General features: G+C 45.5%; 1 protein-coding gene and 1 long non-coding RNA gene across 2 annotated transcripts; both read left to right on the plus strand.

The window, feature by feature from the left end:
• The first annotated feature begins 13,853 nt into the window (after positions 1 to 13,853).
• On the plus strand, positions 13,854 to 30,831 carry LOC143443435 (uncharacterized). The gene is made up of 4 exons (XR_013112393.1): positions 13,854 to 14,223; positions 26,780 to 26,945; positions 29,032 to 29,110; positions 29,802 to 30,831. It is a non-coding gene; the product is annotated as an uncharacterized LOC143443435 (long non-coding RNA).
• Positions 30,832 to 46,789: 15,958 nt separating this feature from the next.
• On the plus strand, positions 46,790 to 52,777 carry LOC117714897 (tubulin alpha-3 chain). The gene is made up of 5 exons (XM_034511629.2): positions 46,790 to 46,859; positions 49,437 to 49,659; positions 49,937 to 50,085; positions 50,374 to 51,054; positions 52,404 to 52,777. Exons 1-5 carry the CDS (start codon positions 46,857 to 46,859, stop codon positions 52,698 to 52,700), a joined length of 1,353 nt encoding a protein of 450 aa, XP_034367520.1. The 5' UTR covers positions 46,790 to 46,856; the 3' UTR covers positions 52,701 to 52,777.
• Positions 52,778 to 72,089: the final 19,312 nt, after the last annotated feature.

Here is a 72,089-nt window from a genome sequence, read left to right on the forward strand (position 1 = left end):
CTCTTCTTTATGTGCCAGCAGAAAGATACACTGTGCCTTTATAGTGATGACATGTCATTGAACAATAATGATAATAGAGCCAGTGTCTTTTGATTGCTTCTGGTGTGCTAGCTACTATTCTTAGCACCCCATATAGGTCAGTCATATGTTCCTAACAGCCCTATGCAGAAGGCATATATATATATATATATATATATATATATATATATATATATATATGCAAGCAGGCTACAGGGCAGGGAGTGAAGTCGCCAGGGTTTAGCCAGAGAGCTGCAGAACTAGGCTCTATTGCTTTAAATGTGGTGACTCCCGAGTCTACCTCTTCATGCTGAGCCACACTGTTGTGAATTCATTTGACTCTGACCTTAATCTAGGGCCCCATTTTACATCTCTCTACCATTAGTGAATGATGCTGGAGACAGGGGAGTCGGGTGGTAGAGCATGAATAGACTCGACCAGCACTCTCTGAGACTGGCATACATGCCACGATGCTGAGGAAAAATCACTGGCATCAAAGGGTCACATGCTCATCCTAAACGAGTATTTGTTTCCGTAAGCTGTGTTCTACGAATGAGGAGGAGAAGCCCGCCTCTGTTTGACATCATGGGGACTACTGGGAGCTGTGTAACTGGAAGGAGTCTCACGCCACGGTTAAAAGTGTTGCTCTGGTATAATGCTCCTGGATTCAGATTCTTTCTTACCTCCTGTTGCCAGGGTGACATCTCTGAGTTACTTAACCTCTTTGTCTGTCTTGCCTTCAGAGAAGCAGATGTGGTGACACTGCTCTAAAGACTGGCAAGCATCTCGTGAAACTCAACTCAATTTCTTTCTAGCCACAAAGTTCAAACGTACCCTCCAGCCCCGCCCCCAACCTGGGATAAGAGCAGAGGTCACAGGTGCTGCCTTCAGACCTGGCCTACATGTGCCTTGCAGACAGCATTCCACCCTCTTCTTCCCTTTCTGTGAGTCAGTATAGCGAGAGGATCCACTGGAGGACTCAAAGGTCCCGGGGTCAGCAGAGCTACAGATGTCAGCAGTCTGGAGGCAGAAGGTGGTCCACTCTCATCTTCGTGAGCCACTGGCCAATGACCTCGGTGCTAGATCCAGGGCAGAGATTTACTTATCAGTGATGTGAGTATCTTGCCTTCAGTGCTTATCTTCACTGTCCCCTTGACTGGGCATGGACTTCCAGTGGGTTGGCTGTGTCCATGAGGGTGTTTCACAGAGAGGATAAACTAGAGAGGGAATGTGGGTGGTGCAATCAGACTGGGATCCCAAATCAAGTGAGAATGGAGAAAATGCCCTCCTCCCCTGGGTTTTCCGCTGTGCTGCAATGTCAGGAGTCCCCACCACATGCTCCCACTGCCAAGAGCTCTGTCAAACCCTCCGCCATGATGAACTGTATCCCTGAGAACTGTGCCAGAACAGCTTCTGTCTCCCACAAGTTGTTTCTGTCAGGCATGTGGTCACAGTGACAGAAAAAATAACTATCACTTTACTGATATAAATAAAGGGTTATTACACAACCTATCAAAGAGTGTCCAGATAAATACGCTTTAAAGACATCGAGAAAAACTATGTCCACATTTCTTTTTGCTACAGCTAAAGAATAGTATGGATTCATCTTAAGACCCCATTTTCGAGGTAAAGTATCTTATTATGATTAACAGCATTGCCTATTCAAATACAAAACCAGCTTCAACAGGTTGTGTAACATAAGCACTATGTACAGAACACAGTGCCAAGACCCACAAGATCACAAGAGGCTGATGCTGTCATCTTGCGCTACCCGGAGCCATCTATCTAGAAACAGAAGGCCTACTCAGCCATCTTCAAGGCTGGAGGCTCAGGTCAAGGCACTTGCCCTCTCTGCTCATCAGATGGTGTTCTGTTCTCTCCTCTTCAGGGACAAGACATTGGGTTCTGGCTTAAGGAGGAGAGGGAAAGTTAATTCCTATGGCCCTTTCAGAGTGGCTTATCTGTTCGGGAGGACTCTTCCTAGTGATTTAATCATATCTTTTTTTTTGTTTTGTTTTTCGAGACAGGGTTTCTCTGTGTAGCCCTGGCTGTCCTGGAACTCACTCTGTAGACCAGGCTGGCCTTGAACTCAGAAATCCACCTGCCTCTGCCTCCCAAGTGCTGGGATTAAAGGCATGCGCCACCACTACCAGGCTGACTTAATCATATCTTTAAAGTAGTACTGCATCAACAAAGCAGGGGGGTGGGGCTGGTGGGGTAGGTCTTCTCAGGAGGAATATACAGCCTTGCGGAAGACTTTAGTCAAGGACTGACTTTATTACAAACCAGGGTTCCCCTTTTGGGCAGATTCTGCTTCATCCGGAAAACTCTTCTTTATATAGAAAGTACATGAGAGAAAGGGCTGTAAAGATTAGAAAACTGATTCCAGCATTCAGAATCAGACTGCATGTCTAGAAATGGAATGGCTGAAAATTACTTTGAATATCTTATTATGACTATAAAGTAAAAGCACCCCTCAAAAGCCACCACTAACAATAAAGCCTTTATAGCAGAATGAACACTCAGTAAATGAGCAGACTACTGTAACATTTTGAACCAAAGGGAAATGTTAAGTCTTTGCTAACTCGTTTGTCTATCCCAGCATCTCTGCCCACCTCATCAAGGTTTCTCTAGGCTTAGGCTGGCACATGACTCTCTTAAAGCCTGATTTTACATATGTTTGGTCCACCTTGAGGCTTCTAAGGCATGGCTTCCCATCAGCCCTCACTGTCCTGTTTGCCTTCGCAGCATCACAAATCTTACTTTAAGATACGGTGTGACACAGATCTACTGCGTGGGTGAACGTGGAACACCACCACAGACATCAAGTGTGGCCTTGCAGAGAAGCCAGTCTACAGCTTCCAAGACATTAGTGTGCTCACAGAGGCTTCTCAGCACAGGAAGCCACGCCCGTGGTAACAGACCATAACCACTGTGCAGATGCAAGGCTAAGGAAGTACCCATCCCATGGCCACCCAGACAGGACATCCAGTGTTTATGAACACATCTCAACATCCGTGAAGATGACGCGAAGATGTTACTAACAAAATGCTGGGAGCCACTGCCTCCTGTTTGCAGCCTGAAACTGGGGAGTGGCCACAGTCTCTCCTTGAGGGCTTCTGCCTTCATGCTGCTGCTGGGTTTCTGTCTTTATGATGTTGCTTTTCCTGTCCTCCCAGTGAGGGCTGCAGCTGACCTACAGCACTGTGCACATGGTGCTTCCTCAGGCCTCCTCTGTTGTTCTCTCAGAACCCATCTCCTTGCCCTAAGTCTGTCCAATCCACTTTCTAATTTTGCATCATGAACTTGCCTTTCTTCTGTGTTCAAGAGTGGGGCACCAAGCTCACAAGTCCCAACTTCCTTGTTTGCTTCATTGTCTTGCCCCCCACACCCCCCACACCCCCCCCCCCCCGTGAAGTGTAATAGCAGTAAATGCCATCCTAAACTGTACACATGGCCTCATGGCCTCATTTCCAGAGCGTCCAAACCCAAAAGCAATGCTTTGTGGGAAACGAAGACAGCCCCTTGCTTCCAGCAAGCCATCTTTCCAGGGCTGTACACAGCGAAGGCAACACCAGAAATCCTCCCGTGTCACCTAATGGGAGAATCTTGGGCTGTTCTGCGGCAACTAACAGACATGATTGCTCTGCCACATTCAGCTACACTTCCGCCATGTGTGAAGGCTTCTGGGGACTAATTCTGAGGAGGGGGAGTCAACTGGCCTGTAAAAAAGATCTGTAACTAAAAGTATTCCCAACCTCAACTAAATACTTACTGTCAATAATCTGCCTTCTGTATTTGCCCAAAAAAACAGCATTCCCAAATGCATGCAACACACACATACACACTTACACACATATATGCACACACACTTAAACACACAGAGATGCATTTACATACATGCACGCATACACATACATATATACGCAGGCACATTCACACATGTATACATACACACATACACACTTACACACATGCATGCATATACAAATACACATACATACACACATAAACATACACACGCATAAACACACACACATACACACACACATTTTCCTCAGTAAAATCTGCTCTCGTGAACAATTACCAAAAGTAATTTTGCTTTTGCCTTTATGTTAAGTGCTTCACAGATAAGCATCTGGATTATTTATGCCTCCCTATGTACGAGGGCGCAGGCCACTTGTGTTGCATTTGACAAAAAAGAGAGAAAGAAAATGGGTTATTTTCTCATCTCTCCGCCAATTATTGGCAGCCTTCCTTGCATATTCCACAGCTTGACTCTGCACAAGTTCTCACTCTCTGCTCAAGTTTCAGGAATAGACTGGTTCACCTCCACAGAGCCACTGGCTTAACAGTCAGCCATGCTCTCTTGATGCTAAATCCTATTGAAGTGGTACCCAGATATTGGGTGACTTAGGGTAAAATGAGTTCTTCCTCTTCCTCCTCCTCCTCCTCCTCTTTGTGGATGCCAATATAATGGCAAAGACCAAGGAGCTTCTTGAACAGGAGCTGAAACAGGTTTCCAACCACAAGGTGTCATCAGCTCCAGAGAAGGAGAATCTGACCCACAAAACATTAGCCTTTTTCCTATCTGGGGAGCTGTTACTGAAATTGATAATTATTGTTATTTCAGCTTAAACCTCCCATCTACATTGATAACATGTTTTCATTGTGAATTAAATCAGGAAACAAAAAAGACTGGTAAATCAACTTCATAAGCACTGCTGACATTCTCCTGTTTTCCAGTAACTCAATACAGTATTCTAAATCTCATTAAATTCTGTTAATATAATAAGTAAAGGAGAGGCCTCATTATTACATAAGCCATCCTCATATCACATATAAAAGGAACATCTAATTACTTATTGTACTTAATATCAACATTCAGTTTTCTTGATTTTTATGTGTCTTAAATCATGTCACCTGATATATTTTTGTCTCAGGCCAGAAGAAGGTGTCAGATCCCCTAGAACTGGAGTTAAGAATATTTTAAGCTACATGTGAGTGCTGGAAGCAAATCCTGGTCCCCTGTGAGGGCAGCAAGGGCAGCCCCAGAAGAAAAGATTTAAACTTCTAAACTTGGTAGTTTTCCTCATCTACTGTGACAATCATTTGTTATTGACATGAGATCTGCTTACACATATACAAACATACAAGTATTTCCTTGGTTATTTCTCAAGTAAGGATGTGCTCCTCTATAAAAGCACAATAAACCCTCCCAGCCAGGAAGTTCACACTGCACACTCCTGAGTAACTCATTCTGAGACGTGATCGGGTTCCCCATATTGTCCTGATTGTGCTTTTCATGTAAGGATCCGGTGATAGCCAATACTGGGTGTCAACTTGCCTATACTGGAGTCATGTAAAAGCCATGCAGCTGGGCACACCTGTGAGGAGTTTTCTTCAGTGGATGGCTTGAGGTAGGAAGCATCCTAAATCCAGAGCGCACTTCTGGCTTCGGACTACATAAAATGACGTGGAAGAAGGGGGTCTTTCCTTTTTACCTGCTTTCCTCATTCTTAGGAGCAAGGTCATCCTCCTGAGGCCGAGACGTTCCTGTAACGTTATGGTGTTAAAAACTACTTCTTTGGTCTTCCAAAATTTACTGAAAACTAGCAAATCTCCAGGAATCCTCTGGGACTCAGCACCAGATTGGGATTGCTAACACAGGCTTATGGACAGAACAACTACCAGTTCATTGGCCTTCCTACTGGGAGATAGCCACTGTTGCATAACTTAGACCATTGCCTGCAAACCACTCTAATTAATCTCCTTTGTGTGTGTGTGTGTGTGTGTGTGTGTGTACGCGCGCACATGTGTGTCTATGTGTGTGTGTATGTGTGGTATGTGTGATATGTCTGTGTGTGCATGTGTGTGATATGTCTGTGGTGTATGTGTAATATGTCTGTGTGCATGCGTGTGGTGTGTGTGTGCCTATAGGGTGTGTGTATGTGTGTGTGCATGTGTGTCTATGTGTGTGCATATGTGTGGTGTGTATGTGGTATGTCTGTGTGTGCATGTGTGTGATATGTCTGTGTGTGCATGTGTGTGATATGTCTGTGGTGTGTGTGTAATATGTCTGTGTGCATGTGTGTGGTGTGTGTGTGCCTATAGGGTGTGTGTATGTGTGTGTGCATGTGTGTCTATGTGTGTGCATATGTGTGGTATGTATGTGGTATGTCTGTGTGTGCATGTGTGTGGCGTGTGTGTATGGTATGTTTGTGTGGTGTGTGTGGTATGTCTGTGTGTGCATATGTGTGGTGTATGTGATATGTCTGTGTGCATGTGTGTGGTGTGTGTGTGGTATGTCTGTGTGTGCATATGTGTGGTGTGTATGTGGTATGTGTGTGTGTGCATGTGTGTGGCGTGTGTGCATATGTGTGGTGTGTGTGGTATGTCTGTGTGTGCATGTGTGTGGTGTGTGTGTGGTATGTCTGTGTGTGCATGTGTGTGGTGTGTGTGTGGTGTGTGTGTGGTGTGTGTGTGGTGTGTGTGTGGTGTGTGTGTGGTGTGTGTGTGGTGTGTGTGTGGTGTGTGTGTGGTATGTCTGTGTGTGCATGTGTGTGGTGTGTGTGTCCTTGTGACTGTTCACAGATCCTCAGCAGAAACATTACTGAAGCCACCACTCTTCAGCTGCCCTGTCTCTGCTGGCATTGTCACTTGACTGAGGTATCATCCAGGCCTCACCACTGCAAAGCCACTCCCTTTCCAATAGGTATTTGAGAAAGTATTTTGAAACTGTGTAAAGATCCTCATTAAATGATAATTTATTTATAGCACTATGGGCTTACAGATTTGTTTAATCCATGTCTGTAATTACTTATCTAGATGTTCAAACTGTCCCAGATTTGGGCCCTGGGAGCATCTCCAATTTGGCCCTTCTGTCCTCTTGGCATACAGCCACCATGCCTCAAAAACACTGCCTTCTTCTTGGCACAAAGCCACACCACACAGTCACTGCAAACTCTTCCTGCCTTAAACCTGGAATCAGATGTGTTCCCGAGACACTCTGCTCCCTTTCGGAGGAAAGCTGTTTTCCAAAATACAGACCTTTGTGCAAGGTGAGTCCTGTGAATAGATACACATTTGTTTCTATATCTCCATAAACTGAAAGCCTTCAGGTTCAAACAGGTAATCCCTGGCATAGATTCCTTGTGGCAATGCCCCTTCACTCTGGGACCCTCTGCCTTGACAGAAAGGACACTGCCTCCCTTACCTTCACTGAGAGTACATATGCAGTACAACACTCCACAAGTGTGACAGCAGCCTTTACCGCAGTGGCTCTGCTCATACAGGCAGAGACCCTCTCCTCAATCCAGAACCCAGATTCCTGCCACATCTCTGCTGAGGGGTAATGTCACGCTGATGTCATTTCACCTACCCCGATTCTTGATCCCCACTCCTTGCTCAGCCAAATTTAATGAAAATTGGAACAGATTGTTCAAAGAGAAAGAAGCCATACTTAAACCAAGCCGTTCGATTATTTTTTTATTTGTGGGCTTAATGAAAACCCATCAGTAGTTCTAAGTCGGTTCATTCTGAACTAGAATAATTAGGGTTGGCTCTGGAGTAGAAGAAATTGATTTCATTCCCTTCCTGAGTGAAGTTGTGATTCCAACCTTTTCATTTGGAGTTTTGAAAATAAACGTAAATCTTGAGACTAATGAGATGTCTCAATAGGTAAAAGTTTGGGTTGCAAGTACAAGGACGAGAGTTCAAGATCCCCAGCACCTGTGTGAAGACTGGGCAGGTGGGCATGGGCACCGCCTGTTCTGCGCATGGGAGGCAGAAACAGCTGATCCACAGAGCGTAAGCTGGCTGGTACATTAGCCAAATAGGTCAGCTCTGGATTCAAGGGAGGAGTATTCTGCCTCAGTGTAGATGGTAAAGAGAGATGGAAGAAGATAAACAGCGTCTGACCTCTCTGTGCATGCACACACATGAACTTACACACACACACACACACACTTATGTATGTATATATTTCATGGAAAAGGATAAATGGATACATAGTTATCCTTTTCCATGTAATACTGATAGACATCTTTGTGTGTGTGTATATATATGTATATGCATATTAATATGTACATGTATATAAATAGATATCTATTTAGCCTTTTCCCTGAAATAGTCATAGACACCTTTGTGCCAGAACCTTGACCTGTAAGTTTATTATTGGGCAGACGTTGATTGTTCTGACTCTATAAATAACTGAATGCAGTATTTTTTAAAGTAATGTCAGATGGGAGACTAGAAAAATGTTATAAACTCCTTTATATAAACCCTGCTGGGGAACTCCAGGACAACCCCATTTTATAAGAGTTTCTACCTGACTCGGTGAGAATAGCTTGCCTATTGAGCCAGCCTTACTAAGTACAGAAGCAAGTTTTAGAACATTGGAAGCTAAATCAGTGTTAGGCAATATGAAAATCTGCTCGACATCACGAGTCAAGAGAGTAATGGACTTTAAAACCCAAAGAAGGTACCATTACCCTCCTAATGGTGCAGAAAGACACAGCATGGGACAGAGCCCATTTCAGCAAGATTTACACCAGAGGTCACCAGAGACAGCAGCTCTGTCTGGGAGTAGTGCATAAGCTGGTGTCAATCTCAAAAACAACTTACTTTGTTTAGTAGTGGTAAAATACACACACACACACACACACACACACACACACACTCCTGCCCCCGCCCTGACACAAATCAGAATTTTGTCTCTGAGGATAGAAAAACAAGTATACAAAATACACATAGGAAGGAGTTTGCATGTTGAAAACAGTGGGAACCAGCCAGGAGCAGACAATGGCAGAAGGCATGGAACCAGGAACAACCACATACAGAAGAATGGCTGACTGATAGCTAAATAATAACGTGACACTGGCCTAAAATTCAACTATTCAAACAGTTAAGAAGCCATTAACAGAAATGTCATTAAAAACTAAAACATATCTGAGAACATTTGCATACATAGTAAAAAGAAGGAGCCCCAGGTCCAGCATCATAGCTGCCTTTAGGGAATGATGGACTGAACAGAGATCTCAAAGATATCTGCAATGTATATCTTAAATTCCTGACAAATACACAAATACCAATTCTTATTGTTACTCTTTTAAAAAATACTTTTATTGAGAATTTTAGACCGTATATTTTGAACACATTCACTCTCTTCGACCTTTCCCCTTAATGATTAAAAATTTGTAAGATGTTCTTTGTTGTTAAGTACTTAATTTTTAATGGTTTATTTTTGTGTATATGTGTTGGTCTGTGTGTGTGTGTACACGCGCGTGCCACCGAGATGTTGGTGCTTGCAAAGCCGGAAGAAGGCGTCAGATCCCCAAGAGTTGGAGTCACAAGTGGTGTGAGCCACATGATCTGTGTGCTGGGAACCACACTCAGGTCCTCTGGAAAAGCAAGGACTCTTGACCTCTGGGCCATCGCCATCCCCAAGTACTCCATTTCTAAAGAATGTAAAGAGCCGTCTGTCTTTCTTCATGAGAACTCTAATGGTGATTACTTTTGCAGGAGGGGTGGGGTTTTGCAGGAGGGGTGGGGTTTTGCAGGAGGGGTGGGGTTTTGCAGGAGGGGTGGGGTTTCTGAGGATTCTGAAGATAATATTCTTGCCTCAATTCTAAGGTGAATCCTTTGCTTCCCAACAAGGGGTGAGTAAGCAGTTCACACTGTGTACAGCGGACCTATCCCAGCATTCCCGGGGTGAGTAAGGAGGTTCACAGGGTGTACACTGAACCTATCCCAGCATTCTCAGGCTGAATAAAAACGGGGTGAGAACTCAGAACTGTTTGGTCCTGAGAGTGGGCTCTTCCTGCGTTGTCAGCGCTGCCGCACAAGTCCTTCATTCAAGCTCCAGAGCCTCAGAGTGGGCATAGCATTGTGTTCTCATCCATCGTGGGTATGGATTGGGTGGGGAATGGGGTTAAGGTCTCAACTGTAGTCCAGGCTAGCCTAAAATAGGACCCAAGCCCTACACAAAGGTTAAATAGCAAACATTGGAAGGCGTCTGTGCACACAGCTCCCTTGCTGAGCTTACAGCCTTCCCAGGGAGTGAGCGCTGCTTTTTCTCACGCTTGCCATTTATTCTGCCGTAGAGTCTGGACTTCAGGGCCAGTGCCCAAAGTCGTGGTCTGGTGAGAGGTCTGGCCAGGTCTGGCTTTCCTTGAAGCTCTTCCCTAGGGTGCAATGTTCTGTGCCACACAGCACCCGAGTTCTCCATCAGCAGCCAGGATTCTGCTTTTGTTTTTAGTGGCCTAAGGTTTTCTTGTTTTCGAAATGAAGTAACTTGTACTCTGTGCTTGCTGGGGAAAGAGTAGAGAAAGAACAAATCTCCTCTAAGGGACTGCTTAGGAATTGCCCATACTCAAACCGAGAGATGGTTCAAGCCCAGACCCAAGTCATTCAGTGGGGCAGGATGCACTGCTGTGGAGGGGAGCCTACATGGGCTCCACACACTGCTGCATGCTTTATGTCCTCTGCAACCTGAGGACACATCCAGCATGGCTGGCCAGTAGATGCAGGTTTCCCTGTGTGTTAGCTCTCTTCACACCTCCCAGTGGACATCAAAGGCACCTTTCAAGTTCAAAAGAATTCATCAAAACATCCTCAAGGTCTGTGACCCCATGAAAGGAGCTGCTTTCCTGGCAGTGGCGAAAGAATCCAAAGGCAGGGTGGGCACTGTTGAGAATATGGAACCTCGTACGCCCTGCCCTGGTGCTCACAGACTTTTCTGCACAATGCCACCTCCAGGTAGGGTACCAGCATTGAGAACTGCTTTGCTTTCAATTATCTACCCAGTAATTACTTCACAGCAGGTGCTGTGTAAATAATAATTTATTCAGATTTTCAATTATTAGTATCAACTTATTGGTTGATAGACCATCCACTACACACTTTTGTTCTAAGTTCTGAGGTTAAAGAATTGATTGTAGCAGTCTTACACGAATGTGATAGCATGGGTCTTGACTGTCCTATGAAGACTTGTGTGTAAGGATTGGTCCCAGCCTCTGGAGCTACACACAGTCTAGGAGAATAGGATCCCACCCTCTCCCTTTCTCTCCTTAGTTCCTGACCACCACAAGATGAACAAGACTTATCCTTCCACAATGCATTGCTACCACAAGCAGGCCGTAAGTCAAGGTACAGGGAACCCGAGATTGAGTCAAAACACGCCTTTCCTATTTCTAAGTTGATTTATCCCAGATATTTGTTAGAGTGACAGAAATGTGCATAACACATGAAAAAAAATGTAAATGTTTTATTAGGTGGTATTAGTCCTCAATGGAAAACAAAGTAGTGTAAAAGGAAAAGGGATAGGGAGGAAGGGAGACAGAGACAGACAGACAGACAGACAGACAGACGGACAGACAAGACAAACACACACACACCAGAGAGAGAAAAGGAGACAGACAACACACACACACACACACACACACACACACACACGAGAGAGAGAGGGAGAGAGAGAGAGAGAGAGAGAGAGAGAGAGAGCACGCTCTAAGGCTCTACTGAAGTCTCACCTAAGCCCAGAGGTCTGGGAAAATTCAGAAGAACAGTGTTGTGTGAAATTACCATTTAACATGGCCAATTTGATTTTCTGAACCCAATGTCTTTGACCCCACTTGCTGGAATACAGAAAATCTAAAGCCTCCCTCTGAAAACTAGCTAGAGATTGCCCAGAATGTTGTTAGCTGCTGGGGACTCAGGTATAGTCATTGGTTAATACCTGCTATGCAAATATCACCAGAATTAATCGTTTTTTAAATTTTTTTACTCTGTCATTTTAAATTAATTTCTCTGTAAAAGGCCAGTGAACAGGGATTTCTCACTTTTTTTTTTTTACATTTGTACTTATTTTTAATTATGTACATGTGTGTCTATGAATGCAGTACCCTCGGAGGCCAGAAGGGGGCATTAGATGAGCTGGAGTTGATGGTATAGGTATTCTTCGCAGCAGTGTGGGTGCTGGGAACTGACCGTGGGTGCTTTGTGAGAGAAGGCTTAACTTCCAAGGCCTCTTCAGCCCGAGCTTCCATCTCTTACAGCTAAGGAGCACACTGCATTCTATTACACACAACTGAAAACTTTGGGGCTTCCACCAGAACTTGGGGTGTTCCAGCTTAGTTCTCTGATGGGACACCTATACAATTCAAAACTATTTTAAGACAGTAATTTTATTTTGAGGCTTTCCCGTCCATTCCTGATTTTACTTCATACTTTTCTTTGTAGTAACTGTGTTTAAGTGATTCCAGTTTGTTTCTCCACCAGTGATTCGTGTAGTATAGCGTCCACAGCGCTAGTGTCCGAGGCTGATTTAACACAGCCGTTTTTAGGACACTAAAGCAACCGCATTCACCTTCTCTCTTTCTTCCTCCGCTCACTTTGGCTCCTGACGTCACCCGTGCATTGTCTGGCTCTTGGCCTGGGTGAACACTGAAGTGGCTCCATGACTTTGTGGTCACTTTTTAATCATAGAAAAATCTTGATTGCTTCAAGTTCACAAACAAAACAAACAGCACTCACGTCTGCAGCCCAAAGTGTTCGACTTTGTATCATGAAAACATCAATCACTTAAAATGGCATTTAATAACTTATTTACTTAAAAACAGCTAGACTGTATTTTGAGAACATTTTGAGAGCCATTTTCAGAGTAATTCTGATTACTGTTAATTACTGCCTTGCTGGCAGCTTTAGATTTCTGCCTTTTAAAGTAAGATGAGACTCTGTTCTACACCTCACCTTGGAGACAAACCCAATAAAGATCTCTGGTCAGAAGGAGAGGAAAGCGGACTGGTTAGCACTCACTCGTTTGGATAGGAGGGAGCATCCCTGGGAACCCACACACAGCTCCCTGAAAAGCTTGTGATTGGAAAGATGAAACACTTAAGTCTCCTGATCTCTGGATGCTACTGCATCCTCCCACAGAGCTCATTCACACCTCAGACTCTGCGGTATACATGCAGTACACATGTACTGACTGAACACGGGCAGTAGCACTTATAAATCTGGGCTGTGCCTGAGTGACAGCTGGCCCTTGACAGGACCCCCAACCTTCTTCTTGAATTATGAAGACCTCCCTGGGCACCTGACCTAGATTCTGTATCCAACAGCTTTCCTCCCTAGGGTCACGCTTTTTAATTGCCAGATGCAGATGCATTCAGGTATGACAGTGTGTGAGCACTGGTGTATAAGGGAAACATCAGAAGATGCTTTGTCCCTTTATTTAAATATTCCAGACAGACCTTGCTCATACAGGAAGAAGTTGCTAGAACAACTACCTTTGTGTTTCTCATAATTGGATAGGGACAGTGTTTACAGCTGACTTTCATACTCCAGTGAACAGCCAGAGGAAGTGATTTCCAGGGTTTGCCTCATGTATGGGATGGGAAGCTGCACAGGCAGAGAGGTCACAGGCAAGTGACTCACAGCGTGAGAGCAGGAAACAGTCCATTTCTGGGGAGGAAAAGGTGCTGCCAAGAGACTGAAATAAAGTAAGAAAGACCTCTGATGGTGACAGCTACTGAGTCTAGCCCTGTGTCACCCAGCAGAAGGACAAGAGTTATTATGGCTCCTGGTGACATGGATCTTAGTCCATCAAGGCAGAGAACACATGGTGGCAGGAGCTGCTCCTTTAGTGGGGAGAGTGAACACAGGACATCACAGAGCAGTGGACCAGAAGGCGCAGAGCTACAACAGGGTCAAAGGTCTGCCCTCGTGGTCTGCCTCCCTAGAGGACACACCTCTTTAAATAGCAGCAAAAGCTGGGGGCGGGGAAGTCAGCCTTTAAAGTATGAATTTACAAGACCTGTCAGACTCACACCCTAACATTTCCTTGTGTCCGGTGTGGCAGTCAGCTTCAGAGAGAGACAGACCTGGGGCACTGGGACAGTCAAGGTAGCCAGGGATTTAAGACCACAGGAAAGAGGGTCCAGTGCAAAGATGAATTCTGGAAAATGGCACAAGCCCCTTCCAGTCTTCACTTGATTGATTCAGAGAAACCTGAGCCACAGAAGATCCATGAAGGAAGCACAAGAACATTGTCCATAACTCGCAGAAGGCAAGCACGTGCTCAACTGTAAGGACCCAAAGGAAGCTTTACTGCCCTACAGCAGCCGAAAGCTGTCACGTGGTGAACATCTCTCACAAACAGTGATGAAGACTTTCCGAGACCTATCACAGGAGAAGAAATTAACCAAGGTAAGATAACAGGGAGGGAGAGAGAAAGAGAGAGACTGACCGACCTACCAACCACTGGAAATAGTACCTATCTTGGTCAACGCATAGACTCTCAGGGGGCGGGGCAATGGATGGCTCCATGAGTTAAATGCTGGCTGGGCAAGCATGAAGATCTGAGTTTGACCCCAAAACACTGTGAAAACAGTCCCTTGGAATTATCTGTCCTATAAGTTGAAAAAAAAAAAAAAACAATTTTCGCAATTGAAATAGTAGTTATTTTAATTGAAATAGTAGTATATTTGATCAATTCCTTTTTATAAGTACTTCTGAGAAATTTTAGTAAATTAATTTCCAGTAGGGGATATTATTCACAATTCTTTAATTCGATAATAACTTTCCTCTAAGACAATTCCGTAAAAATTTTTTTTTTTAATTTGAAGAATGTTATCACAAGAAATTGTAGTGATTTAATAGTGAATATTACTGTGGTCAGAACTTTTTGAAATGATGCGTGTATTTATATTCCACATGGGAGGGTATTGGCGTGGACACACATGTGCTACAGTGCACATGAGGAGATCAGACTTGTGGGCATTCATTCTTTCCCCTGCACCGTGTGGGGTCTGGGGGAAGAACTCAGGGCATCGGGCTTGGTTGTAACCACCTCTCTGGCTGAGCCACTTCACCAGCCCTCATTTTGGACTCTCTTTTCATGACCCATCAAAACGTGCAATTGGTGGGGGCCGGGGTCATACAGCAGAGTGTAGGCCAAGAGCCTGTGACACCCTAGGTTACAACGACCACAGCACTACTAAAAGTAAGTTATAGGTAGACAATATGACCAACATATAAATTCGAGCATCCGTCCCTCCCTCTCTCCCTCCCTCCCTCCCTCCTTCCCCCACACCCCTGCCAACGCCTGGCCCTTTCTCACTAACTTCTGTAGCTCTGCCTCTTAAACAGTCGATGCAGTTGGAATCAGATAGTGTGCTTCTTTCATTTAGCGATGTGTCCTCAGTCTTCACCCACGTGTGCTCACACTTTGCTAACTTGTTTTGCTTGTTTTGAACATTCCAGGGTGCTGTGTATCCATCCCATGCACTCACCAATCGAGGAGCAGGTCAATGCCCACCGAGTGTAGGCAATAGTGATAAGGCTTTGCTAAACATTTGTATGCAGAGATGGTCGGTCATTTAGGTAGATGTCGAGGAGCTAACAATCACACAGCATGTCTTTAGCTCTGTTAGGGAGCTGCGGGCCATCTGAGAAAGAGCGAGGAGTCCTCTTCTTCCCGTCCCACGGCTGTGCACGGGGCTATGGATTTAGTAATAGCTATGCGCTGTTGCTCCTTAATGCTTTTGTTTGCAGTTTCCTAACGACACGGGAGGGTAACCGTCATTTCATTAGGTAAGATATGAACAAACACTGGGGAATGAATAACACATGCTTCATCATCTACGCCGAGCGGCGGCACCTCGTCAGGGCTCCTGGTCAATACTCCTCAACAAAGTGAGTCTTCCAAGCTCAGTGTCTTGAGGCACCTCGGTACAAGAATCCACTGTAACACCAATGGGTTTCTGATTTTGTCTTGTCTCTAGAATGATGTGCTTACGTTCATGCGTCTTGCTAAGTACCACGCATACCGTTATGTTTCACCAAACAACACAATATTCCTTCTAGACTAGTAGATATTTGACCCTAAGCATAGCAATACATAACAAAAAATATATTTCTCCATGATATTCAGCTCAGAAAACCATCAGTGACAGGGAGATGACACAGTCAGGACAGACTGTAATGCACTCGCGTGTGTCCTGTGAACACATCCTCTTATCTGAGAGTTGAAAGACTCCTTAGAACTGTGCCCTCTCTTCTCCAGTGAAGGTGGTCCAGTGTTGTTGAAAAAAAAAAAAATCACCATAAGGGATACGGGCACACAGCAGCAAAAGGCAGTATAATAAAGAAGGGTCAGACTCTCAGCAGACTCCTGTTTGAACTAATGGTAACAGCAACCATTTTTAAAACACGCAGCACTCATTTTCAAGGCATCTCCACAGATTCAACAGCACTTACCAGTCCTGAGAAGCCCGCGGAGGAGAGCGAGCCAGCAGCCTTACGGCACTGGTAAGTGGCTGCCACTCTCTCCAGCAGGCTGCCATTATTCTCTTCCCTGTCTCCGAGCTCTTCAGTCTCTTAGTTACCACAAAACACGCATCTCATAAGTAAGAGCTCTGTACCAAGGACCTGGAGGAAAATGCTAATTTGGGGCCTTTTTCCTGGCATCTCATCTCTTCTGACAAAAAGAAGAGCTCTTCTCAGCAGAGTTTGATTGGTAATCAAGTATCTCACGACTTCAAAGCGGTGAAAGGACTGGCCATCTCCTGAGATGAAACACTGCCTTTCCATTTCTCAGAATGAGGCTCATATAAGAATTGAGATCTGTGAGAAGAATGCATCTTTCCCATTTGTTTTCCCATGATCCTCAGCTCCATCCTGCGCTGCAATCCTAGGAGATTATGGGAAATCCAGCTACACAGAGTGAAATGTGCTTCTTCTGAGCACATAAGATAGATGTGCATGCTTGTCAATGTATGTGTGACTGTACCATTCCCTTCCAAGCACATAAGATGTGCATACTTATCAATGTATATGTGACTGTACCACTCACACATACAGAGATGGGCAGTATGTGCTTAAGGCCAGTTGAAAATGATCTAGAAATATAAAGTATTTTAATACCCTTTGAAATGTACTTTAATGTCAGTTTTAGTGCTTTGAAACTACCTTGATGTCTACATTTTTCTAGTTAGGATATTCTTCAAAATTTGGTCTTTGGTTTATCAGAAAAGTGGGTTCTAGTCTGGGATGCAATATTAGCAAGCACTTTATGAGTGGGCACCATGCAGGTGTTTCTAAGGGTTGGTGCCCCACAAACAGTAGGCTGTAACTAAGGTTTCTTTCTTGTCCACCATAATGTCTTCCTAAGTTCCTCTGCAAGGTTCCCACTCATTTCTAGTCACACCGTCTGCTCGTGGAACTTGTTCATTGGAAAGTGACAATCACTTTCTCCTATCACACTGAACTGTGAACCACACAGAAAATAATACCATGTGCCAAGTGTGTGCTGGACAGAAGGCCACATGCTTGTGGGTCAGTCTTCATTCTTCATACAAGGAACCTGAACCTCAAAAGGAGTGGGCAATTGTTCTCAGTGAGAACCTGTGTTTTCTACTAATTTAAATATCTCAACAGATTTGCCACATGTATACAATTCAAAACATTTTTAGCCAACCCTTATGCTGTGAGAAAATTCTGGTTCTTTCTGCTTTCGCTTTTTTTTATTATTATTATTGAAGAACATGTTACATATCCAAGTGAGAAACATTTTTAAGTAATGAAACAAACTGCCTGCGTTTCACTGGGTTTACAACACACTCTTTATAAGACTTGGCTACTTTCATTTTATTTGTATGAACGTTTTTGCCTGCATGTGTGTCTGTACCATGTGCACGTGTGTATATGCAACATGCACACGTGTGTGTGCAACATGTGCACATGTGTATATGCAGCATGTGCACGTCTGTGGAAAGAGGAGGGTGCCAAGAGTCCCTGGAACTGGAGCTACAGGTGGTTGTGAGCCACCATGCAGGCACTGAGAACTAAACCTGGATCCTTTGAGAAAGCAGTAAATGCTCTTAACCAATGCGCCATTTCTCCACCCCCTCTATACTCCCTCTATACTATAATATACTATAATATACTATGATATACTGTGATATACTATAATATACTCCCTCTATACTATAATATACTGTGATATACTATAATATACTCCCTCTATACTATAATATACTGTGATATACTATAATATACTCCCTCTATACTATAATATACTATGATATACTGTGATATACTATAATATACTCCCTCTATACTATAATATACTGTGATATACTATAATATACTCCCTCTATACTATAATATACTGTGATATACTATAATATACTCCCTCTATACTATAATATACTATAATATACTGTGATATACTATAATATACTCCCTCTATACTATAATATACTGTGATATACTATAATATACTCCCTCTATACTATAATATACTGTGATATACTATAATATACTCCCTCTATACTATAATATACTATAATATACTGTGATATACTATAATATACTCCCTCTATACTATAATATACTATGATATACTGTGATATACTATAATATACTCCCTCTATACTATAATATACTGTGATATACTATAATATACTCCCTCTATACTATAATATACTATGATATACTGTGATATACTATAATATACTCCCTCTATACTATAATATACTGTGATATACTGTGATATACTATAATATACTCCCTCTATACTATAATATACTATGATATACTGTGATATACTATAATATACTCTCTATATACTATAATATACTGTGATATACTATAATATACTCCCTCTATACTATAATATACTATGATATACTGTGATATACTATAATATACTCCCTCTATACTATAATATACTGTGATATACTATAATATACTCCCTCTACACAGCATCCTATTTCATCTACTTACAGCAAGCTGTTAGGAGATGCATATCTGCCATCACTGTGGGTTGACACTAAGCACCGTATTCTAGCCGTCTAGTAGGGATGGCAAGCGAATCTCTGAGATTTATGTCTCAGATGCTTTGATGAAGACAGTGATTTGTGGCACATCAAAGGGCATAGGCCTTAGATCACCCGGGGTGATTGTAGGGGAAGCTGCAGAGCTTATGAAAATGCAGTCAGAGATTGGGAATGTCGCTAGCTAGTGGATAGCTGGCTGAGCACCATGAAGCCCTGGACTCTGTTCCTAGCACCACATAAAACCATATGAGGAGGTGCATGCCCACAACCCCATGGCTCAGAAGCTAAGGGCTGGTGAATCTGAAGTCCTGGGCATCCTCAGCTACATAGTGAGTTTGAGAACAACATGAACTATATAGAAATTCTGTCTCCAAAATCCAAAGCGCAAACTCAATGAACAATTTCTGGAAAACATTATGACAAGTTTGCTTTCAGTTTAGGGAGCATCACCTACGTTCTACCTGCTCAGTGTCTTACCTCTGACCTCTGACCTCTGACCCTAGAGCATGTCAGTAGCTGTTTATTGTCCTGTAATACACTTTACAAGCCTGCAGCAGCAGCAGGTGCATCCTCACTGGTGCATGGCTTGTGTATCCAGCACTCAGGTCAAGCAGCAAGCCAAGAGTGTCTCTAGCACCCAGAAAAGCCCCTTTGTGTCCCATGCTAGTTGTCATCACTCCAGAAGCAATCACTCTCCGGCCTTCAGGTCTGGACTGGAATTGTCCAGAATCATGCAGGTATCATCCTTGTTTCGCTGGTACCATGCTTCCAAGCCTTACCACACTGTTGTGTGCTGTGGGGTCCACGTGGTCTCACTGCCATGCAGGATTCAATGAGATTGGGATAGGACCTATTCATCCCTCTTAATGTGAACAGCCATGTAGGTGATTTCCTGTCTCTGACTCTTACAAATATTCTAATACATCTTAAGGAAAGTGTACGTATGTGTGTGTATGCACGTGCACACGCGCATGCACACACACGTGCACATTCCCTTGCTATGTCACTGATAGACAATGAAAACCCTTTTTATGAAACAGCTGTTCTGTGTCCGTGTCACCTGCGGTGCACAGGACTTCCCGGCTGCTCCATGTCCTCCATGGCACCTGCTACTATTACTAAATGCGGAAAGATTAATTTTTATTGTATATCTCTAGTCCAAATTCAAGTGATATTTTTAAACAATGAGCCTTTATACAACAAGCAATGAAATAATTAACCTTTCTGAGAAAGCTACATATGCCAAATGTGTCCTGATTTAAAGGTACTTTTCAAAAGATGCTAAGTATCTGTATGGGTGCTGTTTGATGAGCAAGGCTGGGTGATGCAGCAGTTTTCACCTGTGACTCAGAATCAATCCATGGACTGTAGCTGAAACATCTCATGTTGATCTGAAAGTATGAATTCACTCACACCTGGGAAGAACTGGGCATTTTAAAGGAGTGATAGGTCAAGTAACTTCCCTGACTGCAAGAAGCTCGGGTAAAATTTACAGTATTTCAAGTTAGGACGTCTGGATGACTCCCATGTGGAAACAGGTGGACAGAGTTCCTGAACCAAAATACAAATTTGTCATAACATTTCCCAGAACGTTCTCAATTGGTTTTGCACTTTGGTTTTGGAAGACAGGGTCTCCGTGTAGTTCAGGCTGTCCTCAAACTCGCCATGTAGCTAAGGATAGCCTTAATGAGCCCTAGACACTCACTGCCTATGCCTTCAATGCCATGGTCTCTCCTCTCCTCAGTGGAGGTTCAATATCATCTATGAATGAAATTCACCAAATCAAAGGTTGTAGTTGAGTTACAGAAAATGACAGTATTTGTGATCAATTTATCTTTCTTTCTAAATTTATAAATATTGAGAAATTCCAGTTAGTGGAGAAAGTAGTCCTTCCTCAGAGTAGGAGACCCAGAACTATGAACCCCCAAGGCGGTGGGAAGCATCTCTGCAGACACTCAGACAAGCCGGCACCTCTACTCTCTGTCCTGCCAGCTCAGCCCTCGCAAACATCTAGACTCTCCCTCAAACTTTTCCTGGCTATTGCTGCAAGATCTCCTCAAAAAATATTTTTCTATATTTTTCCATCTATAAACCACTAAACTTCATTTAGTCGTGAACTCTTTCATCCAAAAAGTATTTGCTGGCACCTGTCCAGAAGATCAAAGCTAACAGCAGGAGTCCTAAGTGTATAGAGTCACGAGCAGTGCCAGCAAGGTGGCTCATGGGAAAAGGCTGCCAAGCTTGGTGTCCTGTCTGGTCCCCAGCACCCCGGCAGGAGAGAACTGATTCCTGCACTTGGTTGTCTGACCTCCACGTGTGCACACATGCACTATGACATGTGCACAAATAAATAGGTATAATTTAACAATGAAAATCATTGCTGTAAAGGGATGAAAAATATTTAAAGTACTGCGTGAAATGTACAAGACAGCCTTCCTTCTACATTTCTAGTCATAAGCGCGTGTCTGTTAGATGGAATGCATGAGGCAGCCCTGACCTCTGACCCCTGAGGTAGTGTGAAGATCCAGCCTGTCGAGTGAGAGCATGCCTCTCCTCCCTGTGTCCATATGAAAGGCACGGCGCTCAGAGCAAGCCATGAATTCTTGGTGAAAATGAAATCTGCTCTGAATGAACTGCTTCACATTGTCTAGTAAGATGGTGTGCATGGAGTTACATAATGATAACCATCTGATTATTTGTATTTAAACCCTAAAATTAACTCCGTTACAATCTTTTCAAATTTATTTCCTCACAGAGAATCAGATGACTGTCATTATATAACTTCATGCATGGCGTAATTTCTTAGCTCTGAGGCTTAATAAGGTGACATGGCCAAGGCCATGAGAACCTACGTTTGTCTGTGACCTTAATCACCATGCTTTCCCCCAAAGAAAAGGGCCTGGGAAGGGAGAGGGGTCATGCTGTCCATGAGAGTGACCGCCACCAACAAAATCCATCTCTGCTTCCATCGCTGACCACAGAAAGTTCCTCAGTAAATTACAGCCATTTGGACTCATTTTTCTAATCATATTACTACAAGAGGATTTTTTTTTCCTTTTAACTCATCATTTCAGAAACAATCCTTCGAAAAGATGCCACTGATAAAAGCACGGTGCTAGGTGTCGGCAGTGAGAATTTTACTCTGTAAGTACAAAGTCAAACTGTCGACACAGTCAGGCGTTACCGTGTACATACATTCTACACCAGTTAGTTTTTGTCAACACAACACACACCTAAATATATCTAGGAAGAAGGAATGTCAACCGAGGAACCACCTCCAGCGGGCGGTCCTGTGAGCAGGTCTATGGCGTGTTTTCTTAATGGTTAATGTGGGTGCTCCCACCCCAGGGCAAATGGTCCTGGGTTATACACAGAAGCAGGCTGAGCAAACTACCAGGAACGAACCAGTAAGCAACAGTGTCCCATGATGGTTCCAGAGTCTACTCCTGCTTGAGCTCCTGCCCTGACTTCCCTCAGTGATAGACTGTGATCAAGACCTGTGAACTAAGTAAACCCTATTCTCCACAGGTTGCTTTGTCCGTGGTGTTTATCACAGCAACAGAAGTAAACGAAGCATTTGGAAATATCCCAGCATTTGGAAAGTAGAAGTGGGAGGATCAGGAGTTCAAAGCCAGACTCAGCTATGTAGTAAATTAGAGGCCCGTCTGGGCAGAAAGAGACTCTGTCTCAAACCAATCAATGAAGATGAAGGTGGCAGCCTAAATTATGAGACAGAGCTGGGAATCAGCTCCTTGGCGACAGGAAGAACCATCTGTGTTTGGAAAAACAAGCATTTTAAATGCAAAATGCAAGCAATAAATCACACAGACCGAGGGAAGGACACTACTTGGCACACAATCCATCCTAGACCTAACCCTGAGTCCCCATAACTCAGTTCCAATACAACGCCCTACGAGGACCCCTGTAAGAGCCACCTCCGAGATAGGCACAGCAAGAAAGAGGAAGAACCCAGGAGATGACAGCCGCTGAGGCCTTCAATCCTGTGAGCAAACCTGGCTGACAGAAGCGGGGAGAGAGCTACCTTCGCTTTTGTTGGAGTGTGGTTCCAGGGAAATAACTAATTACAAGACATCTCAGTCTGTTGAACTAGGGTGGACACTGGGTCCACTTGGAAGCACGACTGCCCTTATCCTGAGGCCTCCTTCACCTCTGCAGGCTGCTGGTCAGGGTCACAGTGTGGGTTAGGGGGTGTTTCTCTGAATGAGGAATGCAGCTGTACTACCTACATCCCCAGAAAATTAGGAAAAACATAAATGAAAAAGACAATGGAACATGGAAATATCTCTGAAGTTAATCTTCTGGCCTTGCAGACCAAATCAATTCTAGCCCTGCTGCTCTGGGAGACTGCCCCAGTAGATCAAAAGACCTGCTCAGTTTTTTTCCCACGGAACACGTTGTTTCAATCCGTTCTGCTCCAGGGCTTTGGTTGTAAGACTTCCCCTAGCCTTAACTTCCCAGTGGTTATACTTGTGTCAGCGACCCAACCAGATTACATGTTTGCTTTGTGGGTTTTACTGTGATACGCAGATGAGTGAGTGCTGTGCACTAACCCTTCAAAGTGGTCTATTACTTGGAAGAGGTTAACTAAAATTCATAAAACATATACCTAATATTATGTAATTTCTTGGGCAGCTAACTCTACAGTTGTGTATGAAGAATTGTTTTGCCAGGAAAAAAGATAGTCTTCCATTTTCTGAGTGGCCCTTATGCCTTAGTGGTAGTGTCCCCCAGATTAGTGTTTCCTGGCAAGCAAAGAGCTGGGCCTATTTCTTCAGGGATGTTTTCCTCCCAGTCATTAGGACCAATAGAATTGAAAAATGGAACTCGGTAGAGAAATCCGTGGCAGAGTTCCATCTCTTTGGCTCTGCATTTGAAGAACTGGAGAGGGTTCCTTCCCCAACAGGAGAGGTGAGCTAAGCTCTAGCTGTGGGAGCTGTCTGTTCTCTGTCTCTCATGCACCGCCAGCCAGCTGGGCCAGGACCCCAGGACTGAGTGGACTGTCAGCTCCAGGTATGCTGAGAGAGCTCCAGACTGAGGCATGGGCCCCCAAGGAGGAGCATCACCCCATTTCTGGCATCTACAAGGAGTAACTTCTTACTTTCCACTTTACAGCTGTATTTGCCGCTGGTGAGCTGATTAGGAAAACCCTCCTGCACAAGCACTCCTTCCCAACACTGAAGGTCGCTGGTCTCCCGGAACCAGCCTACCTAGAATCTCTCTAGAGAACACTCTATCTAGAACCTCTCTAATGGCTGCTTAACAATTGTAGCACCGGGCCTCAGCAGTCCTCTCTCTAACACACACCTGTTCTGTAAATGTAAACTCCCTTCTTAGGTGACTCTAGGTTGTGTCGAGTCAACAAAACTGACCAGGATACATCTTACCATATCATTCCTTCAGTTGCAACGACCCCATGGGCAAAGTACTTGCTTCACCAGCTTGAGGGCCTGAGTTCAGGTCTCTAGCATCCATTCACCCATGTAAGATGTTAGGTGTGACAGTGTGAGCCTGTAATTCCAGCACTGAGGCAGACATAAGAGGGTTCCTGGAGCTTCCCCACAAGCCAGTAGAGATGATCAAAGAATAGTGGAGAGCTAAAGAGGAAGTGACCTAACAACGACCACACACACACACACACACACACACTGGCATCTGTCGTTTAATAGATGCAGGACCCAGGGAGGGCCCTAGTGGCACAGAGTAAAGAGGTTCTGACCTCTGACCTACCCCTGGGCAGGCTGGTATGGACACCAGACACAGGTTCATGCCTCCCTGGCCCACCGCTATCCCAGTGTCCGGACTTGAAAGGTCCAGTATGCAGCAGAGTGCTCAGATACATCTCCCATGGGAGACAGCCAACCATGGGCTCAGACTCCAATTTAAATCCTGCCCTAACGCTTAATCTTCAGAACAACCTTGGGCAGGTTGTTTTACAGGCCCCTGACTTCCTGAGATAAAATTAATCACCCAGAGTGACGGTTTGGTTTAGATGGGCTGGCTGTGTAGTCATCATAAAAGCCGAGGCTTCCCAGTCCCCAGCCCTTCATTAACTCCTTCACCACGGGCATGCCAACAGAAGTCACTCCGAACCCTGCTTCTTTGTGGGCAAATGAGGGTGATGCACCACTTTTAAAAGAGTGGCAGTCATGTTTTGACATTCATCTGAAATTCCTAGCTCCAGTACATAGACCCGAGAGTCATCGTCCCTCCCATAGTCAGACACCACAAGGCCACACTCAACTCAGGTCAAACCAGAGAAATGAATTTATATTTGAGAAGTGTCCTGGAGAATATACTTTTGTAATCAGCTTTATAAGTAAGTGTGTGTGTGTGTGTGTGTGTGTGTGTGTTTTGTATACGTATGCAACTGTGTGCCCATGTGTAGGGGCCATAGGTCACCATGTACTTATTTTTTGAGATAGTTTTTCTCATGGAGCCTAGCATATGGATAAACACAAGGCTAACCGGTCAGGTCTGGAGAGCTGCCTGTCTCTGTCCCTCCTAGCGGGCTGGCTACAGGTGCAGACTACTGCCCCTGACTTTCCGGTGAAGATGCGGAGATCTGAACTCATGTCCTGCTCAGCAGCACACCCTTCTCAGACCTCCTAAGAACCATTTATATTATGGAAATTCCTGACCCTGAAGGAATGTACTCAAAAAAAAAAAAAGAAAAGAAAAGAAAAGAAAAGAAAGAGAAGGTTTGCTTCATTTACCTTTCTTCCTAAATATCCGTGTTTACTTTAGACTGATAGGCTGTGGCTGATGCAAACACTTGGTAATCAGGGTACTTTGAAAATGTTTTTTATTTTCATTGAATGTTTATCCTAAGGAGAAATGTGTACTGTCTTCAGTAGGGCTTCACGGTGATGCATATTTATGACTTAATAGTCTACCACTTTTGGAACTTTTTTACATTTAAATTTTTGAGAAACGATATTTACATAATTTCCCCTCAAGCGCTTGAGTGATTCTCTAGCGTACTCTGTTATGGTTTTACATGTAGATGTGCCTTTCATCTTCTAATGGAGGGTTTGTTTATCTTCTCACTTAATCAGGATATTTTAGTTGAATATTGAAATAATTATTGGCTTTTAAAAAAAATCATGTAATCAACAGCTGGAGATATGGCTCCAAACGATATGCATATTTCATCAGTTTAAAAATGTACTTGTTTTTTTATAGCAAACTCCATATAGATGCCTTTTAAAATTATTTTGACACATAGTTTATAAATAAAGTTGGCTTAATTCTGCTATTAAAGAAACCTTAACGTCATATTCCCAACTTTGGAATGTGAAGGGCATTTTTCACTTACTATTGGTACATAATGTGCACGTGTGTGTGTGTGTGTGTGTGTGTCAGTATATTATACAAGAATACATAGTTGTACATATTAAACCATCAGCAGTGCTTACTGTTAACATATTCAAGGCCAGTTTCCTTTATGCCTCCGAGTCGTCTGGCTCCGAATTCTCCCCTTGGCTGTCACTGCTCCTGAACATGATTGCTGAACTGTCCAAGCTACTCAGCAATTGAGAAACGGACAGGTTCTGTCTTCGCTTCCTTCTCATAGTCCTTCCGCCCTCCCCGGTCTCCACCTGTATCTAGCACACACGCACGAATGCACACATACACGTGCACATGCATGCGCACTCTTGCACACATGATTTCCTCTAAGTGTGGGCCTGCATGCCAGAGGCTGGGTTCCCACTCTGACTACTGGGAGCTGGTGGAACCTTGGGGGGCAGCGCTTACTAAAAGGACGTTGAGTCACTGAGGACAGTCCCTGGTAGGGAGTTCTGAGGAGCCAGCCTGACCCTCTCTTTGCTTATTGGTTTCCATGGGATCAGAAGCTTTGCTCCACAAGGCACACCTGTCTGTGATGTTCTGTCTCTTTGCAGGCTCAGAGTCAAAAGGCCAACTAACTACAGAATCTCTTCTAAGCAGATTGCTTCATGTATTCTGACTTATCAGTGGGTCACCATGGCTACAACAGAAAACACACAGATACACAGCTGGACCAGACCATATTTCTGCAAATTGCAGATTGCTACAGTTTGTACATAGGTAAGTACATAACAAAACATAAAATGTTTTACATAGCTATGTATTTAGTTGCCCATTTTATTTCTTCTCTTTGTCAGAGACTGTAATGCTCTTTTCTAAGGACACCAAGCTTTAGAACAAAAAGATACTGTTCTCAGCCCCCTCCTTCTGTTTGAAAACTTTTCCAAAGCAGACCCTGGAGCAGGGCAGCGGTCAGTACACACTCTGTTAGCTACTTCTTCACATACTCAGCTGAGACCCCACAGATCCGAGAATGGAATGAATGTTTTCTCCACTACATACACTAAACCATGTCTACAGGAGTCAAGGCTAACACTCCAAGCTGTGAAAAACCTCCTTTCTTTACATACTCAAATCGAGGGTCCCCTTTATCCCTGGCTCCTCAGTCAGCGCCTAGCATATAGAATAGACATTCAAGGAACAGATTGACAGAATGAATAAATATCTCCTGTACATGGATCTACATGGGATGGGTTTGCGTTCTACACGGGATGGACATGTGATACATGGATGCCACATGGGATCGGTGCCCAGTCTACCACTGAACTGCACCTAGCCCTTTCCTCTTACTCTTTTAAAGACAGCATCTCATGGAGCTGCCCAAACAGGCCTGGAACTTGCAGTGATCCTCCTGCCTCAGCCTCCTCAGTAGTGAGGACTGCCAGCCTGCACCAGCAGGAACAACTGTTGCTTTGATTCAGGTGAAAGTGAAAAGTAGAGACGAAGAAATGTCTGTCCATTTTCTGGGAAGTGATGTCATGTGCACAGAATGCCATGACGGACGACACTGGCAATCTAGAGCTTGGTGAGTGGGAGCAAAGGGGTTTGACAAGAGGTCCGATACGGGACAGCAGTCACAATGTCGCCACGCAACCCTACTGTGGCTGAGATCAACCAGGAGTTTGGCAAGGTTACTAACTCTGACCTCAAGTTGGTCCTTGGGTGATCTGTAAACCAATAAAGACTTTGAGCTCATCATGTGGCCTTAGTCAGTCCACACTTAGTCAGTCAGCAGCTCCAAGCCTGAAAGCAGATATGCACAGAAAAAGGCATCTTAGTGACGATCTGGCACAATCAGTGGCTGCTGATCACAGAGCACCCACTGGATTGAAAATGGCTTCGGGTAAGTGACATGCTTAAGTCCTTTCATGTACAAAACCTACTTGAAGACACTGACACTTTTAATCAAAGTGTCCCCCAAAATATAAATTTTTGTTGCCTTTTTGTAAGCAGGTAGCCACTTAAGATGGTCGGTTTCAAGGTTCTTGAACAACTTTTGGGGGTTGGACAACCCTTTCACGGGGGTCACCTAAGACCATCAGAAAACACAGGTATTTACATTATGGTTGGGGGTCACTACAACATGAGGGGCTGTATTAAGGGTCTGGATGAAGAGTGTGCAGGGTGTCATTGGTAAGGTAAAAATCCAGAGAGCCAGCTGACCTCACTCGCTCCATCTCTCCAGCAACACTGACACATCTGCATACACCCTGCCCAGTCTAATTCCCTCCAACTTGGTGATAACGGTGTGGTGACTTGGGGTACACAGCCTGTTTTAAAACACTGCAATGTTTTGATATTTGCCGACTTGGAATGAAACATAAAGCTTACCCAGAGCTGGCGCCCAGGCAAGCGAAATGCCTTGGCCATCTGCTCCTTTGCAGCGTTTATGTCTCGGGTCCTGTTTGTTATTGTAACGGCCACTTTTACACTGGGGTGCAGACCCGAGCCCCATCTTAAAGCCATCTCCATCCATTCCTGATCTCCACTCACCCGAAATGACAGCTTGGTATCTCTGCTTTTAAACTTGTATTTGAGCTCAGGGGTTGGTTCAAATGTGACACAGGTCTTTCTTGAGTGACACGGGTCTGTTTTGCTAACCTCATTTCTGGCTTCTGGTTTCACAGCATCTCCCGAGTCTGCACTCTGATCCCCACTATCTGTGACGACTCGCACTCCTTCCTGCAGCTGAGTCGTCAGTCATGCTACCTCAGCACAGCCTCTGCTGCTCTGCCTTCGAGCCCGCCTACTCCGATTAATTAAATGATTTGTTGACACACTCGGATTTCTGTTTACTCTATCACAGAAATTCCAGCCAAGATAATTCCATCCAGGGCTTCAGGACTCTCCTGTGACAAAATGCTGAAGCAGGGAAATGTGTCGGGGTGAGCTCGTGGGCAGGATCTGCCAACCTGGCTTCCTCTTCTCTCCTTCCCCCTTATTCACAACACGTGGAGTTGGTAGCCATTTTTGGCTCTTCCCATCTATCCCCTGTTTCAAATTCTTTGCCTGATGGTCCTTAAACCAAATTGTAAGTCTGTATAAGATAACAGCAAATCCCAGATCTACTATTCCTACTAAAACATCAACAAACGTGAGCTCCTAAGTACGTGTGTGAGACGAGTCTGAGACTGGGGAGTGGAGAGCTCCCTGGCAGGAGCGTGGGTCAAAACGCAACGGTCTAGTTACCCCAGATAGGAATTCTATCCAGAACAGAGCAAAGTCGCCCCAGGTTAATGAACAGTGAGTCTGAGGGCCTGCTTGTAGAGCAAGAGGTTTCTTAGAGGAGTGTCCGCTGACACAAAAAAGAACAGTGTCAGCAAAAAGGCCCATGATGCTGACAACCTGAGAGCTGCCCCTTTGTCTGGCTTCATGCCTCCCACTTACCCTAGGGAGCATGCCTCCTGCCTGACCACATGCCGCCAGGGAGGGGGGGGACGGGGAGGGGGAGGGGAGGAGCAATGGGCGGAGTCTGATGTGGGGCTCTAGTGCCTCCCGGCTTTTCTAAGGACCGTGGGTTACCATTACCCACTGCCATAAATCCTGTATCATTTTATTTTATTGTCATGACTACAGGGCCAAGTCGTCTCAGTTCCACGGTGGTGATGGCGTGGTCACGCTATGCTGAGAGGAAAAGCTACACTACAGCAGCAAACTAGTGACGTCAAGAACAATGGCAAGATTCAGTGCATGTCTATAAGTCTTACAAGGTATTTCACTGTCTGCTACTCTACCGTTGTGTTCTTGTAGCCCCGTGAGGTGAAACCAGCATCTATACTTCCAGGCAGAGCCCCAGAGGCACAGGGAGGCTGTGGGGTTTATCCAAGGTCATGTGCCATGGGGCTTACACACTCAGAACCCCATCTTATCACTCTGGATCCAGATTCTCTGCTTTTCCTCCCACATCCATCATCTCCCTGCCTTTGTTCATTATTTATCACCTAGGTGACATGCTCAAACTACTCAAAGACACTCGGACGATAACCCAGGGAGCACTCCATAAATGATTCTCTTTATAGAAAATCTCCCTCATGGCATGGCTTCATCCACACCACTCAAAAAGCCAAGAGAGTCCTGCTTGATCAGGTGTTAACTGTTCCTGGGCTGTCACAGAAGTCACCGGACTCAGCAGAAGTCCTCCAGAATCATACGTCAGTTCAGGCAGAAGCCTTCATTACTTATCTCTGCACTTTCTAACAGACTCTCCTTTATCTTCAGATATTGAGTGTTCCACAGACGCCTATCTATCAGATCAAAATAATAAATGTGATAATTGTGTGTGTGTGTGTGTGTGTGTGTGTGTGTGTGTGCAAGCACTGGGCACGATGGTGTTTACGAGTGCTGTCATTAACCCTCTGGCTGCACAAGCCATGGACTCGGGCCTCCTCTAAAACATAAATGGGAACCCCAGCTCTCCAGGTCAGTAGTTGCCCGAGTCCTTCCCAGGAATAAGTCCCAGCTGTTACCTTGCTCAAGCTTCCATCCCCGGTTGGCTGATGGGAGGACGTTATGGCCCAGCATATCTGCTTCAGGAAGGGCAGTACTGAAGACCTAGTGTCTTAGATATGGTTACTATTACTGTGATAAAACATCTGGACCAAAGCAACTTACAACTTCTACATCATTTGTACACTGTCAAAGGAAGTCAGGGCAGGAACTCGTGCAGGGCCAGAACCAGGAGGCAGGAAGTCAATGAAGAGGCCATGGAGGAGTGATACTTACTGGCTTGCTTCCCATGGCTTGCTCAACCTGCTTTCTTATAGAGCTCAGGACCACCAGCCCAGGAGTGGCACCACCCACAATGGGCGAGGCCTTCCCACATCAATCACTGAGACAATGCTCTACAGGTGTGCCTCTGGCCTGACATTATGGAGGCATTTCCTCAATTGAGGTTTTCTCAGATAACTCTAGCTTGTGTCCAGTCGACATAAAACTAGCCAACACACCTAGTATTAGTGTTCAAGCTCTGTGTGGGATCAGCCATGACACTTGGGGACCTGTCTGAGTCCAGCTCCTCTCTGACTTCTCCCTGCTTCCTTCAGGATGCCCACAGGAACCTCTCCATGCAGATCTGCTAGGCATACTTTAACATGCAGTGTTCCCACAGGCTTGTGTGTTTGAACCTGTGGTGGTGAGGCTGTGCAAACATCAGGGGAGGTAAACCCTGGCCATATAAGGGCAGGCTGTAAGGTCTTACAGCTGAGCCCACTTCCTGGCTGCTCTCTGCTTCCGGTTCTTTCAAGATGCAGCAGGGAGACTCTCCTTACTGATGTGAATGGAATCTAGTGCTGTCCTCAGCTCCCCACCTTTGAGGTCTCCATCAAATGGATTAAAAAGAGACCTCAGCATAGTGTGCAAGCCTGTCACCGTCCCTTACAGAGTAGGGTGGGACACCTGCTAAGGAGGAGAGGGGTCGATGGCCACAGGGACCTTGCAGAGGAAAACAGCCGAACAGCGTAAGAATGAGCAAAGGCCCGGGACCCTGCCGAGCAGCACCTTCGGGGGGTGGCAACAAGTGGAAAGAGACACAGTTGTGCCCAGCTACATCTTCAGACAGGCTTCACACTAGCTTTCCTGAAGGACCCAGGTGACTGACAGGCCCATTTGGATGAAATCTTAAAGAAAGAAGCAGTTATGTTTTGTCTTCACCAGAACATCTCTGCTAGTCAGTAACCTTACAGTTTTTCAGCAGCTCGGAATGCCATGTCTCCGCCCTGGGCCAGAGCTGGGACTCAGATCTCATTCTTGTGACCAGCAATCACGTAAACATGCAGGCGAAAGACTTAGAGAGGGTCTCTCATTTGGGGTTGTTGGGTCTTGGGCTCTATCTGTGGTAGGCAAGAGGCTGGAGAACTCTATTAGAGTTGAGTCCCTCACGTCTGAGCTGGGAACAAATGGAGGACTCCCTCTCTCAATGGGGCTTCTCTTTCTCTGCCTGACCTTGTCTGGACAATGACTGGAGCACAGGTGCCTGGCCTTGTCTGAAAAACAACCTCGCTCAGGACTCTCTGCAAGCACAGCATAACTCAGCACACAAGTCCTGCTCTGGCTTCCCGACTGCATGACAATTAGGTGCTGCAGACCAATCAACCCTTCCCACCGGCATGATACTTAGGTACTATGTTATGACCAGCTGGTCCTTTCCACTTGTACCTGTAACCCCATCCCTGGGACAACAGAGTAGAGCCGTCCCGCTGCACTGGTCTCCGGAAGTCCTTCCATCTTACGGATGTCTGAACCCTGCCAGCTTCTGCTCCCTTTGTCCTCCTTCTGTCCTCCCTGCCTGGAAGGAGACCACAGCAAGCACGAGTGGCCCTCATAGGTGGTGTCTTCTAACAACAGCTGATTTCTAGAATGCTGGCTGAGACGCGCCGCTGGGATCCATCTCTTTCCCCCTCCACTGTGACTTTGTACAGCCTCGAATTTGTGAAAATGTGAAGTTACTAAACTTCAGAAAGGAGGATCGGGGTGAGATTCTTTTCTGTTTGAGACAGGGATATGTAGCTCAGGCTGGCCTGGAATTCACTATACAGCCCAGGCTGGCCTCTAATTCACAGTAATCCTCCTCCCTCAGTCTCCTGAGTGCTGGACTTCGTGCACCATACAGCCTGGTGGTATGAGGCTTGTTAAAGGAAAATGTCACCAACAAGGAAAGTGATCACCTGCCTTCATGAAGGCCTGACTGAACAGAGGGAACAGTTGTGTGTCCACACACGGTCTAGGACAACACAAGAAACATCATCCTGGCTGTGAGGAAGAGCTGAGCATGTGGTGAGCACAGCAGTCACTTTAGAATATTCTCCTCTGGGGGAAAAAGACAACCACAGTACCCAACGAAGCATTTGTGGAATTCCATAAAACCCCCAACGCGCACTAAGTCGGACTCTCTGCATGGCCTGCAGAACAACCGTGCTCAGAACTTGGAAACATCTAGAGTGACGCTGTGGGTGGTTGCCACAGCTCAGGATCCCAGAGCTGGGGAGACAGACACAGGCGGGTCCCTCAGCTGTGCAGTCAGCTACCTAATCATCACCAAGCCTTGGGTCCCAGCTTGAGATGTAGAGAATGCCTGAGGACAGACGTGTAAAACTGTCTTCTGGACTGCACCCTCATACACGTGTGCGTACAGGTGTGCCCCTGACACATATTCATGCACACTCATACACATGTGTGTACAGGTGTGCCCCTGACACATATAACATGCACAGTCATACACATTTGTGTGCAGGTGTGCCCCTGCCACATATACATGCATAGTCATACATATGCATGTTCAGGAGTGTCTCTGCCACATATACATGCACACTCATACACATGCACGTGCAGGTGTATCCTTGACACATATACATGCATACTCATACATGTGCAAGTACAGGTGTGCATGCCCCTGACACATAACATGCATATTCATACATGTGCAAGTACAAGTGCTCCCCTGACACATATACATGCATAAAAGAACAGGATGGAAAAGCAGACTTCTCTTTTCTCTCTCTTGTATATTATTTATTTGCAGTGCTGTGGATTGAACCCAGGACCTTGGGTATTCTGGGTAAACATTGTACCACAAAAATACATGTCCCACCCCTAATTCCTTAATTTAAAAAAAAAAAATTTATCTTTTGTCGGTGTTTGAATATGGGTAAGCATTTCATTTAACCTAAGAGATAACTACCTGTTATAAAAATAGTAAAAAGTAAAAGGGAATAGCTTGTAAAAACATGACTAACAGTAAGTATCATTGGCTACTATTTTTCTGAACTTGTGTAAGAGAGAGAGAGAGAGACAGAGACAGAGACAGAGACAGACAAACAGAAATAGAGACAGAAAGAGAGAGCCCTAATAACTTTATTTAACATTTTTTTCTAGCCGAGCACACTGAGATCCACAATTCAGAAGTTTGAGCATAAAACAGAGGAGAGGCAGGGAAGGAGGCAGAGGCTGGTGAGAACCTCTGAATGGGCTGGGGGTGGAGGCTCGGTGAGCGGAGAGCTTACCACACACATGTGAGAACTGGAGTCTGAATGCCCAGGACCTATGTAAAGTCAGGCAGGGATGGAGGCTGCCCACACTCCCATAATGGAGTGCAGACACAAGATATTCCTGGGGCAAACTGGCTAGATAGACCAGCTGGGACTGGTTATCTCCCAGAGAAGAAACCCTTGCTCAATAAATACAGTGGGGAGCTGTCAAGGAAGACACCTGGGATCAACTTAGGACCTTTACATGCACATGCATGCATGTTAAGTATGCATACACATGATATACATACGTGATGTACACATATAAACCAATAAGAAGCCTAAGAGAAAACATGTAGGGGACTCTATAAAATGCTGAAACAATTGGTGTTTGTGTGTATTTTGCCCTTACATGTTTTGTTAATACCACACACTAATTTATTTTCTTTCCTTAAACCACTTCATAACAGTAAGAAGCTTTTTTTGCATGCAGAGAGCACAAAGCCCTCTAGGGTTATGATCTGCTTTTCCATTTCTGACCGTCAGAAATACTGTTCGTCCGTAACTCATCAATCTGCTGTAAGAAATACTAACACAGCCACAGAGACTGGCATCAGCAGATCACTGGCCACGCTACTGCAAATGAAGGAGCCAGGGTCAGTACACCCTGACGAGCTCAGCCCTATCTCCAGGAAGCACCTGCACTCCACAGGGTTGATGACCACACTGAGTGCAGGAAGTCAGAGGTCAAAGGCAGGAAAACCAGCCCGCCGCTGCCCAGTGTTCCAAAGTTTATCATCTTCATCAAACGTTGAATTTCATTATTATCATTTATTTATTATAAATTTTTGAGAAAGTCTAATGTAGTCTGGCTGTCTTCCAACTTGCTATGAAACCAAGGGTGACCTTGAACTCCTGATCCTGCTGCCTCCCTTTCCCCAGTGCTTGGATTATAGGCATGGACCACCATGCCCAGTTCAGTGTGGTGCTGAGGGTTGGACCTAGGACTTCATACATGCTCTACACAAGCATCCTGCCAACGGACTGCATCCCCATTTTTATGAGAAGCCCAACATACCAATCTTTTATTTGTAATGCATTTTAAAAATGACAACCAGTTTTAAAACTTGTTAAGAGCCCAACATGGGTCTTTCCTGTGGAGAACAATACAGTTGGGACCAGTTTCGGCTTGGGAACTGTTTGTGTGAGACCCTGGGACAAGCTGGTCTCTAAGGTCTCTTTTTACTTAAACAGTTTTATGATTTTCATTAAGCTATGCTGGGGCTTAAATCACAGTGGCACAAATCCAATTAAAATTGCAGCTGCAAATGTCAGAACAAAGACTCAAAGTCACAGGCACCTAGACAGAAGCGGGTCCTGAGAGGAGTCATTCATTACTTTCAGTAAAGTAGCTGGTAGCAACAAGCCAGGAGGAAGACCATTAAATCTAATTCAGGAAATGGATCCGTTTAGGTCCTGGCTATAACTTTCTTGAGACTAGGGAATAATAGACTTTTGATATTGGTTGCCATTATCGACTGGAAGCAGCTTTCATTTTCTGAAATGGAAAGATTACTTGGGTGCTGATAACGTATGACCTTACATCAGAGAGAGACAGAGAGAGAGAAAGAGAGAGAGAGAGAGAGAGAGAGAGACCCTTAAGGGAATTCACTGAGTCCTGTAAAATCACTGGTCCCATTGGTTCAGAGGCACATGCATTGTGGTATGATCCACTCTGCTGTCTTAAAGTATCTCAAAGCATCCCCCGTGGCCTAGCAAGAAAGTTCCAGAAAAGACGAAGGCACATCTACACGTGAGATTCATTCACTGTGAGACCTTATACTTTCTGAGCTTACTTTTCATGTAAAAAAAAAAAAAAAACAGAAATTGTGAGAGAATTAATCAAAATATGATATGCAAAAGGCTGCTATAAAAAAAAAAGATACAGAGAAAGCTGACTGAGAGTGTAAACAACAGATTAGTTGAGTTTGGTTTTTTTTCTAAGAATACCTCACAGGCCAGGGAGATAGCCCAGTTAGTAAAATTCTCACAGCCCACATGTGAGGCCCTGAGATATATTCCCATATAACACCAGGGCGTGGTGATGTGTGTTAGGGACAGAGAGGCAGGCAGATCTCTCCGACTCACTGGCCAGCTGCCCAAGCCAACTTAGTAAATTCCAGACCAGTGAGAGACATTAATAAAAGAAGTGAGAACTGGCGTAAACATGTGCACACACGCACGCACACACACACATGCACACACACATTCAAATATTCTGAACAATCCAAGACAGAGTTTGTCAGAACACATAAGATACAAGAAGTTTGTACCAGTCGTTGGCTGGAGTTAGACTCTGAGTGTAGGAGATCACAAATAGCCCAAAGCTTCTCTTAGCTCTACTGCAGGCAGCTCCACAAATTGTGACCTATGATGCCATGACGGTGTCAGATGTGTGGACACGGTAGTCAGTAATTCAAGACACTGAGAAAATCCAAAGATACTCTTCACATGCACAGAAATATGTTACCTTACTATTCATGCAGCCTGGTGTATCTCAGGCCATCACAAATGCCCCATCTTCACATGCACAGAAATATGTTACCTTACCATTCATGCAGCCTGGTGTATCTCAGGCCATCACAAATGCCCCATTAAAACATGAGCCGCTTCATGCTACCACATTGCCAGGTTACAAATTAAAGCTAATCAATACAGCTAAGCACCACTGAGGCCAGCACACGCTGTCCAAGCTCAGACTGTGCCAAGAATTTAGTTTATGGAGACGGTACGCTGTGTTGGCCACAGCTGCTGTCCTATGAGACCTTCCTCACTGATGCCTGCATGAGACTGACAACCAGACACCAGACTTTCAAATAATAACTAAAACAAGATGCAAGAATGTTCTTCTAGAAGACAATTAAGGTCAGGAGAAAAAGCTCTGGCTGGTGCATCCTGTCACTTTGCTTTGGGAAGGGAGAATCCTTTCAAAATGAGCCGTCATTTAAAACTTCTGACATTATGGATTGATGTTTTGGTTTAGGAACTGTTGTATTTGTCTGTCTGTTTGTGATACGACCCTTCTGGCTCAGAACTTGGCTCTTTAAGACATAGATCTGGCTGAGAAGACTGTTGAGCGAGTGAAGACCCAGCCTTGCAAGCATGAGGTCATACATTCAACACAAAGCCTACATAAAAAGCCAAGCATGATGGTACATCTTGGAACCCAGCATGGAGAAGTGGACACGGTTGGGACCCGGGAGTGTACAGCAAGCTCACCAAGACTATCTGGTGATGTCCAGGATGTTAAGACTCTGCTCCCAAAATGAGGGGAATCATGAATGGCTTCCACGGTTGTCTTCTGGGCTCAGAGCACAAGCACACACATGTGCTCGCTCTCCCTCCCACTGTTTCTCTGTTTCTCTGTTTCTCTGTTTCTCTGTTTCTCTGTTTCTCTGTTTCTCTGTTTCTCTGTTTCTCTCTCTCTCTCTCTCTCTCTCTCTCTCTCTCTCTCTCTCTCTCTCTTTCTCTCTCTCTCCTTTTCCTTCCCCTCCCCCTCTAAGTAAATAAAAGCCATGCATCTAACCTTCACCCTGTTTTTGCTATCTCCCCAGCCAAGAAGATGAGATACAGATTGCTTGAAATACGGGCTAACAGCTGTGTTTTTTCTGGCATCCCAATGCTCTGAATATAGGTCTTGGCAATTGAAATCCTAGCTTGCAAACTGCCATGAAGTTCTTTGGGAGTTTATCAATTTGTGTTTAGGGACTTTTCAAATAGAAAAAAAAAATAAATTATTAGTGTTTTCATAGGCAGTTCCAAACTCCAAACTGTGTCAAGGGTGACATGCTTGAGAGGCAGAATGATGTAACCACAAGAGAATGTCATAACTCTACCCAAGGAACAAATCATATAATTTAAAAATCTTGCTAAAATTCTATAAGTTTGTACCACAGGATATGGTACTTTCTTGCACACTGAAAATACTGAATGCAGTTTTCAAAATAAATGTGTAAGGCCTTGAGAATTAGAAATCCAGATGTTTGCCATAAAAATATTCCATATGTTTCCTTGTGTGTGAAGCCACCTCTCAGATGAGCTCAGTCCATGGTGCACTCATATGCACCATATCTGTCCATACTGCCACAGGTAGGGGAGCACATACTGGGAGCACTTCCTTTTCATTGTTAAGCAACTGGGGTATGGAGGCTATAAGGCTAAAGGCCATATGGGAATTCATCACACACACATAGTTTTCCAACCCTAACATCACTATTCAGTCAGTCATTTGCACCTTAATTCATGGACTGGAGTGTAGGCTGCATACTATTCAAACTCAGGCAAGGACAGGTACATTGTAACTGCTGAAACATTTGGAAGTGAGTGAGAGGAACAAGGTATATCCACCGGCTGCTGACACAGCGCAGAGGTGGGATATCTTCTACCCCTTCAGGCCCTGGGTCTAGCCTCAACACTGCAGAAGAGATTATTGAGATTGTGTGTGAGTGAACTTCCATGTGACAGTGAATGGTTACACCATCAACGGGAGGCAGCAGCGCCATGGCAAGCTGCAGGCTGGTTTCCTAGACAAACTGGTCACTTAAGTCCTAAAGAAACTGCGGAGACAGGAGCTGTGGGTTAGCAGGAAGAGCATCCACCCAAAATACCCTGGGACATTTAACTCCACAGCTCAAGGGTTTCTCATGTTTTGAGAATCAAACAGTAGATGGATGGATGGATGGATGGGTGGATGGATGGATGGATGGATGGATGGGTGGATGGGTGGATGGATGGGTGGATGGACAGACAATACAGAGATATCAGAGACTGATGATAACTAGTTGCTCTTGGAGGCTGTGTGTGCTAAGACTGTTTTGGAATCTAACCTTTTTCACAGAGGCGAAGGCTGTGTCATACCCCACAGCCACCACAAAGGCATGGAGCACTGTGAAGATTTAAGAAGAGTTAAGTGAGTGAGTACTCGGAGCTCGGTGTCTCCCCAGAAGCTTCCTTCATCCCAGACAGAACAAGTCACACAAAGCATATAACCAGATACCTCAGAGTGCAACAAACTGCTTAATCAAAAAACAGATAAGGCATTTGAGCTCTGAGAAACTGTATTATTTGCTGGCATTTACTTGGCTTTATGGTAAGGTGGCAAAAATGTTCTTTTCCACAGAACCTAAAGACGGAAGACATTGTATCTGTCCCATTTCCCAATGTTAGAAGGGCCTCCCCTATCCTACTAATTCTTGGACGGATACATTACTTGATTTAATAGTAATTCAGGAGTAACTCATTCAAGATTAATAAGCATTGTAAAGGTAGGTGCATCAAACAAGGAAACACTGTACCACTAACAGTGTTCTTAGAGTTTCCAGTGTAAATTTGACTGTATAATTATCTAGGAGACACACCATCGGGCATGCCAGTGAGGACATCTTAGAGACATTTAGCTGAAGATTGAAGACACACCCTGAAAGTGGGCAGCTCCATCCCAAGGCTGACAGAGAGAGTGAAGCCAGCTGGAAGGCTCAGCAGGGAAAAGCACCTGCCACAAAACCCTAGTGACCTGAGTTCAGTCCTGGAGCTTATGTGAATCAGAGAAGCAATTCCACAGGTCTGTCCTCTGACCTACACCTCACCCCATGCACATACACTCATACTATAGCATGCCCACTCACCCACATGCATTAAACACACACACTATGGCATGCCCACTTACCCACATGCATTATATACACACACACTATGGCATGCCCACCTACCCATATGCATTACATACACACACATACACACAAATGGCATGCCCACCCACCCATAGGCATTATATAATACACACACACACACACACACACACACACAACTATGGCATGCCCACTCACCCATATGCATTACATAACACACATACATCCAACACCAGCCCCAAACAGGTGCACTCACACTAGTAATTTTTAAAAGGAGAAGAAAGGAGTTAAGCACCAGCATTCATCTCTCTCTGCTCCCTGACTGTAGACTCAGTGTAAGCAGCCGACTCACACTCTCACACTCCACCTCACACTCTGCCTCACACTCCACCTCACACCCCGACTCACACTCTGCCTCACACTCTCACACTCCATCTCACAGGCTGCCATGGCTTCCCTGCCGTAAAGGACTGTATCCTCAAACTGTGAGGCAGAACAAACACTTCCTCCCTAACGGTGTTTTCCTGAAATGCCTTCCCAAGGCAAAGCCAGGCCACTAGTACCACTGCCCACCATCCCTGTGCCTCCTCACTTTTTGTTTCTTCAGGTAGAAATTACACAAAGGCCATGTGTTGGGAGCCAACTCCTAGCAGAAAGCGGCTATCATCTTTGTAGCCATCTTGGACCATATACCCTGACAAGAGACTTGTTTTCAACAGCCTCCAACAGCTGAGCACACTCTGATAAACATCTTGTTTATCCCACATATCTTGTTTTGCTGTTTAGTGACCCCAGCTGCAGGGCGCACGTGGTATCCACGGCTGCAAGCCACGTGGCAAAGTGTCTTCGGCTGTGTTCCCCTGCTTGTGCTTATAAATACCAAGGATTTCCTTTCAATAAGCGAGACTAGGAGACTTGCTCAGAACCTCTGTCTTGTCTCCGTTCTTCAAGTCTCTTCCCCTTCATCCCCATTCTCTCTCTCTTGCTAGACCTTGACCCACGGACCAGAGCAGCAGCTCTGGCTGGAACAGCCATGCACACTTTTCTCCTTGACAGGTTTTAACTGCACCCAATGTTTTTAATTTCACCATTGTCAAAGCAAAATCATTTCTCTCGGTTTACTTTTCTTAGCAGATAAGAAGAAAAACTAATAAATTAACAATGCATTGGACAAGTTATCTGTAAGAATTTGGTGATTTGCAGTAATAAGCTAACCAACTGAAGTAGAGGTCAGAACAGTGTGCACCAGCCCGCAAGTGCTGGAACAGCCAGGAACATCACTAGTCTCTATTCCTACTCTCTCCAGTTTCATTTCTCCCTGTATCCTGTGTGTACACATCTTACCCTATTAGTGAAAGCCGTCAAGTCATTTATAATTGGGACGGAATCTAGTTAGAAAAGACTCACCAAGCATCTGATGTGTGCCAAGCAACTGAGTAGCAAGTAACAAAAAGTGTTCCTGACAAAGGCCTTCAAGGGTGGTACTGCCTGAGCTCCCTCCTGAGTGAGGCACCACCTGGAATTATGCCTTTGTCTCCATGTGTAGTGTGCATCTGTGCACAGGATGGGGACTGTCTTGCCACTACTGGATCTCCAGGGCCTGGAGCAGAACAGGCCCTCAGGAACTCAGGAAATACTTTCTGATGTAATAGCTAACTGATTACACACACACACACACACACACACACACACGTATGTATGTATGTAAGTATGTATGTGTATCACACATGTATGTATATACACATATATATGTACACATACATACCTACATACATGTGTGTACACATATATATGCATGTGTGTGTATACACACACACACACACATATATATTGTCAAGAAGGGAGATAACATTTCTGTATGCCACGTCAGGAATCCAGACTTCATCTCACAGCCAGAGGGAAAATTGGGATGGTTTCCCATAGGAGAATGGCAGGATCTGATGTCACACATGGCATGCAAGTTTCCCAGAGAAAATTGGCTGGGGTGCAGAAGGACAAGGCTGATAAGCCCCAGGCTGGACCCTATGCACACACAAGGCTACTTCAAATCAATGGTCCTCGACAAGAGGTTTAGACAGTAGAACCAAAGGTATCAAAGGTCTCAGGGACAATGTAATAGGGAGAGAAGACTCTAGACTGTTGTGTGAGATGTGGAGACAGCTCATCAGGTAAAGTGTTTGCCCTGAAGCACAAGGACAGAAGTTAGAATCCCGGAACCACTTTAAGGGGGAAAAATCCAGCATGGTGACATATACTCATAATCCTAGTGCTACAGAGGCAGGGACAAGTAGATCTGGTGGGTCAGCTGCCCTAGCCTACTTGGTGAGGTAAGCCAATCAAAGACTTTTATCTCAAAAACAAATAAACAAAATAAGGGGGGCATGTGGCTGGCTCTTGAGGGAAGATATATGTGACTGACCTCTGAGCACCTCACATAAAATACACACACACACACACCACACATACGCACGTACACACAAACAAGGAGACCAGGTCTGAATCCCTGGCTGGCTGAGTGATGTTAATATGCATTATGCATTAAAAGAGTAAGCACCAGAGTCTGTGGATATTCTTGTGAAAGATGAAGAATTCCAAACCATGCTGGTTGTGGCAGGGGATGCCTTTAATCCCAGTATTCTGGAGGCAGAGGCAGGTGCATCTCTGTGAGTTCAAGGCCAGTCTGGTCTATACAGCAAGTGTCAGATCAGCATGTCAGGCCAATCCAGGCTGCACAGCAGGCGCCTCTACAACACTTAGAAAGCAGGGTAGGAGGAACAGGCATATAACGCCAGCATGTGGTACATAGTGAGACCTTGCATCGAACCAGAAAACATACACACCAAAATAACCAAAGACTTCTGAGGTGGGCAAATGTACCTCAGGCTTCTGCATGGCATCCAAGAAAAATGTCACCAGATAATCTGAAAAATGAGCCTGACTGAAGCTATAAGTTAACCCTAAACTCTTCAGTAAGTTGCCACCTGAACACACATTTCCTTTGCAGTCTTAGGATGCTTGGTGTGCTACTGGCTAAGCATTAGCCACTGATGGCTGTACCTTCCTGGTGTCAGATTAGTCTTCAAGTTGAATCACTGAACTATGCTGACAGGGGCCAGGCCTAATACAATCTCCAACCAAAAGGGGAGAAAAACTCATTATGAAGCCATCTGTCCTGATATCCTGTCCTGGTTTCTAAGCCAAAGAAATCAGAGTAGTTCTGAGAATTTAAATAGCACACCCAGTGTAGGCAAACTCTGTTGATACCTGGCCAGCATGCTAGCTTGCCAAGCCCTCGGACAGCTGCACAGGTGGATTACCAAGTGGGTCCCCAGACTGCTGCCTTTATCTCCACAGGAAATAACCAAGCAGAAAGTCAAGACTCCAGGCAATGGGCAGTCCACAGTTTTCACTAATATCTTCCCTTCTGTATACTTTGTTTTCAGCCTTACATGAAGATACTTATGTAAAACAACATTAAAAGATATCAGTGGTGATGAAATTAATCAAACAGCCAATGTGAGTCTCAACTGTGGTAGGGAGACTTTCCTGGAGTCAAGCCCTTCTCCCTAATTCCATCTAGTCTTATATTCCTGGTCCCTGTCCTTTCTCTCTGTGTTCTGTGGGACAGGGTCTCCTGTAGCCCGGACAAGTGTAGAGCTGTCAGGGATGACCTCTGACTCCTGATCTGGCCCTGGGAATACAGGCATGGACGGCCGCCATGTCTCTTACACTGCGCTGCAGATGGAGCCCACGGGAGAGAAGCTGCCCAAAGGAGCTTCTTCAAGACCTGGGTGTGTAAATGAGATCAAGTCTGTGGAGGTGATGGTTTGTCCTCCGTAGGAGATCCAGGTGAACAGAGTTGAACACCACCACTAGCTCCTTGAGGGAAACTCATTCCAGGCTTCACATACAGCAGATAGAACCCGGGGTCTTACGCATGCTAGGCAAGTACTCTGTCAACTGAGACAGTTTAATCAGAACTTTATAAGCAAACACTCCAGAGATGGAGAGATGGGTTCGAATAGGCTGTCCCAGGGGAGGGAGCAGGCCAATGCATTGTGCTGTGAATTTTAAAGAAAATTGTATGAATATGTATGAGGTGGATGGCATTCTGATGGAGTAAGGTGACCTTATTTCCCTCCAGAATCACTGCGAAATGAATCTGCACTTTACGGTATTTCTTTACATGAGCCTCTAGGAAAACCCACAGAGGGGGCATCAGATCCACAATGACACCAGGTCTTTTGAGGACACAGACCATCCAATATTCCACACAGGTGTGGGTACTGTAGTTTCTGATCTAGTGGGAATGGTTTGGCTACAGCTACAGCCAGGTTTAACCACAGAGGGGAGTTCCGATATTCCATCAGGGAACATAGGTACCACAGCAGTTCTTCTGTTTAACAACTGTTTGCCTATCCAGTATCAATCTAACCCAGATTTTATCCTTCATTCATATTTATAGCTTTATCGTTCAAGCAAAAACCTTTCCCAGGGCTCAGTATGTCATTATAAGAAATTGACCAAACACCCACCTCCCAATACTGTGAACCTGGATTGCCATCCACAGGAGAGAAGCTGTCCACAGGAGAGAAGCTGTCCACAGGAGAGGAGCTGCCCAAAGGAGCTTCTCTGTGTAAATGAGAACAATCCTGGTCTGTAGAGGTGAAGGGTTTCTCCTCTGGAGGAGATCTAGGTCAACAGAGTTAAACACCACCACTAGCTCCTTGAGGGAGACTCATTCCGGGTTTCATATACACCTGAGTGCTGCTTTCAGAGCAGGGCAAGCAATAAAAGCACGGCCATTGCCTTCACACATCCCCAGCACCCGCACCTGCTCCACCTCAGCTTCCCCGTCAAGGGCCTTCTTCCCCTTTGCTCGCCAGTCATTTACCCCCCTTTACTTAGGCGCACACCAAACCCTCAGCTGTAAACTGTATGCTGACCTGCACCCTGGGTCCACGACGGCTTACCCATCCAGACACTCAGGTTCTGAATCCTGGTAACCTTGGTGACAAAATATAATGTGGCTTGCAACTGACAACCCTGACACCACCTTCAGAAGGCGAAACATAATACCATTTTTTTTTGGAAGGCAACTTTTTGTTATCCACAGAGCCAGAAAACTGCCCGTACTCTTTGGCCCAGAAGACTGACTCAGTTGTCTATCAGAAATGACCAGAGACACACGGCGTTCATTCTGCGGCTGTAACAAACACCATGGCCAAGAGCAACTAACAGGAGGAAAAGATTTACTTGTCTTATATGTCCAGGTCAGTCAATACCTGAGGGAAGTCAGGGAAGAACCCAAGCAAGAACTTGAAGAAGCAGGGACCATAAAAGGAATGTTCTTAGTGGGCTTGCTCATCCTCCGTACAGCTAAATTTCCTAATACAGTCCAGGACCACCTGTCTAGAGAACAGTGCTACCCACAGTGGGCAGGGCCTCCTACATCAGTCTCTCACTAAGACAATCCCCCATATGCTTACTCACGGGCCTCTCTGATCTGGGCAACCCCTAAACTGGGACAAGCTGACAGTTAATAGAGAACCAGGATGCACAAGAACAGGGTGCCTAAGACCTGAAACATGGTTTAGATGGTAAGTGCTTGCCAGCCGTGCAAGAACATAAACCAGGTCTGATCCCCAATACCAAATAAACCGAGCATGGTTACAGAGGTCTATATCACCAGCACTTGGGAGGTAGAGGCAAGAGAGCAAAAAAGTCTTAAGCTGTCCTGGGCTGCATAACAAGTTCAAGGCAGACCAGGATACATCTAACTCAAGAAATAAATACATTTTTTAAAAATCTGCAGCTATGGCTTCTCCATCATGACAGACTATACCCTCAAACTTCGAGCTAAAACACTCTTTTCCATAAAAAATAAATAATAATAACAAGGTATGGTGGTACATTTCTGTAGTCCCAGCTACTCAGGAGGCCAGAAGAGGAGCACAATTTGAGCCTAGATGTTCCCGACTTAATGGGATCACACACATTAAAAGAGTAATTGCACGGTAAGATAATCAAATCTCAGTAAGGCAGGTTTTAAAAAGTCTTGTTTGATCCTAGTTACATGGAAAGTCATAAATGTATGCTCGCGGGGATGAAGGACAGCTGATCTCTCTAGCTTGTAAAGTTGTTGATTTCCATTTTATTATTTGAAAGTTCAGACCCATTCTTGGTTACAGGGTGGTGGTGGTGGGGATATGGAAATTTATGCCCCCCAAAAAACCCACAACATGCTATAGCCTTCAATTCAATTACGTGCAGTTGGATATCCTGAGGAAGGAAGGTGTGTCCACTGAATACCGATCCCCCACACACAGTGCACACCTATAGTCCCAGCACTGAGGCAAGCTAAGACAGAGTTCACCTTACACCATCCCGGGCTAGCCAGAGCTACATACCCAAATCCAGATGACTGTTCATCACGCAGACTCTCAAACCTGTGCTGTCTTCCCACGATGTACATAACAGGCGCCCAGAAACGCACATCTTTGGGAGAAGGCCTATATGCCCTTCTCTCAGGCCTGGCCAGAGAGCTTTTCTGCATCAGGTGAGACGAGGCGAGGTGAGACATGGTAGGATGGCAGGGGGTGCACAGCCACAAAGCCCCTCCTCTGGTCACGCATGCGCAGACCAGAGATACCTGAGCGCCCCACTTGTCCTGCGCAAAGCCGGATGTTGGGGATGCACAGACCTCCAGTCTCCAGATCCTAAGCACTCTCCCCTCCAGCCACTCCGGAGCCTTCCCGCCAAACCTACATCCAATCAGAAAGAGCCATCACTTCAAATCCAGCCACATCCAATCATAAATGAGATGTGGATCCTAAGCCTGCCCCTGAGGCACTCTGGACCAATGAGCACCCGGGAAGAGAGCGTTAAATACCCGGAGCATCCGGCCTGGACCGTTGGGCTCACGAGCGGCGGTTGAGGAGCATCGCTGAGGATCGGCTGAGGTGCTCTGCTAGGATTTCAGCATGGTGAGAGCAGCCCGGGCTGGGGTGGGCCCCACGGGAGCGCCATCTCCTCAGGGTCTGGGGTCCTGTGAAGGTGGGTGAGCGAAGCGGGCTGGGCAAGCCCGCCTCTCCTTTCCCAGGTCCCCGGGCGGGTGGGGCGTGGGGGAAGTGAGGTGTTAGCTCTCAGAGCCTGGCATCTCCTCAAGGCCCAAGCTCTCTCAAGAGCGAGATGCACCTCGGGATGCAGAACCTGCCCGGAGCCCCAGCCCTGCAGCGGCTGACGGAGGCCCAAGAGTTCCAGCCCCAGCCTTGTCCAACTCCAGGTCTCAAGAAGAGAGTGGAGAGATGGGTTTTTGGAGAGGGAACTTTTTGTGTTTTCCGATACCAGTGCCCTTGACTGAGAAAACAGTCAATGGCTTGGGTTCTAGAAGATTTTAGAAGCTACCAAGCTTTGTGGCCATAGGAAAGTGAAAGTTGCTGAGTCCAGAGAGCTTCAGTTTGGAATTTTAAGACTATCTCAGCTTACTGTGTAGGGGAAGATGCCCTTGACCTCTGATAGGCCTGCCTCCTGCCTCCTCTGTCAGGATCACACGTTTGCCACTAGCCCCACCCAACTTCCCAAAGAAGTTTTTTGTGTTTTGTGCCTGCTGCTGCTGTCATGTGGTTTATAAGTGGAATCGTTTGTTCCCGTTAGAAGGTAAGCTAGGTAGAAGCGCAGGCTAGGCATGCCACAACCCCAAGCACTGTGGAGGCTGAGGTGGGAAACTTGGATGTCCAAGACTAGTCTGAGGTAGTGAATTTGAGGCCAACACCAGCTACAAGACCTTAAGGGGAAAAAAGTAAAACTGAGAACCTGAAGTTTTTGGTTTGTTTTAAGATGTGTAGGTGTGTCTGCAAGAAGTATGTATTCATGATGGCTGTTTCCCAGAGAAGCCAGAAGAGGGCATTGAACACCCAAAGGCAGTCATGCGTGTCCCTGCAAGAGGAGAGCTTAACAAACCATCTCTCCTGCCCTAAGCAGGGAGCCTTTTAAAATTTCTGTATTCACTTAAAAGGAACACATGCTGACAAATACCAGATAAAAATCTAGGTCTAAACAGCCAGAATGTGTTTGGTTTTGTGACAGGTGTTGGGAGGCAAGTCCTAGCAGAAAGCGGCTATCATCTTTGCAGCCATCTTGGGCCGTATACCCTGACAAGAGATTTGTTTTTCAACAGTCTACAACAGCTGAGCACACTCTGATAAACATCTTGTTTTTCTCAGATATATCTTATTTTGTTGTTAGTGCCCCCAGCTGCAAGGCGCACGTGGTAAAGTGTCTTCAGCTGCATTCCCCTGCTTATGCTTATAAATACCCAGGATTTCCTTCCAACAAACGGGACTTGGTCACACACTGTCTTGTCTCCACTCTTCGAGTCTCTTGCCCCTCCCTCCTCCCGCGCTCTCTCTCTCTCTCTCTCTCTCGCTCTCTCTCTCTCTCTCTCTCTCTCTCTCTCTCTCTCTTTTGCAGAGCCCTTTGACCCGCAGGCCTAAAAGTGGGGCAGCATGGGCTGGATTAGACAAGGGTCTCATAATCCATGGTAGCCTCCTAATTAAGCTGGTTACTGCCATGTATCATTTACACCTGGCTTGATCATTATTTTTTCATTTAAAAAATTAAGACACTTCAATCCCATCATTTTGTTCTTCTGACACAATCTTTGACGTGCATGGAATTCGGCAATATATTCTAATTTTCTGTTGCTGTGATGAAACAACCAAAACAACTCTCAGGAGGAAAGGGTTTATTTGATTTATAGGCTATATAGTCTGTCATCAGTGGAAAGCTGTTCAGGAATGGAGGCAAACTATCTTTGTGAGTTCAAGTCAGCCAGAGCAACATTGTTGAGACCCTGTCTTAAAACAAAAAAGAACAAATTGGCAGGAAAATAGAAAGCAAGGTTTGTCTAGATGGGCAGATGGAAGACACGGTGACCTGGGATCTATTCTGTCTTTTTTTCTCCTTTAGACCAGCCACAGTTAACACCATGTAGTTTGGGGTGTTTTGTTGTTGTTGTTTTCAGAGAATTTCTGTGACTGTTCTCCGTGAGCTAGTTGTTGGCATTGCATGGAATCCAAGTCTTAAACTTATTAATTTGAAGAGTGGCAAACATTTATGCTCTGGGGTGATCGGCCTCTTAAGGAGTATGGTTAGCCTGGTGTGATGGCTTATGTCCTAAATTTAACACTTGAGAGGCTGAGGCAAGAGGCTTGTCACTAGTTTGAGGCCAGCCAGGGTTAGTGAAACTATATATCAAAATAGGGGTAAGCTTAGAGCAGAGCAGAGCAAGCTCCTCTCTCTCTGTTGCCCTCTCCCTCTCTCCTTAACTCCCTCTCCCTCTCTGTCTATGTGTATGTTTTGAGGTAGGGTTGGATTTGACTACCTAATCTGAGTACTGGGATTATGGACCTGTGTAACAGTTCCTGGTAGCAGTCAGTTTTAACAGAGATAAAAGAGTCCCTGAGCATTGTTGTAAATAAAGTTTGAAAATAGACACTAAGACACTACACAAAATTGTATTTGTGTGTCATGCAGTTTCATGTTTCTGTTCTGGTTTCCAGCGTGAGTGTATCTCTATCCACGTGGGGCAGGCAGGTGTCCAGATCGGCAATGCCTGCTGGGAACTGTACTGCCTTGAACATGGTATTCAGCCTGACGGTCAAATGCCAAGTGACAAAACCATTGGCGGTGGGGACGACTCATTCAACACATTCTTCAGTGAGACTGGAGCCGGCAAGCATGTGCCCAGGGCAGTGTTTGTGGACCTGGAACCCACTGTGGTCGGTAGGTGCCTGGGACCTGGGAGAGTGGGGTGTCTCAGGAAAGTCCACTGAGATCTGTGCAGAGTAGACAGACAGGCTGTGCATATACCTATAGTATGAAGTATTGTGACGTTGTTGGGTAAGAAAATTAAAGAGTTGTATGTGCTGTATGATATGTGTACTCAGTGATATATGTGTATGCAGATATTTCATAGGAGAAGCTGTTGACATGCATGCATAATGGAGTTGAATGGCCCTGTCTGAAAGACTCACAGTACATATGGTCTCTCTCTCTCTAGATGAAGTACGGACCGGAACCTACCGTCAGCTTTTCCACCCAGAGCAGCTGATCACTGGGAAGGAAGATGCAGCCAACAATTATGCCAGAGGTCATTATACCATTGGCAAGGAGATTGTTGACCTGGTTCTGGACCGAATCCGAAAGCTGGTAAGAGGATCGCAGAAGAGGCTCATGTGATAGCTGTCCTGGTCAAGAGGGTCACAGGTAGTGGGGGCAAAAGTGTTAGAATAAAAAATCTACTGAGTTTACCAAAATATCTTACTACATAGCCTCTGCTGAGATGCATCCATAGGTCTTGATTGTGTTCAAAGTGCAGTGTGTATGTTGTAGACTATGTTTGCATCAATTTGTAGAAACCGGTGTCATGAATGCAAGGTGTGGATGTCGGAGTGCGGCTTTGTAGGCATTGATTTTTATACTCTGGTTTTACCACAGGCAGATCTGTGCACAGGACTGCAGGGCTTCCTCATCTTCCACAGCTTTGGAGGTGGCACAGGATCTGGGTTTGCATCTCTGCTTATGGAGCGGCTTTCAGTGGACTATGGCAAGAAGTCCAAGCTGGAATTTGCCATTTACCCAGCCCCCCAGGTTTCCACAGCGGTTGTGGAGCCTTACAACTCCATCCTGACCACGCACACGACGCTGGAACATTCCGACTGTGCTTTCATGGTGGATAACGAAGCCATCTATGACATCTGCCGGCGCAACCTGGATATTGAGCGCCCCACCTACACCAACCTCAATCGTCTGATTGGGCAGATCGTGTCATCTATCACAGCCTCCCTGAGGTTTGACGGGGCCCTGAATGTGGACTTAACAGAATTCCAGACCAACCTGGTGCCGTACCCTCGCATCCACTTTCCCCTGGCGACCTATGCCCCAGTCATCTCGGCCGAGAAGGCATACCATGAGCAGCTGTCAGTGGCAGAGATCACCAACGCATGCTTCGAGCCAGCCAATCAGATGGTCAAGTGTGACCCTCGCCATGGCAAATACATGGCCTGCTGCATGTTGTACAGGGGGGATGTGGTTCCAAAAGATGTCAATGCGGCTATTGCTACTATCAAGACCAAGCGCACCATCCAGTTTGTGGACTGGTGCCCAACTGGATTTAAGGTAGGACTGGGTGCTGGGACAGTTACATCTGCCAGTAAACAACAGATTCTGCCTCAGGGCTGTAGCTTTGGGCAAAATTGCCCTTTTCATGTTAGGCTCCAAAGAAAGCACATACAGTAATTTAGTTGCTAAGTGACGTTATGCTTTATAAATAATACTGGGTACCCTTTCTTAAAACCATCAGTTACCAAACCTTAAGTGGGCAGATGATTTTTCTCAGTGAGACACTGAAAAGGTCTCCAAGGGAAGGAGTGTCTTTTGCCAGCTACCAGCTGTTCCTTGCCCAGGTTTCCTCCCAGTGGAGCCTCTGATTGAGCAGTAAAGAGCTGGTCTATGGGTTGTACAAGTTAAGGCTGTCTGTCCTGTCTGTCCCTAAGAGTAGAGTCTACCAACACCAAGTGGACACTGTTAATCTGAGGTGTTGTTTGGTTTATTTACTTTTTAATTACTATTTTGATCAGTATCACTGTGGTTTAATCACACATTCTTTTACAACCATTTACTTACGCTACTACTAGTAGTAACACTACTGGGAGTATTACTAGTTTCCATGTTTAAAAAGTTAAGTTTTAGCTTGGCGTTCATGGTGGCACGTGCCTATGATCTCAGCACTAGAGGAAGCTCAGGGTCATCCTTGGTCACATAGTATCAAAACTATAGAAGGCTGAAAAGCTGAACTGTCCCCAAAGCTTATAAAGCTTTTAAAGCTCGTATTATAAAACAAGGTCTCTGCAGAGTCGAGATGGCACTGCTCCTCTTCTATGGTGATGCTGGTTGACAGGGATGCAGAGGAGCAAAGGATGCATGTTCTTCATTAAAGTGAGAACAGATTCTTAATCAGGGGAGGGTCCATTGTATCTTTGTCCTCGCTGCTCCCAGCTCAGGCCTGCCAATGAGTCTAGCTGCAGCTAACAGCCATGTGTTCATGAGGGTGTAGAAGGGTCACCACCTTAGCATATTCCTGGATGTCTCTCATCCTTTAGCTACAGCATGTTCTCAGAGCTTACTGCTACGTGGGTGTTTTCTACACAGTAAGACTCAGTTTCCCTTTAACTACATATACAACATACTTTGGATAGATTTACATGACATACCAGGATTATAGGATCCTCGTTCTTGTTCTTTGTTGTACTGTGTGGGTATATGATGGTTCAGTATGTTCTGTTTCCAGTGTGGCCATTACTGGTTCAAGTAAACACTTTACAGTCTTTGAATATGATGCTTTGTGTAGGTGATTATTCATCCCCCAAAGCATTTAAGTTTAAGCATGACCCACAGTTCCCAGTTTACAATAAACTATCATTTCTCGGGTAATATAAACTTGACTGCTTTCTCTCCTTCTCTGGCAGGTGGGTATTAACTACCAGCCTCCCACCGTGGTCCCTGGGGGAGACCTGGCCAAGGTGCAGCGGGCCGTGTGCATGCTGAGCAACACCACCGCCATCGCCGAGGCCTGGGCCCGCCTGGACCACAAATTTGACCTCATGTACGCCAAGCGGGCCTTTGTGCACTGGTACGTGGGAGAAGGCATGGAGGAAGGGGAGTTCTCAGAGGCCCGGGAGGACCTGGCAGCGCTGGAGAAGGATTATGAAGAGGTGGGCGTGGATTCCGTGGAAGCAGAGGCAGAAGAAGGGGAGGAGTACTGAGCGCACGCACGGGTCTGGCTGGCAGCCATTCGGTTACATGTTCCCGATATGTTTACTTAATAAAGTTTCTAAGTGGAGGCATTTTCTTCCCCATGTGCTGTATTGTACTGTCTAACAGAATTCTTTCAAGATACCTGCCTTTTTCAAGTAAATTTCTCAGAGGAAACATAACATTTTTCCTAAGAAATGATAAACATGTCTGTAGGTTCCATTTTAAGTTCTAACTAAGGGCATCAGGGTCAGGGGCTTTATTTGCAAAGTACTGCTTGACCAGCTCAGAAATGGCCTTTTGCCAGTCGGGCTGCTGGGGAGGGGTCCCTCTGGGCCTCTGGTGTGTGCCCTGGACCGTTGTAGTGAGTGTCTGACCCATCATTTCCACTGACATCATTCGCTTCCTTCCTCTGCTTGCTCTGCTGTTGAGGGATTCCAGAGCCACCCCATCACATGGCCCCGGGTTGTACTGAGGTCATCTAGCTAGCCCTGATTCCTGGTATGGAATTAAGTTTTGAGCAGTTATATTGGTAGGTTTTTTTATGCAAGAGCCAAGGGTTTTATTGGATGGCCCCTTTTCAGTGAAGGCTGCCTGGGACCATCTCAGTACAAACCACAAAAGAAAGGCTTTGAGTAAGGGCAAGACTGTATTCAGCACCCAGTTCTCCAAGTCAGAACTATGTAAGACTGGCTTCAGGCACAAAGTGACCCAGATCTGAGGGAGTTTGGACCCCACTAAGAGGAAGAAGAGAATATGGACAGGGAAATGGGTGATGTGCCCAAAGCAGACGGTCACTGTGATAGGCTGCCAGCTGAGACAACATGCAAACATCTAAACTCAAAAGGAGGTGAGATCCCTGGTGTCCACCTGGCAGAGGGTACTAGGTATGCTTGCCACCCATGGTGCAGTATCATGGCCGTTGTTTATACATTGACCAGGAATAGGCATGAATGTGGCCTGGTTATGGATACCAACCTGCTGGGAGCAGCAACAGCTCCATAGAGTATGGGCCCCTAGGGCCAGAGGACGGGAGTGGGCAGAACTGGAACTCAATTCCCTCTATCGTCTGTTGGCTTCTGTAGAGAGCCCCTACTGATTTCCTGGGTTTGTGACCTAGTTTCCTGGGTCTCTACCTTCCCACCAGCTACCTAATATTTCTGAGCCAGAAATGTGCTCTGCTAGTCAGTCTAAATCTGGGGGTTTGTATCTTTTAAAATAATTCTGAATTCCATTCTTATTTAGCTGAGGCCGTGTTTGTAGGCTAGCAGCTGTGTGGAGGTCAGGTCAACTTGTAGGAATTGGTTCTCTCCTATCATGTGGGCCCCAGTGGTCAAATCATCAATAAGTGTCTTTACCCAAAGAGCCATCTGGGCTTTTATGTTTTTGTTGTTTTGTTTCATAACCCAGGCTGGTCTTAAACTCAAGATCCTGCTACTTCCAAGTGCTGGATTACTGAACTACCCTTCCCATGTAAACCTGACACTTGTAGTAATAAACCAGCTTTGTGGCTCATCGGTCCTCACATCATGGATAATCTAGGCTTTCCCACCTCCTTCCAAGTCCTCAGCCCTCCCTCCCTCCAGCCTGCTCAGAATTGCACACGTGCGTGTATGCACACTGCGGACACACAGAAAAAAAATGCTATTTTCCACCTCTGACTTTGCTGCTCTCAGTGAAGGCCCAGCTGTGCCTCCCTCTATTCACACTCAGGTGTAGTCTATGGTTAGAAGCACTTTGAATGTATTACTCAGAACGAACAGACATTTCCTCTCTGCACTCAGCAGGGAGTTCTTTAAGGGCCTGATGTACCGAGTGGATTCCCAGTCAGCATCCACTCCCTTTATTCTAGCCCCAGGGCCTGTCTTCCCAGGGAACTATGCCTGCTGAGTTGAGACCACAGCTATGTCATCCAAAAAAAGGAGTCCCCTGCCCCAAGGTGTGCTACTCTGGTTTCATGGGGCTTGACCCCACGCTTTCCCACCTTTTTTCTTAAACCTTAGGTATCTATTTTAACTGACTATCCTCAACCTGTTTCCTGAGTTCTAAATAACTGATAATTTTGATGACTAAAAATCTCAGAGTTAATGAGATTTAGGTGAGAAAATAATACGGATGGACGTGGAGAGACGGTTTACGGCAGCCCTCTGTGCTGTGTGCTGTGTCCAGTTTCCTCCATAAATAAATAAACGCTATTACATCCTGCATCATGAAGTTCTTGAGAATAGCTGTGGAGAAAAATCATATGGCAATGGAGTTCAAAAACAAAAATAATTTATAACAGAGGCAGCTTCTGTCTTAGGAAGTGTAAGAAGCTATCAGAACGGAAATGGGGCCATCATAAGCCGAATTGAGAAAGTTAGCGGTGGATTTATTCTTCTAGAATGTGGTAAACTGAGTATACCCATATTGTGTGGAGAAGAGGATGGATGGAAGGAATGAACAGGAAAAAAAAGCGGGGGAGACCAATGCAGAGCCCAGTCCTGAAGGATCTGTAAAAGCATCCAAATGCCCATGCTTGTGGAACCACATGGAAAGGAACGGCTCCTGGCCTGTAGACACTAGGCGCTCAGGGCTGAGTCCCTTTGGGACCCCTATAGCAGCTCCCTTTCCTCGTTAATACCCCAAATGGCAATCTCTCCTTACAGTCTCTTCTTACAGGTAGGTGAGATCCATGTAGCTAAGGAGACATACTTGAAGATGAATCCCAAGAACTATTCATGATTTAGGAAACGTTACTTCTAGGAGCCTGGCTTTTACTGTTGGTTGTGAGCCTAGCCTTTACTGGCTGAGCCATCTCTCCAGCCTGAGCCTGACTTTCGTAACAAGAATGCTGTGTCTACACAGTAGAATAGAGGTAATTAGCAGGAATAACTAATGTTGCTAATGTGCAGGAGCCACTTCATGGGGCATTAGGATAATATCATTTGCCTGCTCGCCAATGAGTGATAGCTTTTTGTTTTGTTTGAATAAAATTAGAAACTGAGGGCACGTTTAATAGTGAACTTGCAGAAATTCAAACTGTTACCACTCAGTGCTTTAGAAGAGGTCCCAGACTCTGAACGTGGCTTGAGCTAACTGAACTGAGATTCCACAAAACAGCTTACCAGCCAGCCACCTGAGGCTACGACAACGTAGCCTCCGTGGGCACCCACCTCACACAGATGCACATACCTACCTATGATTAAAAATAAATCTTTAAACGTTTTTTAAAAGAAAATGAGGCTTCTGTTCCACAGACAGGAAAAGTTAACCTTACCTGATGCCGCTACAAGAGGCCATTTTTATTAAAGTTCCCTTTGCTGAGGGGGTTTCCTTCAGACAGCTTTACTCTGTTCCCTCTTTTTATTAGGTTTTAAATCAATACGAGTTCTTTTTTCTCCCTGCATGACAGTGATTTTGGCATCAACAAAAGCACGAATCCAGAAATTGAGAGGCAAAAACCAATGTCACTTCAGAATGTAATTATTGTTGCTATCATCCTTAATTCAGCTAACAATCTTAAATTAATTAGGCCAATCTCCATTACAAGTACATTTTAGGATGCTGGAGTGTTGCCCCAGCAGTTAAGAGCACTTGTTGCTCTTGTAGAGGACCAGGGTTCAATTTCCAGCACCCACATAGCAGCTCATGACCTTCTGTTACTTCAGTCCCAGGGGATCCAGCACCCACTTCATGCACGCACATGTTGCACAGATGTACACACAGGCAAAACACTTATACACATAAAATAATCTTTTAAGTGTGAGCACTTGCTGCTCTTGGAGAAGATCCAGATTCAATTCCCAACACACACATGGTGGCTCAGTCACCTAGAGCCCCAGTTTCAGGGAGGTTTCATATTTAATTCTGACCTCAGATACCAGACATGCACACGGTGCATATGTGTGTGTGTGTGTGTGTGTGTGTGTGTAGGTAAAAAACATATACATACAAAAACATTAAATTTTAAAAATGATTTTAATATAAAGAAAAACCAGGATGTCTTTTATTCATGAATACTTGTGTTTTGTGTTACTTTTCCATAAGACTTCATGTTTCACTAGAAAAGGGTGAATTTAGCACATATGCCCATCCCACCTACTGTGTAATAATAGACTAGCAAAGACTATTCGGAAGAGGTGAGCTATAATTTGGTTGGCAGAGTGCTTCTTTAGCACACACGAGGCCCTGGATATGGTCCCCACCACTACATAAACCAAATGTGCTGGTGCAAACCTATGATCCCAGAACTCAAGAGGTAGAGACAGAAAGATCCAGTCCAAGTCTCCTCAGCTTCATAGGGAGCCTGAGGCCACTCTGGATTAGAGATGCTATCTAAAAATATTAAATATATTTGGAAATGCTTAAAAGAATAAGGCAAAAATAAAAATGAAAAAGTTGTCTAGTAAGGTGCTATGGGCCCCCAAATGTTACTAGTTACACTATTGCTTACCCTCCAGAATTTGACAGTAAAACTCTATTGGTAAAGATATTACATATTTGGGCAACAGAACATGAAGTTATTAAACTGGCACTGACATGGAAGCTTCATTCCCTACTGGTAGTTTATGCAGTGTTGGAAGGATCTATGCATAATCCCAGAGAAAAAAGTAATCTATAATCTTACTTAGCCGTGATGACTGGCCTGGTAAGACATGTCCTTTGGTGTAATAGTGGCATGAACGTGGAAGTAACCAAACCCCTTTCTGGTTGGATTTAAGTCCTGCTGCATATGATGAAACCCATACCTGGCACCAGTGTTGGACTAGACAGGTCACAGGCACTAGGAGAGAACCTCCCACTGTTATTCTGCAAAATGGCTGTAGTATATTAAGCTGTCTCCTAATGACTTACCACATACCCATAGATTAATGCATCCCTCAACCCTCATCTGAGAGTTTCTATTTGCTGTAGATGGTGATTAACAGAGACCTATAATGGGCCAATTTGCTAAGATTAAGAGACTGGAATGCTTAGCCTGAAATAGAACATCTACACTGTGTCCCTTCTCCAGAGGCTCAGAGATGATTGCAGAAAGGGGGTGGAGAGACAATGAGAGACAGGGCCACTGAATAAATATCAAGGAAACAGTGTCGCCTGGATGTAACAGGACAGCTGCACATGTGAAGCAGTTAGGACAGCATGCTCAACCAAACCAAATCCCTTCATGGAGAGGGCCAAGAAGTCCCAACCCTAGCTGTGGAGCTATCAGCAACCAACAGCAGCGGAGAGAGGGGAGGCCAGCTTCCTTTAAGGATACTACAACTTGTAAATTGACCATCCTACAGTGGAAGGCCACACATCCATGAATATAGAGGCAACACATAAGAGGGTGTGGGAGCAGAAATGAATCTGGGAGGGGCAAGTGTGGTCAAAGGTCAACTCATTGTAGGAAATTCTCAAAGAACTAATACAAGTATGTGATTTAAGAACTAAAGAAGAAAAAGGAATACGGACATTTTTTTAATATAGTAGAGGACCAATTGCCAGACTGTAATGTTCCTGGTACCCTCAACCCGTCCTGTGAGTAAACCCTCTCCCATGCTCCTGTAAATAACCCAAGACGACTCACTCACCAAGCAAGACGGATGGAGTGTTCCTCTGGCATACCATTGCCTGGGGTGGCATAGAGGGGAACAGAAACAGGTTTCCTAGAAAAAGCCACTCAACAATCAAGATGGCCCTTTGAGAAAATCATCTTTCTAGTGAGTTGTCTTGAGGGTTTGGCCAGCACAGGACAGTGCATTTCCACTTTCTTGAATGTTTAGATTTGCAAATAGAAACTAAGCAATTGTTTAGGAAACAAGAACAGCATGTATATGAAACTCTCAGAGGTTTTCATTTAAACCTGATTTAGAATTATTTATTTAAAGTTATGGGAGAATTATAGTAGAAACCAATACCCTAGTTTAACTTTTTAAGGGTATCTGTTTTCATGAGAATTCTTCTGTCTCTAAAAGCAGTGACCCCTTTTAGCCAGGGCAACAGACCACCTAACCCCAATTTCTTTTAGCTGTGGTCAGGGGCAGGACACATCCTGCCGTAGGAAAGATTGTCGAGGGTACTCTGGGCATGATGGCACCTGCCCAGCAGTAAGTGTTTCACAGATTCCAGACCCCTGAAGCCTTATTCCCTGGCTAGTTGGTAAGCACCCTGCCCTGAGCATGGATGACCACTCCACATATCTTCCCATTACTGTGTGAGTGACGATGGTAACCATGACTACTGACAGCTTTGCTCAGACATTATCCTTGGAAACAGGTAATCTGTAAACCCAGGAGGATTTTGCTGGCTGGCTATTTCTAAATATATTTGCCACCTGGGGTGAGTAACAGCTTTGTTTCAGGAGAAATCCTGCAAGCAGAGATATACAGGTTTTGTTTTTCCCAACTGAATAGCAACTGACTCTCCCCAGGTATTTGAGTCTTGCTTGCTGCCTTTTAAAATTTTTCTCCCGAAAGCACTGTGTTATATTCCTAAACTCCACTCCTCTGGATCACAGAGCCCCTGAGTTTCTTCATGAATGGAAACACGGTGTGTATTTCATAGGCATTTTTGAAGGTGGCACAGCACAGCAAACTAAAGTCCACTCATGTTCACTGTGGGAAGGTGGGCACAGCCTGTCCCCACCCCTGCTGCCCACAAGAGCCATTCACCCTGACTAACATCACGCCTTACACAAACTCCCTAGAGATGTGGTTCTAAACTTTCCTAATGCTGAGGCCCTTCAATACAGCTCCTCATGTTGCGGTGACCCCCAGCCATAAAATTATTTTCATGCTACTTCATAACCTTAGGTTTCCTGCTGTCATGAGTTATAATGGAAATAGCTAATATGCAGGATATCTGATATGCAACCCCCATGAAAAGGGTCATGGGTCATGACCCACAGGTTGAGATCCACTGTCCTGAACAATACACTTCACTTCTGTTGCATCTACGAGCAACTCCTATCAGCAGGGAACCTTGGGTGGGTTCCTTAACTTAATGTTGTAAAGATCAGAGCTGCCTTTTCTGCCAATCATACGAACACCATCTCTGTAAACTGTAATGCAGAGAAAAGTCTACAAGCATCTCACTTGATGCTTATCAGATGCCAGGCTGGACCATCACCATGGCAGGTGAAGAAGGTGGGAAATGCCAAGTGGCAAAATTGGAAGGAGATTTCAGTTAGTAACAATCTCACTGTACCAGCTAACTATTGTAGGATACAGCTATTGAGAGACCCAGAAGGATGCCGGTGGTTTCTACACTTGTTACTCTATAGCACTGGGTAGCAGCCCCTTTGGGGTTGAATGACCTTTTCACAGGGGTCACCTAAGGCTATCAGAAAGCACAGATATTTAATACATTAAAATTCATAGAAGTACCAAATTACAGTTTATGAAGTAGCAATGGAAATAATTTTATGGTTTTGGAGATTACCACAACATGAGGAACTGTGTTACAGGGCCTCTGCGTCAGGAAGGCTGAGAAGTACTGCTCTGGAGGGATTGCTCTCTTCCCAACCAGCTGTTACACTCCTCATGGGCAACAGTAACGTCTTACTCACTCACAGAACCAGGCTAAATTGTGAGGTCTCTGTTCTTTCCACAAGTAGCCCTGCATGGGATTTTTGGTGTGTGTGTGTGTGTGTGTGTGTGTGTGTGTGTCTGTGTGTGTGCCTGTGTGTGTGCCTGTGTGTGTGCCTGTGCCTGTGTGTGTGTTTTCACATCATGCATGTGTCTACAGAGGCCAGTAGAGGATACCTGGAGTTACAGGTGGCTGTGGGCCATGGCTGCTGGAAAGGCCCTTAGCAGCTGAAGTCTCTCCACACACAACTGCAACTTCTATTCCTTTGTTTAATCAAATAGAAATGGCCACACTCTGACTCTTGACTAACTGGGTATGTTGTGATTGAGTGTATGCCACTGTACCCATGTTGGGTTAACTGCCTGGTTATCCTGAGCCTCTAATATCAGTGAGTGTGATAAGGAGAGGCATGCTGAATGGTTTGAGGGTGGAGAAAAGTTAAGTTGCTGGACCCCTGAAGTAATTAAAAACAGCAGTCTGCTCTAAGAACCACCTGAGGCTCCCATGATAGGGTAAGGAATTCCATCAACAAACCTTCGTGTCAATTGCAACACCCACTTAAAGTTGGATGGTTGTTTTATGATATTAATTAGATCTTATCTTTCTAATTGTTTATAGCTCAGTAGTTAAAAATTTATATAGTTTGCATCTGGACACTTTCCAAACAGCACATTAATAGAATGCCAATGACTGTTTTGTGTTTCCATAATGCCAAGACTGATGTATTCTGAGGGCAAGGGGAGAGTAGGGGAATAGAGCCAGCTTCAGTCTCGCTGCAGACCTGAGCTCAGACACTGGTGCCCTGTCCCCTTTGCAGCATGCCCTGCGCAGGGTGACCTACGAGTGCTGCTGAAGAGGGCAGGAACAAAGCAGGGAGCCTGAGTGAGGCAGAAGCTCAGCCTTCTTGTAAACGAAGTCACTGGGTGCCAAAGCTGAAGGTGCCACAAACTCCATCCCAGCCTGCCTGTGACACCAAAGAGTGAGGCATGCTGGGAGCTTTCAAGTCATTTCAAATTTCTTTCCTGCTTTCAGGAGTTGTTATAATTTATTATTATTTATTATTAACTCACTTAAAAAAAAGATTTGGCCAGACTTCAAAAATGTGCTTAAATATGCTATATTTTATGGTGTGTGTGTGTGTGTGTGTGTGTGTGTGTGTGTGTGTGTGTGAACTTGCAGGAGTAAGTTCTCTCTTTTACCTTGTGGGTCCTGGGGATGGAAGTGGGAACATCAGGCTTGGCAGCAAGCACCTTTACCTGCTGAGCCATCTTGCTGGCCCCTTCTTTTACAACATCTTATAGCTGATTCATTTGTTAATCTTTTAGTAATCACAACAGACTGTCTGATACAATTCTACTTCAGAAATTGGATTTTCCTTACAAAGTATTGTCTATGTTTTTCACTATTTAGTTCATTTGATTAATGCTAAGGATGTAACTTGGGCCTTCTCACAGGCTAGTCAAGTATTTTCCTGTTGGTGTAGTTTTCGTTTTTAGTTTGTGTGTTTCGTTTTGTTTTTGAAACAGGGTCTCACTATGTAGACCTGGCTGCCCTCAAACTCACAGAGATCCTCCTGCCTCTGCTTCCAAATGCACCACCATGCCTGGCCAGTCAAGATTTTTTTAAAAACCTCCACTTCCTTAGCTGATTCCTCACAAGCATCTATTACATACAGCTGTGTCTGGTGAGGCTGAGCTGACACTGTACTGTAAATAAAACAGTGGTACTCACTTGCTGCTTCTACTTCCCGACTGTAATTAAAAGTAAACTCGTGTCCCCGAGACAACTGCATGGAGAGGACAAGTAACCAAAAACACTGCAAAAAAAAAAAAACATTAAAGCTGTAAATAATTGTCCCATTGTCCAAACGCCGTCATATTCCCTGGGAACTGAAAGGCAGCAGGATCCAGTGGGGCTCAAGGAAGGAATCCAGATTTCCATGTGCTGTTATAAACTGAAAATAACAACACCATCAGCCAGCCTCATAGTTAGCACAAAACGCTAAGCGGGCCATGGAACTTCATCATAGCTGTTGGGGGTGTCCCTGGAGACTTTCCTGTAGATTCATACCTAGGGCGTTACGTACAGACTCAGCCTGATAGTATCACAAAATTGATGATCTGATAGTCTGAAATGTTTTCACTGATCTGTGTATTTACGTGTTTGTATGTGTCTATATGATATTTATACACAGTGTGTGTGTGTGTTTGCGTATGTGTGAGAGAGAGACCCCCATCTCTGCTCTTCACTCAGCCAATGAGCTCTAGCCAATACCTGACACTACACACATGCTACTAGCTAAAGAAATTGGTGCATATATCTCAAGGGCCACCCGCCAGAGCTCCTGCCTTCGTTTTCTTACGTTTTAAAATAAGTGATTTTCCTCTGCTGTATATGCTCTTTCTACTACATTTTGGAGATTTTTATTATTTTTAATTGTGTATGTGCATGAGAGCGCTTGTGTGTGTCTGTGTCTGTCTGTGTGTGTGTGTGTGTGTGTGTATAAATGTAAAAGCAGTAAAAAGCAGTACCCACAGATTCCAGAACAGGGCATTGGATCCCCTGGAGCTGCTCTTACAGGTGAACGTGAGTTGTTGAGAACCAAACTTAAGTTCTCTGGAAGGGTAGTAAGTGCTCTTACTCACTGAGTGGCTCTCTTGTCAGTGATGGTCATCTGTCTCAAACATGGAGTCTGCCATAGTCATATACTGTGTGGTGGGAGATGGCGTCCACAAAGTCCACAAAAAAATTCTGTTTGTCCAGAGAGTGAAGGCACACCTTGTTTTCTAGATGGTGGTAAATACTACATAAATCTCACCAGAGCTGACAGGATGGCTTGCCACAAAGCCTTAAGGCCTGTGTTTGATTCCTGGGCCTTACATGATGGAAGTAGACAACTTACTCCCGGAAGTTTCCTCTGAGTTCCAGTTAAGCCACAGCCTGTTCTGTCCCTCCCTCCAACACTCACAAAATAAATGAGAAAAGCTTTTTTTTTTTTTTTTTAATATTCCACATCAAGTATCCATCTTACCTCTTGATACAAAATATAAATATAATCTTGAAGTTTCATGGTTGAGATGCATGCTTAAGTCAGTCAGGGCATTTCTCATAGTTCTTGACTTAGGGACCCATAGAAGATCTTTTGTCTCTATGTTTCCAAACACTTCACACTGATGAATGGCCAGGAGGGTGTGGCAGCAGGAACATTGGTGCTGTGGGGGAGGCGGTGCCAGTGAGCCAGCCCAGTTAGGTCACAAGGCAGCTGGTTGCGTCATAGAGGCTGCCAGGAAGCAGAGGGCTTTATCTGGAACTGGGGGTAGGCTGTGGCTATGGAGTCTCTCCCTCCTGCTCCTTGACTCTAGTCAGGCAGGCCCCACAGCCACAGGACCAGCCAATGCCTGATCCTGTGGAGACCTTTCACACTCAAGCCTCGAGGGCTCACACACTAACTCCAAGTCACTAGGTGAGTTGAGGAATGACTTAGAATAGCACTTAGAATAGCATTTGGCAAAAATGTTAACCATGTTCCCAAGGGAGGAAAAATCTGTGTGGTATGTCCTCAACATCTTTTTCTACAAAAGTTCTGGCTGCTGCAACGGTCTGTATGCTTAGCACAGAAGGCTTCTTACCTGGAGGTGAAAGGTCACAGCCATATATGGTTCTCTGAGTTTTATTTCACACCTAAAGTATTGGTTTTCATTTTGATGTACTGTGACAAGGCCTGAGAATCACAGCCCCTCATACCCCCAACAGCCCCACCCAGACTTCCCCAGCCCTGTCTACAAAATTAGTGCTCACCTGTGTCCACCTCCCAGGGAGCAGATGTTAGAGTGAAGCAAACAAACAATTTACCCTAATTAGCTCCTGATGAGCAACTGAGGAAGTAGGGTAGCTAACCTCCTACCTGTCCACCCTCTCAGCTCAGGTGCCGAGTCACCAGCATTGTGTGACCTACACACACGCACACACACACACATGCACGCACACATATGGGCACACACATATGAACACATACAGGCACACACACATACACACATACACAAACATGCTGTACACATGTACACCCACACATGCTCATACTCACAGGCATGCACAGGTGTACAAACACACACACATACACACACCGCATACACACACACACACACACTGCTCTCCTATGAGGAAAGGCCATATATCCCACCATTTCAGTCAGCATTCCACATTTTAAGGAAATTGCTGCCCTGAATGCCCACCATCTTTGTTTTCTCCTCTCTCCCCTCATAAACACAAACTGAGGTGCCTACATTTTGCTGGCTCAGCATTTCTGCTTGGTTTAAGTTGTTAGGTTGTTGTGAGCACCTATCAGAGAATAAAACACTTTATTAAGTGAAGAACTAAAAGGGTTTCTCTAGGGGAGACAAAGGAAGAGTGTCGCGCCCCACTCGACCAGCAAGGAAGATGCAAACAACCGGATCCTTCTCAACAGCCTTTATTGCAGAAGCGCGCTTTTAGTTTTCAGGAGGAGACCCCGAATGCCCAGGGTGAGCTGCTTATATACCCTCAGCCCTGGGGGAGTGAGGTGGGGGGGTGGAGGAAGTGTGTGGAGGTACTCGATTGGTTAGAACTGCAGTGCCTCATTAGCATACCACATTAGCATACCCCGCCCGGGAGGGGGTGATTGGTCAGGATCGTGGTACCCCATGAGCATACCCTGCTTGATTGTGGTACCTCATTAGCACACCCTGTTCGGGAGGGGTTTGGCGCCATACTGAGTTGACGCATGCACAGTGCACTATTTACTAGTAGCCGATACCAGAGGCCGAGGCTGGCACCATCTTGACCGGCCGAGTCAGGTCGACGGCCTACAGAAGAGAAAACCTTGCTTTATCACAAAAACTCCCAGCCGAGCCCCTGTGCTACACCATGCTTCCTGTTAGCGCAGGCGGAGTCGAGCCCCTGTGCTGTGCTGTGCCATGCTCCCTGTTAATGCGGGCAGAGTCCAAGGTGGCTTTGGAAGACGTCCAAGGAACAAACCCTCTGATAAGATTAGCCTTAAGGTGATGAGAACCAGGTGAGCACATGGACTCTTCCATCTGTAACCAGAGTTTCTAGAAAATTTAGTTCCATGTGAGACCAAAACCCAGGAGCCCACAAGTAATGTGTCATATCTCAGAAAGGCAGCATTTTGCTGTCAGAGAGATGAATCTATTTCTTATTCTGATCCAATTTAAAATGGACAGCCATAGTTCGGATCCATAGGAGAGAAAAAATTCAAGAGCATCCAGTCTAAGCCAGGCCTGTCTTTGATGCAGAGGGCTTCGGAATCTCAGGGTCCCTGAGGAAGGGTGCTCTATGACATCAGTGACCTCACAATTCTGACTCTGCAGGATGATGACCCAAAACACTCTGACGACTCTCTATAATAAACAGAGACTCTCTCACTCTGTAGCCATACCTGGCCTGAAGCTCTCTAGGCAGGCTAGACCTCAAACTCACAAGAGACTCTCCTGCCTCTGCCCCTCGACTGCTGGGATTAAGACCTGGGCCCTCGCAACTGGCCTGGACACTAGTCTCACAGAATTTCTCAGGCTACCTGGCTCATATCCTATTTTTTAAAGTACATTTTACAAATGATGTAATTATCCAGAAATATGTTTTACTTTGTATGGAGGTAAGAGCGGCTTGTGTGTTTGAATGCGTAGGGAGTGATGCTATTTGAAAGGGTTAGTAGGTATGGTCTTGTTGGAGGGTGTATGTCACTGGGGTGGGCTTTGAGGCTTTAAAAGCTCAAGTCAAGGTCAGTCTCACCTCTCCCTCCCTCTCAGTCACTGTCTCTCACCGAGTCCCTCCCTGCTGCTTGTAGACCCACATTGCAGAACTCTCAGCTGCTTCTCCAGAACCATGTCTGCCTGAATGCCACCATGCTTCCCACCATGATGATAACGGAGCAAACCTCTGAAGCTGAACACCAGTTAAATGCTTTTCTCTGTAAGAGTTTCCATGGTTATTGTGTCTCCTCACAGCAATAGGACTGACTCTGACACTCTGAGTTAAATGAGTTATTGTGAATCTATCTCTGCTAAAAGCCTGGGTCAACACAGAGAGTCTTGTCTGTGCTGTCCAGCGAAGGGTCATACTCCTTCTCTGAAGGAGCACAGGGGTGGCACAAACACAGGCGTATACACAGTGCCTGCTCTGATGAGTAGCTGAGACATTTTGACTCGGGGACATGAACTGAGCTAATTGCCTGTTGAGTTCATGTGTGTGGAAGGCTGACAGTTGTGTTTTCTTAGCAGAGCTTTGTCTTCTCCAAAGGACTCCATTCTAGTTCCATCTCTTGCTGTGATAAAACACTGACAACAAGCAACTTGGGGAAAAGAGGGTGTACCCCGAGTCCCACCGTCATAGCTCACCCACCATAGCCCACTATCCACCACCAAGGAACGCCAATGAGGAGTGTGAGCAAGACAGGAGTGTGAGCAAGGTGGGAATGTGAGCAAGGCAGGAGTGTGAGCATGGGGGGAGTGTGAGCAAGACAGGAGTGTGAGCAAGATGGGAGTGTGAGCAATACAGGAGTGTGAGCAAGGAAGGAGTGTGAGCATGGGGGGAGTGTGAGCAAGGTGGAAGTGTGAGGAAGGGGAAAGTGTGAGAAAGGGAGAGTAAGCAAGGCAGGAGTGTGAGCAAGGTGAAAGTGTGAGCAAGGCAGGAGTGTGAGCAAGGCAGGAGTGTGAGCATGGGGGGAGTGTGAGCAAGGCGGGAGTGTGAGCAAGACAGGAGTGTGTGAGCAAGACAGGAGTGTGAGCAAGATGGGAGTGTGAGCAAGGCAGGAGTGTGAGCATGGGGGGAGTGTGAGCAAGACAGGAGTGTGAGCAAGATGGGAGTGTGAGCAAGGCAGGAGTGTGAGCATGGGGGGAGTGTGAGCAAGACAGGAGTGTGAGCAAGATGGGAGTGTGAGCAAGGCAGGAGTGTGAGCATGAGGGGAGTGTGAGAAAGGGAGTGTAAGCAAGGCAGGAGTGTGAGCAAGGTGGGAGTGTGAGGAAGGGGAAAGTGTGAGCAAGGCAGGAGTGTGAGTAAGGGGAGAGTGTGAGCAAGAGAAGAGTGTGAGCAAGGCGGGAGTGTGAGCAAGACAGGAGTGTGTGAGCAAGATGGGAGTGTGAGCAAGGCAGGAGTGTGAGCATAGGGGGAGTGTGAGCAAGGTGGGAGTGTGAGGAAGGGGAAAGTGTGAGGAAGGGGGAGTGTGGGGAAGGGGAAGTGTGAGCAAGGCAGAAGTGAGAGCAAGGGGAGGGTGTGAGCAAGACAGGAATGTGAGCAAGACAGGACTGTGAGCAAGATGGGAGTGTGAACAAGACTGGAGTATAAGCAAGGGGGAGTATGAGCAAGGGTGGTGAGCAAAGGTGGAGTGTGAACAAGGTGGGAGTGTGAGCAGGGTGGGAGTCTGAGGAAGAAACCACACACAGCTGGTACCTGCTGGCTTGCTTCCAGGCTCACATTCAGCTACCTTCCTTAAAAAAAAAAAAACAAATGCAATTTGTTTGTTTGTTTGTTTGTTTGTTTTTGTTTTTTGAGACAGGGTTTCTCTGTGTAGCCCTGGCTGTCCTGGAACTCACTCTGTAGACCAGACTGGCCTCGAACTCAGAAATCCACCTGCCTCTGCCTCCCAAGTGCTGGGATTAAAGGTGTCCGCCACCACTGCCCGGCTGCAATTTGTTTTTATAATTATCTTTTATTGTGTGTATGTGTCAGAGCACATGAACACAGGTACCTCAGGGACCAGAGGTGTTGACTCTCCTGGAGCTGGAGTTGCAAGCGGCTGTGAACCACCTGATATAGGTGCTGAGAACCCAACTCAGGTCCTCTGGAAGAGCAGTAAATACTTGTAGCCACAAGCATCTCTCCAGCCTGCAACTGCCTTTTGTGTACAGCCCAGGTTCACCTGCTCAGGGCTGGCACTACCCACAGACGTCCCCAGAGGCCACTCCTATCAAGGCAATTTTTCAGTTGAAATCCCTTTGTCCAAGTGTGTCAGGTGACAGTGAAGCCTGGGCTGACTCGTGCAGGCTTCTGTCTCACAAACAATGTTTTTCTTCCTGAACAAATAACTGGTTTCCATAGGCCTAAAAGGCAATGGGGTTTTGTTTTGAAGGGATCTGTTCATACCCACCCATTATCTATCTTCTGTAGATACCTATGTATCAGACCTTAGGCCAATGGGTGATGGTTTAACACTGAATAAATCCACATCATGGCAGGCAGGTTGCCATCTTTCAGATTTTGGATAAGCGGCAAGTCCTTTGAGCAAGATCTCTATAGGAGAACGGCGGAGCGGAAGTCAGGTGGACTTCTTGGACGTCACTATAAAAGCCAATACTTAGCCTTTACCTTCCAAGCGCTGGGATTGAAGGTGTGCCACCGCTGCCACACAGCTAGGGGAAAGTCTTAAATAGTCTTAAAGTCGTATCACAGACTCTAGGCAGGCATGTTGGAGAATGAGGGTGGGTAGAGGCAAAGCAGTCGATGGCGCTGCTGTACGGCACCACAAGGTACATTCAAAAAGTTTAGATCCGTGTGTGTATGTACAGTGTGCACATGTGTGGGATCTGCGATGCACGCATGCCACAGTGGAGGTCAGAGGGAAAGTCTGTGGAGCTCAGCTCAGGTCACCAGGCTTGTACAGCAAGGAAGTGCTCCACCGAGCCATCCCTCCAGCGCTCCTTGTGTAGAATTAGGAGCAGCAGACACTGTCAGTACGCTGTTCTTTACCCCATGGCTTTTTAATGTTCTCGAACCTCTGCCAGCCACCAGTCATCGCATCTTTGACCTGAGGGCTTTTCCCAGAACTGAAGGACAATCTGGCTACAGACATCACAAACTGGAAGCCCCAGAATGGCGCGGCCATCAAAAGCAGCCCTGAGCCAGTGACCCTCAGAGGTGCCCTAGCTTGCCTTGCAGGGCAATTCTGAGGCCAGTGTTTGCATGGTTTCCTGGCATTTCTCCTAAGAGTAGGCACTAGTCACTCTGTGATTGCCAGCTTAATAATGCACTTTTTATAGGCAGGCTGCCTCCCTGGGCCAGTTTCATGCACTAGCGTTAATGTCGACTGCGCATGCTCAATAGCATCCTTGTGCTCCAATCATTAATGCAGTCTGCTGGGGTAGGGGCGGGGTTCAAATTAAAAGAATGAAGCCTGTTCTGTAGAAAGGCACCTTTAACTTCAGGTACCAGTTTTTAAAAGAAACTTATTTGTGTATATGTCTCTGTGAATGTATGTACGTGTGTTCTGGGCTTGCATTCTCTCAGCCAGGGTGGAGACCTACAGAAGCTACGTATTGTCAGTAGCTCCTCAGATACTGAGGTGGTCTGAATGAAAACGGCCCCCACGGACTCAGAGGCATTATTGGAGGTGTGGCCTTCTTGGAGTAGGTGTGGCCATGTTGAAACAGGTGTGTCACAGGATGGGCTTTGGGGTTTCAGATGTTCAAGGCTGGACAAGTGTCACTTTCTCTTCCTGCTGCCTGACACTCCAGATGTAGAAGTCTCAGCTACCTCTCCAGTACTGTGTCTGCCTGCATGCCACCATGCTTCTCACAGAGACAATCATGAACTAAACCCCTGAACCTATAAGCCAGGCCCAATTAAGTGCTTTCCTTTGTAAGAGTTGTTGTGGTCATGGTGTCTCTTCAGCGAAACAGAAACCCTAACTGAGGCAGTTTGGGCAAGCTCATGCATGCTCACCCCCATGCTGGAATGCTGACTGGTTTCATCTTATGTGGGTCTTGTTCAGGCAGCCATTACTGCAGTGAGTTCATGAGGGCAGCCATTCTGTCAAGTCCAGAAGACACTGCCAGCCGTGTCTCATTGTCTCACCACAGGCCCAAAAGGAAGCAACTGAACATGGATTGCTATCTCCAAACTATGAGCTAAAATAAGCTTTTCCTCTTGATAAATTGATTGTCTTAGATACTTCATTATAATAATGGCTCATTAGTCTATTTTTTTAAACTTTTCTGAACTTGGGACAACTGAGGAAATCCAGATCTGTGACACCTGTCCGATGCCTGTAACTGTCTCCAGCCTCAGGGCACTCAGAGGTGACCATTCTAACTTCACCTTCAGCTGCACATTGGACCTTGTGCAGGGCTATAGGTACTCTTCCAGAACACCCAGAAGAAGAGAAGAACCAGGCTGTTTGGAGTCTTGGTCACATGGCAACAATGACCTGTTATTGTCCTTGTTAGGTAAAAACAGTGTTCTCTGGTGTATAGGGAAAGACATTTTTTTTTGGAAAAAGATGTAGAAGACAACCATTTATAAACATCCAAATGCCCAGAAGCACACGTCTGAACACCAGTCTCTGTTACTTCACTTGTGAAGACTTTTGGCCAGAAAGAAAGCAGATTGTTTCTATAAATAGTAATAGAACCACTGCCAAGACTCTTGCTTTTCCAACTGTAACCCCAGGGTCAGCTTTTCTTAGATCTGAGGTCACACAAGATAGTAAATGTCTGTGTTAATGGGCAGAGCAATAAGGCCACAGGCTAACTGTGGAGCTCGCAAGGCACCTATGCAGTCTTTTAAGATTGCCTGTTGGCAGAAGACAGGATTGTTTTTTTCTAGAAGCATCTACAAAAACCAGCCCTCTTCTTTAACAGGAATTCCAAAAGTTATAGTCTCCTATAAAATCAAAATCATGTGGGAGTGAAAATCTGTTTTCTCCCAGAAAAGTTCCTTCCAACTTTAACAATGGACTTGTGCAACCTCAGACTGTAATGGCAGCGTCCCATGCTGATGTGCCAATCATGTCAATCAAATCCTCCAGCTGGCATCCCATGCTGATGTGCCAATCAAATCCTCCAGCTCTCTCTCTCTCTCTCTCTCTCTCTCTCTCTCTCTCTCTCTCTCTCTCTCTGTGTGTGTGTGTGTGTGTGTGTGTGTTTTACACAACTGGGCAACCATAGTGATGTCTCTTTGTACAGACATTACCTTGAGGGGGCGTCATCAGCTATAAACAGTGGAAATAAATAAACCCTTCCTGTGCTGGCAGAGAGGATCTATTTTTACTTTGTTTTTTTAGGAACCAGGTGGGGTTATATGTTATTCCACGTCATTTGTGAGTCTAGGGAACCTTATTTCCTAAAACCTCCTTTTTTCCTCCCCACAAACGCACTAGGTGAAATCGAATCAGTTCTGCTTCTGACTGCTCCAGCATATACCCAAATGATAGTTGGGTGCAAAAAGAAAAAAGGCTTAGGAAAAGTTTCCTGTTAAAATACTGGGGGAAAAAAAAGACAAAGGCCCATCTCATTGTGGAGAAGAGCAAGGGACTAAAAGAGAGTAGAATGTGGTGGTGAAAGGAGCCATCCACGATCCATCTGGAGGAAGACACTTGAGTGAATGTTACTCAGGGGGTGGACCTCAGACACTTGAGTGACAGTTACACAGAAGCAGACCTAAGACACTTGAGTGACAGTTATGCAGGGGGTGGACTCAGGCACTTGAGTGACAGTTACTCAGTGGGTGCACCTCAGACTCTTGAGTGACAGTTATACAGGAGATGGACCTCAGCTTGGCCTGCTGTCCCGTGACTCCGTGTAGCATAGTAAACACAGGGTATCCTCTGACAGGGCAGTGTGGGGGTCATGTACACTCCCTTACTTCAACAGCCACCTCCTGGGAAGAAGTGGATAAAGAAGCCGATGTTTTCCTGCCCTCCAGTCCTTAATTACTCTCTTCCTCTATCTCCTTCCTTCCTCCTCCCCTTCCCCTTCTCTCTCTCCTCTGTCTGTTCTGCCTTCTTTCCTTCCATTATTCTGTGACATTGGACAAAGCAGTTGCATAGGTCCATGTTTCCGGAAAGGATTAACTGAGGT

The sequence above is a fragment of the Arvicanthis niloticus genome, chromosome 9 (assembly GCF_011762505.2).
Source record: "Arvicanthis niloticus isolate mArvNil1 chromosome 9, mArvNil1.pat.X, whole genome shotgun sequence".
Taxonomy (NCBI): domain Eukaryota; kingdom Metazoa; phylum Chordata; class Mammalia; order Rodentia; family Muridae; genus Arvicanthis; species Arvicanthis niloticus.

Coding starts and splice junctions, on each gene's coding strand:
- LOC117714897 (XM_034511629.2), top strand. Junction 50,086..50,373: donor TGGACCGAATCCGAAAGCTG/GTAAGAGGATCG, acceptor GTTTTACCACAG/GCAGATCTGTGCACAGGACT. Junction 51,055..52,403: donor GGTGCCCAACTGGATTTAAG/GTAGGACTGGGT, acceptor CTTCTCTGGCAG/GTGGGTATTAACTACCAGCC.